The sequence below is a fragment of the Corylus avellana genome, chromosome ca2 (genome assembly GCF_901000735.1).
Source record: "Corylus avellana chromosome ca2, CavTom2PMs-1.0".
NCBI lineage: Eukaryota > Viridiplantae > Streptophyta > Magnoliopsida > Fagales > Betulaceae > Corylus > Corylus avellana.
Window position 1 is genome coordinate 11,442,719 of NC_081542.1, and position 70,052 is coordinate 11,512,770.

At 35.1% G+C, this 70,052-nt stretch overlaps 8 protein-coding genes across 14 annotated transcripts in view; 5 read left to right on the plus strand and 3 right to left on the minus strand.

The window, feature by feature from the left end:
- Positions 1–2,957: 2,957 nt before the first annotated feature.
- Positions 2,958–4,077, plus strand: LOC132169054 (uncharacterized). Its single transcript, XM_059580144.1, has 3 exons — positions 2,958–3,368; positions 3,469–3,633; positions 3,739–4,077. Exons 1-3 carry the CDS (start codon positions 2,958–2,960, stop codon positions 4,075–4,077), a joined length of 915 nt encoding a protein of 304 aa, XP_059436127.1.
- Positions 4,078–6,624: 2,547 nt separating this feature from the next.
- Positions 6,625–10,029, minus strand: LOC132170754 (guanine nucleotide-binding protein subunit gamma 2). Its single transcript, XM_059581848.1, has 4 exons — positions 9,683–10,029; positions 7,303–7,355; positions 6,972–7,016; positions 6,625–6,890 (listed from the first exon to the last, which is right to left on the minus strand). The coding sequence occupies exons 1-4, from the start codon at positions 9,815–9,817 to the stop codon at positions 6,806–6,808; spliced, it is 318 nt and encodes a 105-aa protein (XP_059437831.1). The 5' UTR covers positions 9,818–10,029; the 3' UTR covers positions 6,625–6,805.
- A 17,704-nt stretch (positions 10,030–27,733) lies between these two features.
- Positions 27,734–28,886, minus strand: LOC132169055 (ammonium transporter 2 member 4-like). The gene is made up of 2 exons (XM_059580145.1): positions 28,829–28,886; positions 27,734–28,290 (listed from the first exon to the last, which is right to left on the minus strand). Exons 1-2 carry the CDS (start codon positions 28,884–28,886, stop codon positions 27,734–27,736), a joined length of 615 nt encoding a protein of 204 aa, XP_059436128.1.
- A 7,237-nt stretch (positions 28,887–36,123) lies between these two features.
- On the plus strand, positions 36,124–40,210 carry LOC132170894 (2-methyl-6-phytyl-1,4-hydroquinone methyltransferase, chloroplastic). Of its 2 annotated transcripts, none has more exons than XM_059582039.1 (4): positions 36,124–36,212; positions 36,443–37,017; positions 37,770–38,076; positions 39,754–40,210. In XM_059582039.1, exons 2-4 carry the CDS (start codon positions 36,458–36,460, stop codon positions 39,907–39,909), a joined length of 1,023 nt encoding a protein of 340 aa, XP_059438022.1. In that variant the 5' UTR covers positions 36,124–36,212; positions 36,443–36,457; the 3' UTR covers positions 39,910–40,210. The 2 variants fall into 2 exon arrangements, with proteins under 2 accessions (XP_059438022.1, XP_059438023.1); XM_059582040.1 differs by having other exon boundaries at positions 36,185–36,253.
- Positions 40,211–41,021: 811 nt separating this feature from the next.
- LOC132168867 (peptidyl-prolyl cis-trans isomerase CYP63) lies at positions 41,022–50,305 on the minus strand. 4 transcript variants are annotated; one of them, XM_059579943.1, is made up of 14 exons: positions 50,175–50,305; positions 48,059–48,156; positions 47,886–47,940; positions 47,421–47,509; positions 45,611–45,635; positions 45,497–45,535; positions 45,293–45,410; positions 44,945–45,105; positions 44,479–44,824; positions 44,254–44,381; positions 43,866–44,079; positions 43,392–43,727; positions 43,230–43,310; positions 41,022–41,663 (listed from the first exon to the last, which is right to left on the minus strand). In XM_059579943.1, exons 2-14 carry the CDS (start codon positions 48,134–48,136, stop codon positions 41,297–41,299), a joined length of 2,037 nt encoding a protein of 678 aa, XP_059435926.1. In that variant the 5' UTR covers positions 48,137–48,156; positions 50,175–50,305; the 3' UTR covers positions 41,022–41,296. The 4 variants fall into 4 exon arrangements, with proteins under 4 accessions (XP_059435926.1, XP_059435925.1, XP_059435924.1 ...); XM_059579942.1 differs by having other exon boundaries at positions 43,392–43,730; XM_059579941.1 differs by having other exon boundaries at positions 44,254–44,393.
- Positions 50,306–57,356: 7,051 nt separating this feature from the next.
- On the plus strand, positions 57,357–58,783 carry LOC132171990 (calmodulin-like protein 11). The gene is made up of 4 exons (XM_059583408.1): positions 57,357–57,466; positions 57,559–57,716; positions 57,820–57,897; positions 58,585–58,783. Exons 1-4 carry the CDS (start codon positions 57,391–57,393, stop codon positions 58,717–58,719), a joined length of 447 nt encoding a protein of 148 aa, XP_059439391.1. The 5' UTR covers positions 57,357–57,390; the 3' UTR covers positions 58,720–58,783.
- Positions 58,784–59,469: 686 nt separating this feature from the next.
- On the plus strand, positions 59,470–67,291 carry LOC132168924 (uncharacterized). Of its 3 annotated transcripts, none has more exons than XM_059580015.1 (2): positions 59,470–60,263; positions 66,701–67,291. In XM_059580015.1, the coding sequence occupies exon 1, from the start codon at positions 59,634–59,636 to the stop codon at positions 60,255–60,257; it is 624 nt and encodes a 207-aa protein (XP_059435998.1). In that variant the 5' UTR covers positions 59,470–59,633; the 3' UTR covers positions 60,258–60,263; positions 66,701–67,291. The 3 variants fall into 3 exon arrangements, with proteins under 3 accessions (XP_059435998.1, XP_059435999.1, XP_059436000.1); XM_059580016.1 differs by having other exon boundaries at positions 66,771–67,291; XM_059580017.1 differs by lacking the exon at positions 66,701–67,291 and adding an exon at positions 61,466–62,011.
- LOC132168923 (calcium-transporting ATPase 12, plasma membrane-type) overlaps positions 66,982–70,052 on the plus strand; it is a 5,839-nt gene continuing 2,768 nt past the window's right edge. Inside the window, exons 1-3 of the mRNA XM_059580014.1 lie at positions 66,982–67,052; positions 69,342–69,433; positions 69,538–70,052. The exon at positions 69,538–70,052 is cut by the window's right edge and continues 2,768 nt beyond it. Of these exons, the coding sequence (XP_059435997.1) occupies positions 69,550–70,052 (503 nt within the window). The 5' untranslated portion in view covers positions 66,982–67,052; positions 69,342–69,433; positions 69,538–69,549. The remainder of the gene's footprint in view (positions 67,053–69,341; positions 69,434–69,537) is intronic.

Genomic DNA, 70,052 nt, shown 5'->3' on the forward strand with positions numbered 1-70,052 from the left:
AGTTTAATTACAAGAATTGATTTTGCCTTTTTATTTTTATTTTTTTTGGTTTTCAAATTATAAAGGAGTAATGCTAGAAAACTATATTTTTATCTCACAATTATTCTATAATGTTGACATGGCAATTCCAATAAACATTTTTTTTAAAAAATAAAAATAAAAAATCCAAATGTTGATTTGAATTGTCACGTCAACATAATAATAAGATAGTTGTGAAAAAAAAAATGTAGTTTTTAGCATTTCACTTTATAAAAAAAACGTAAAAAAGGAATAGAAAGCAACAAAGTTTTTTTTAAAAAGAAAAAAAGAAAAATATTAAGTAGGTGGTTTAGCCACTATTACCGGTTTTAATACCAAAATTTAATTTATGCACATATTACAACAAAATTATAATTTTGAGGGATTAATCACAAATAATAATTTAGAGGTATTTTTACAAAATAGGTGTGAATATTTGTAATTCTAGTATTTTTTTTTTTTTTTAAAAAAAAAAAATTTAATAACATTTTTTTTTTCCCGAAGGATTCTACAATTAAATATTTAAGTAAAACTAAAAGAAGGTTTGTTTTGGGACACATATATTCTCCCAAAATCTGGGAGGTGATGAAATTGGGACAAGTCGCAAGGAATAGTCATGTACTCATGTTCAATTTTTCTTGTCCTAAACTTGTATTCAAGATGTGCAGAGAGAAATTGGTTTTTAGAAACAAGGCCGAAAGTGATTGAAAAGTTGGGCCGCTTTTGAACTTGTTGGGCCATTTTTGGGCCTTAAAAAGAATTATGAGAATTGTAATTTTGTTTGGTTTGTATTCGTTTTTCCAAAGCTCATAGGATTCACCCTCAAGGCTAGGCCCAAAAAATGTCATCACCCACTTTGCCTTTGAACTGAGTGTGTGTCCTTTTAAGTATAACAGTGATGTTATTTAGTAGACTATCAAACCGTCGTCATATAACTATGATGATGTAGCCATATAAATCAACTTTTGAATTAACAAGGACTTGTAAAAATAAAAGAGAATGGCAAATATTCACTATCACATCATTATAGTTGTATGTCAATGATATGACAGAGCCTACTAAGGGAGCATTTGGAGTTGCGATTTCACATGAATAATTTATGTTTTTAAAATATATTACAAAATGTAAGGCGTTTGATATATATTGCGATTTAAAAAGCACTTAATTTAAAATAGGAAAAAAATCTGTGATTTCTATAAGCATGCTAGGGGGTACTTATTTAAAAAGTGCGAATTTAAACCAAAATTACGATTTCGCATAACAAATATTTTATAAAAAAAATACATTTTAACATGTTTTACCAAACGCCTTTACGATTTTAAAAAGTAGCGCACTTTTAAAATCACATTTATTGAAACCGCAATTCCAAACGAACCCTAAATATCTTTTCTCTAATTATAATAATAAGTTTTGGATAAAATTTCCACGTATCTCCTTAATATTATTATTATCTTTCTAATTAGTATGTCAATTAGAAGTAAGTTTTGAGTACAAAGTGAGACAAAGTACGTGGGAATTAACTTCCGTGCCCTAATAATTATGTATTTCTATTTCAGGCTTGCACGGTTCCGCCAATCATTGTGTGCCCCCTAGCTACGCTCTAGCGTACACGATGAGAGGCAGTTGTAGATTTGCATTCATGAAATGTCTAAGATCAACACTATTGATCATGAGATGAGCCACTCAATCAATTTGTCTTCTTTTTTTATTTTATAAGGATGTTTCGGACATTAATCTTTATAATTTATCTTACTAATTACATATTCATTACGTGGAACGAAATTATACATCCTTAATTAATTAGGATTATTCAAATGTTAATTTGAAACAAAAAACACCCAACTAAAAACTTCCTTATTCCCAGGATTATTTTTCTAAAATGTTTTGCTTTTGGGTACTAAAATAGTTCTTGAATACACCCTTAGAAAAGTTTCCTAATTAAAACTATATTTTTCATCTATATATATATATAGATGAAAAATTGTAAATTATTATGGATAAATCTCCTTAATTATGAAAGGATTTAATTAGGTGAAATACAAAAAGGACTAGAATTAGAGCCTGTTTGGATTGCGTTTGAAAAATAGAGTTTTTAAGTCAAAAAAAACTTTTGTCAAAAGTGTTTTTTTTTTGCCATTTTTAAGCTGTTTTAATCCTTAAAAGTGCTTTTAATTTTTTTTACTAAACAAATATATATATATATTTTTTTCAAACGGACTTTTTAAGTGTTAACAACACTTTTAGACTTCTCAAACACAATCCTAAACATGCCCTTAATCAATTACTGGGTCAGCTCCTGCTTGAGTTGGGTCCGTTTGCAATCCCACATTATTTACCTTAAAGTTGTAGGGTTACGTTGAGTGTCCAAAGCGCAATGAGAACAGAAAAATTGATGATAGAAACGTATTAATGTGGAAGATACCCTATTGATGCTTGGGACACAATTACGTGATAAGACCAAACTGCTAACAATTTAAACGTGCTCCAAATACGATCACACATTTAAAAAACAAGAAAAAGGAAAAGAATAATCAAAGAGAACCACTCTAGAAATTAAATAATAAAGATGTGGTCATGAGCACAACAAGCTGCGCCCCATTGGTCCTCTCCGGCCCAGATCAATCCCATTCAATTTTATCATATTTTGTCATATATATATATATATATATCTTGATAGCTATATTTCTAGTTCAAAGATTTATACGGGGCCATGTGATTTTGTTTAATATCTGATCAGTTGAGTAGTTTTTGGGCGTGCTCTTACAAATAAAGAAAAGAAAAAGAGGAATAATATCCCCATAATGACATAGATTGCATGTATATATATATATATATATAGTTTCATTATATTTGATCAGGATAACAATGAGAAGATTGAATTATTTACTTATTTATTTTTGGATTCTTCAGATATATTCAAGTTTGATTATAAAAGAAAAATGAGGTTCAAGGAGGGGAATTCAGTGGAGGTATTTAGAAAAGAAAATGATCCATGCGGCTGCTGGTTTCCCGGAATAGTAACTTCAGTACAAGGCAATAGCTACAGTATTATTGTGAGGCACAAAGGAGATCAGGCAGCTGTGGAGAGGGTGCATGAGGAGGATGTACGGCCACAGCCTCCGCCGCAGGATGATCAGAAGGGGCTTGAAAGATGGACGGCTGGTGATATTGCTGAGGTGTTTGATATTCAGTGTTGGAGGGTTGCAGCGATTCTGAAGGCGATCAAGAACGTCCATTTTGTTGTTAGGTTTGTTGGGTCCATCCACCTCAAAGAATTTCATAAATCTAGTCTAAGGGTTCGCCAAGCTTGGCATAACAATAAGTGGTCACAGCTGGTTGGGATTGGGAAGGTAATAATAATTAACCTCTTTAACTACCGGTGTTTCTTGAATAAAACGGAAAAATAAGTACGATAATCAAATCAATTTCTGACGTTCAATCTGCTTGCAGGTTCAAGAAAATAGGCAGGCTGTCGACAATATTGGCACACTAGCTGTTTGGCAAGGGAGTTGCTTAACAAGAGGGGGAGATGGAAAGAAAAATGTCAAAGAAATGTGGCTTCCTGAAGGAAATCATGGCCATTGTTCTGAACCACCATCGGAGGAGCTGCCGATGGTAAGAAATTAAATGTGCCTTCCAAATGCCTGGTGGCTGGTGATATATATATTTATATATATTAGGAGTCCCTTCTAAGAAACCATTGTTGGTTGATGCATGCAGGTGGATGATATTTCATCTATTGCTAGCTGTAGTTTGAATGAAGATGGTGAGGCAGCTGAACATCCCAGTGTTAATTGTTCATCAAGAGACCATTCTTCTTCTGCTGAGTCCTCATCATTTCCGCCTTGGTCCAGCAAACAGAAACTAGTTATCAAAGTTGAGGTCCATAAACAAGAGGTTAAAGCTTATAAGTCAACTGTGCAGGCAATGTATGCTTCAGGTCCATTTATAACTTGGGATCAAGAGTCCCTCTTAACAAATCTTCGTCTCTCTCTTCACATTTCAAATGAGGAACATTTACTCCACCTCAGGCACCTTTTATCCACTCAACCTTGTTAATTTTTTATTTTTATTTTCTTTCCCTCTTCCCTCTCATTCAAGAGGAATTTGACTAGCTTTTGGTTTTAGAAAGACATTTTACTCTTAGATCAGCTAATAGGCTTCCAATTTACATTCATCTAGCTTTGCTTGATTACCTATTTATCATTTGCCTGAGTTTGACATTTTAATGCAAGATTATTTGCTTTTTTCTAATATTTTTTACACTTTGTTCTGTTTATCCTCCTTGTTCTTCGGTATTTGCCTATCACACACTGGTATTACGTACTTAGAGGGGTAACAATAATTACAGTGCAAGAGATACACACAAATAATATGCAATGGGTCAAAAATGACACGAGCTTCTCTGAAAGGCTGTTAAAAGCGGTTAAAGAAGCAAAACCAAGAGGCGGCGGAAGGCAGACGAACCTCAAAAGGCACGTCAACCCTTCCTAAGCACCCACAAGCAAGCATCGAACAAGACATCCAAAAGGATGCCCGCGAAAGGAAGGCACTGATGCATGGTTTTCGAGATGGATTTGTCAGAGAAGTGAACCGGTCTCTGATAACAAAAATCCTCACAAACAAGCCCAAAGAAAACAACACAAAGCAGAAATAGAAAGCAAATAGTAGAAATATAAATCCAAATCCAAAAATCAGCAAAATTAGCAAAGGTGTTGGCAAAGTCGAACGGACACGTGAGATCCACAAGTCAGCGTGTGGGTACTAGGTTGAGGCACGGAAGGAGGCGACGGGGAGGAGAGAGGTTGATGAAGATGGTGGTGAGGGGCGTTGGTAGCCACATTTGATAGAGGAAGATAGATCTAGTTTCAAAGGAGCCAAAACCAAAACCACAAAACAGATCCGGAAGGAAGAAGTGATTTGGCGGTGTATAGGAGGTGGCACGGCGGCAATAAAGGGGTAGATGTCGCGATTTTGGGAGGATAATTTGGGAGGATAATGGATAAATTGCATAGGGGCGATAGATATGGCCGCATGAGAGGCAAAAGGGATTAGAGAAAACTCTAAACCAAGAAAACCCCAAGGTAAAAACTCCACGAGGAAGGAAAAAGGAGGAGAGGGGATCAAGGAGGGAAGAGAGAGATTCTACAATCCTCACTGTTAGTTCTTGTGTTAGCTTAATTCAGTTCCAAAATGCAGATGCTACTGTTCACGGCTCAAACACTGATATAGAATGCTCAGAATCCAATCTCCACCGTTCATAATGTAGATCCATGTGTTATGAACGTCCCTGCAAAATTTCAGCTCAATCGGACCATAAACGCCCATCGATCGGAGCTGTTGATGAAGACTAGACAGGCCGGGTCCGGACCGCAATTCCCCGGGTCCGGACCTCATTTCCAGAAACTCAAATTTTGCTCCGCAAAGCCGTGTCCGGACAGCCCATTAACATGTCCGGACACCCCGTAAGTTTGAGGCCCAAAAACGTGATTTTAAGTGGTTTAAGTCTAGGGTTTTGTCGGGGGTATATATACATCATTATAGAAGATAGAAGTAGGAATTTTAACCCCCAGAGAGTTCGTCGGAGGCTGTGCTAAGAGAGATCATATGTGGTGAGCGTTAAATTAAATCTCTTAGAGTTTTAGTTATTCCTTTGATAAATCTACGGTTGAGAAGTCTATCGGAAGGGTCCGGTAAAGGAGAATCACGTTGAAGAAGATTGTGAGCAAGGAGACGAGTTGTAGGCTTGTCGATCTTACAGAGCCAAGGTCTTGCAAAGGGTTGTAAGTGTTCCTAGTGTCTGTAATCTCTGGATAATCTTTTGATAGTGATTTCCTGGGTTTGGCTGCCCCGGAGAGGTTTTACTTTTAGATCGGTTTCTAAAAGGTTTCCTCTTCGTAACCAAAATATCTGTGTCTGCCTCTTTATTGCTTTATATATTTTGGGTGATTGAATTGTTTATTGCTTCATTATATTAATTCCGCATAAATTGTGATAAACAAGTTTTTGGAGTCGGCATAGCGTTTTTCACTCACAAACCATACGACAGCTAGCAAAGAGGCTAGGGTTTTTTTGGGGGCTGGGAGAGAGAGAAGTTCGTTAAATTATGTTTAATTAAAACATACAAATGTCGACTAACAATGATCATATATTAAATCCTACTAAGTTAATTATTAAATTTGATACATGTAATTTAATTGAATCTAAAGTGACACACTAACGGAATCCATCAAATTTTTGGGTGAATTTTAATATTAAGGACTTATTTGTTCTTTATGCATACGACATGGATCTCTCAAAACATTTTGATACTACATGATTGATTTCGTACTTTTTAATTTTTAATTTTAATTTTAATTTTTAAATTTCTTTAATTTTAATTTTTTTTGTTTTTTTTTTTTGCTGAGAACAAAGGATATGCTTTATTTTTGTGTGTAGTGACTTTTAAGTTGTCAATAAATTTGTCCAAGACAAATGGAGGAAAGTTATAGAATGTAAAAGTGCCGTACGTATGATTAGCTTATTGAGGTCTTTGAAGGAGGATATGCCAGCATCTCTGTTTGGAACCTCAGAAATTCAGGACCAGGGTATTTTTCATGTACAAACTTTATCTGAATAGATTGTAAATTGTGCATTCAGAATGATCAACCTACAAATTTCAGTCTCACACGTGGTGCAAAATTTAGTCAAAACATTTGCTAAAACAAAAACTCCGGTGTAACTTATGAACATCAATTAACTAACACATCTTGAAGCCTCTCGCAACAAATCCTTGCATTGCTTTTAATCAAAGAATCCAGCAGCTGCAACCTTGTGAATCTTGGGGACCTTCAAACCATTGATCCCATAATGGGTTCACAGGGCCGTTTGTGCTGTAAACAGAATAAACTGATGATTAGGGCTTACCCATTTTTATTAGGAAGGTGGAATATTATATAGGTTGTGTAACTTACAGTGGGAGTAGTGGATCAGGTATTATTTCTATGTTGCGCAACAATCTGAGAGCCAACAAGAAAAACAGATTACCATACACTCTACAAATCTTTTGCCATCAACTTATATGAGATTTTGCTATAGCTCTTTAATCATCAGAATGAGCTGACAAACAAGTGAAGATGTGTATTTCCAATTACTAGAAATTGAATGGGTAAACCAATACAAGCGATCGCACTACTATCTCTATACCACATTGGATTGAAAATAAATATGAAATCTCCTCTTCCACCAGCCTATTTCTTTTTCTTTAAAAAAAAAAAAAAAAAAAAACCCAATTGTTGTACTTACTCCTCACATGATGTTGACACGTTTTCTGTTTTTTGAAGCTCTTCTAACTCTTCCTGGACAAATTCATGCAAAACCAAGTAACAGGAATAAGCTGTAAATTGCAATTCAGTGCATAACAACACAACAGTGACTTTCTGCAGAAGTTAGTTTCAGAATCCAGAGATAAAAAAGACAAACTTCAAAACTGTAGTTTCATCTGCAAGAGCAACTAGCAAGCTATTACGCAAGAAAAGGGCAAATCAGTATCATGGCTTATGATTCTGTCACTTTTCTAAGATGATAAAAACTTTCAAGCATGTGGCTATACACGGATAAGGGTGAGTGGCAAGCCTTAATCAGTGACCTATAGCACCACAACTTAGGGTAGCAAGTATTCTAATTCAGTTGAACTATGGAATCAACCAAGTTAAACCACAAACATTAGAAATACTTTAAGATAAGGTTGAGAGAACATTGCAGCCCTGACGATGAAAGTCATAGCTTTTCTAGACACAGAACATCGGTGGACTACTTCATCTCAGGCATTTGTTGTCACCATCAAAGAGGATGTAGTCAAGTCCCACAAGACAATTCATTTCTCTATTTAAATTGTGCAGTGTCTACGAATTGAAACCAATAGAACATGAGAACAGTTCAGACTAGATATTACCAGAGAATTGCTGTATAGCAGAAAATATTCAGGAGATAGAATTTTGAATATCTTCTAGAGACATAAAAGCAACATAGCCTTTTTTTTCAATGATGGGGAATCTTGACAAGGGAGGGTTCTTTAGACTCACCCCTACAGAGTAAACCTCGGACCCGTACACCGCACCCTCAAAAGTTTCTTTACACGGATCAAGGTAAATCACTTGCTTTTACACTAGGGGGTGTGGTCCCAAGGGGGAGTTTGCACCTAGCAAGTCTTGAACTTGGGCTATAAGGAGTGATACTCCCTAAGATCACAAGCTTCAACCACTAGGCCAACCCATTGAGGTTAAAAGCAACATAGCCTTCCTACATCTATTATATAAAAATCCAGATAGAGAGTATTAAAAGGCCCATAAAATCCTAAAGCATAACGATTTAGGACATGAAGCTAAACAAAAGCATTTCTATAACTTTCTCTTTTTTTTTTTTTTTGTAGGTAAGCATTTCTATAACTTGAAACTTACAGAAGAGAGAAGTGGATAAGCATTGTACGGAGTTGAGCAGCTAAACAGTACTTTTTTATGGGGTAACTTAATTAGGCACAGGAGGAGTTTACGCTGTAACATTCCACCACAGAGAAAAATAATTGCATTCCCACAGTCGAACTTTTTTTTTCTAGTGTCTTTCTTTCCCTTAGCCAAACTTATTTCAAAGTTAAACATTGCCAACAAGTCAGAACCCAACTTTAAGTCTTCTCTTCCAAGATACATAATTTAGGTCAGTTTGAAGCATTCCCCATTGTCTCATACAGAGGCAAAGAAAGTTGCAAGATCAATCACCTGACTGCCTTCAAATATCTTTATACATATTCAATCAGCTGAACTAGAACAATTGTCACATACATAAAAAAAAAAAGGGTCCAGCGCATCTCACATTTAGGAGGCACAACATCACTCTTTCGATGCTCCACTATGTCATGGATATTAAATAAGAACCATTACTATAGCTTTAGGAAACAAATATTCTTTGATGAAAAACTCATCCATTCCATTGGCTTGTAGCATCTTGTGGGCAGAATGATTTAGGTAAGAAATTACGACATCTAATGTCATTTAGTCACTTCAATGCATACAAGAAAAAATCAAAAACATTTATTGTTGGTTCTTCCTCTGTCACCTAGGGAAGCGCTACCAACATCAACACTATCATCCAAAAATGACTAGTTAAGTTATAATTGAAATTCCTTAAAAATCATTTATATAGTCTAATCTCACTTAATAAGAAATCAATGTAGGATTTGACACTCATGCATCAACTTCACAATCTACCCACCCAATGTGGAACTTAACTTTCTAGGCTCTCCCACTCAAATACTTGATGTTTTCACCAAGACTCACATCATGCAATGTCCCAAAGGCACATGGTGTCATTAGGTTGGATTTGATACCATTTGTCACTGATGATACACTAAATAATCATGCTAGGGTCAGGTTTTTTTTTTTTTTTTTTTTTTTTTCCCCTTCTTTTGGCAAAATATGAAATCATTTTCTATTTCTTATTTCCCTGTATATAGCTGCTAACAAAATATAAGTACACAAGCATATATAAAATAAACAAAAGAACAACTTGCCCCAGAAGCAAAAATTGCCCATTATCCCCGAGATTCCAAGCTAAAAAGGAAATGCATCTAAACCCAGTTCATACCAAACTAACAAGCACAAATATTTATCAAGAAGAAGAAGAAAGAGACCTCTAAGAATTTGGATTCTTGCTCGACGCGCTTGAGTTGGGCGAGAATCCGATGCTTGCCTCTCGTATCAGGTCCTTCTGCTGCTACTGAAGCAACGGCAAGCTCATCTACAGACGACGCCGTTTCAGACGCCATTACTGCAAAACTCAAAATCCAAAAGAATGGCTCCAAAGATGAGGCTCATCCCACAACAGAGCCGCTCATTTTTTCTTTTTCGAATTTGAGTTTCACTCCTCATTTACACAAATAAATATGCAGGCTTGTGAACTCCCTCTCACCTTTACAGATCTGAAGACTTTTGTCCGTACAAAAGCTTTTTACATTTTTCACTTGCTTTCTCCTCCCAAAATATATGAGGACTGGTACCTGTACATTCTAAGTATTCACTTTCTGTCGCAATTAATAATAATTTTTACTGCCAAGTATTTTTTTTACTGTCACGTGGAGTAAACACTTGGGTAGGTGTAAAATTCTCAAAATATAGGAAAAATTATAGTTTACCTTCCTAAAGTTTGACACTTTTTTTTTTAAATTTTTTTTTTTTTTTTATTCTACCTCCCATGTTTAAAAATTAACAATATAACCCACCCTGAAGGGTTTTTTTTTTTTTTTGTTGTTGTTGCAATGTTGCCATTCCGTTAAAAGATTATGTCATGTTGGACGGTTTGGCCAACACGTGCGCCTCACGTGCACGTTTTTTTGAATTTGTTTCGCTAATGCCCCTAACCCGGCACACGGACCAATGGATCTTATCCTTTATTTTTTACTTCACTTTTTGTTTTGTTTCTTTTCATTTCCTTTTCTTTCTTTTTGCTTCTTCTTTGTTGTTATCTTGGAGGCGATATACTTGCCGCTTATGGTTAAGGTGAAAGATGACTTCCTCAAGCCAATTTTTAAGTTCTAGGTCGATATAGAGCTGGGCATGAAACACACCTGGACCTCACGGGGTATGCTATTGTGAGCGTTCTACTCTTGTAAGAATGACCTAGACTAAACCAAATTCCAGTAGGAGGTTTGTGAGTTGTGAAAATTAGAAGGTAAGTAAATTAGTCGATGTTATCTTTTGTTTTTTGCTTTTCTGTGTTCGATTTGTATCAACAAAGTAGGCGTTTGAGTAGCGAAATTTTTAGGTCTAATCAACGCATCAGGTTAGATCTTGGTTAGTGGTTTAGTATGAGTTGTCTTAGCTAATGCCTCCAATGGATTGAGAGTGCATCAGTTGATTATTGGCCTCCAATCTGCTGAGAATAGCTAACACCTTCTCTTCAAAGTCAAAATTCTTTGGAGGAGGTTGCTTAGCCTGATACTGCTGTTGTGGAGCTGATTGATATTGAGGGTAATATGATTGATCATTGAATTGCAAATATGATTGATGTTGCAGTTTATGAAATTGTGGAGCATAATTTTCAAGAGCTTGAGCTTGCCACAAGAGATTAGATTGGTAGCTCCATGCCGGGTTATAGGAATCAAAATAGAGGTCATTCCCCGGTCTAGAGAGCGGTGTGTTCATATGCTCATAAGAATAGTTATAAAATTGTCTCGTTGTAGAACAATCTCTAACATGGTGATAAGGATTATAGCAATATGAACATGCTCCATGGGGTGTTAGAATGTCTCCCCACATGACTAAAATAACAAAAGGAAAATAAAAACAAAAATAAAAATAAAAACTTACAAATGGCCTGAAGATGCAGCCTTGGAGTGCTGGAATGCAGCTATTGGAATCTAGCAGGCATCGTATGGAATGATGGCTAAATTCTAAGATCGACGACCCTGCATACAAGAAAACATTGATTCTGCAGTTATAGCAGCTTCAGTGCTGTTGTTCGGATGTGCGCTCGATCGTTGTGGATTTGCGATCGATCGCAGCTCGATCCATCTAGATTGGGCACTTGATCGCATTACCGCAAAACAAGGTGGAATTTAGCTTTAGTGCTGCTGTCTGGACGTGTGCTCGATCGCACTGCTATAGAATAGAAATTGAACTATAGAAAATAGAATAAGAGAGAAATAATGAAATTTAAAGAGAATTACTAAACTTAAGGAAAAACTTCTAAACAAAATTCAATGCAATTCCAAGCAATGGCACAAAAAATTTGTTGTGCAAATATCCACCTAATTAATAGATGAATAAATGTACGTTTTACTCACAAGTGCACAAGATCAAAACGATTGTATAGAAAGCAAGTACGAGATCATTCCCACAAGGATTGCTATAAATTATGTTGTAAAGAATTGCCTAAATAAATAAATGAATTAAACAAAATAAAATATTGAGTTGAAATAATAAGAATGATAGGGTAGGGTTTTGATATCCATGGCTAACCATACTCGAATAAGATAAACAATATGCTAATGCTATAACCATATCAAGATACCCAATGTTTGCCAACCTAAGGATATGATATCTACTCCTTAAGCTATTAATCTACCTAAGCAACGAATTAGGCATGCCATCTACTCTAATTATTTTCTCTCTCAAAGGATTTAGCATGATATCTACAAAGTTGTTCTTCAAGAAAGCATAAATCTATGAAAATTGACAAACACATGAAGCCTAGAGCATGGTATCTACTTTCGGTTCTCCATGTTGATTAATCTAAGAACCTATGATGGGGTTCTTTTGTCACTCTATTAAGCCCAGGACTCAGTCATCTAAATTGACTTAAATAACAAATCCATACCACATACATATGATGATCAAGCGCATTCATGTGAGGAATTCAATAAAATAGGAAATAATCAAGTTAAGTATCCAAAATATGAATTTTAGCCAAAGGCGCCAATATTGAAATCCTAAAGAGACATAATTAGGGCTTCAATCGAGCCATGACTAAAGTATTAGTTACACATAATTCGAATGAAAATCATCGTCATAAGAAAATAAAAAAGGAAAAGAAGAAAACCGAAAAACCCTTCTAGCCTCCAATTCTTCTCCCAAAGCTTGTGTCTGTTTCTCTCTCTTCGGATGAATTGAGGGTCTATTTATAGAGTTTGGAACAACACTAGACATTTTTGTGCAACCTAACAACTCAAAAATCGAGTTGGAGTTGGATTATAGACTTCTAAACCGTGCAAAACCGTGTCTACCGACTTCCTTGTTGCTCTAGCGCACAACTGCACTCGATCGCAGGATGGGCACTCGATCACATGACTGCGATCGATCCCATTGGCTTGGGCGCTCGAGCACATTTCTTTTAGCTTTTTCCTAAAATATCTTTTAAGTTTGAAACTTGTCGGAAATGCCTCATTTTCTGCAAAATCCTAAAAATGCAAGAAAACACAAAAACAACACAAAACATCAACTTATAACAAAACTAAGAGATCAACATTTGTGAATTAAGGGGCTTAAATGTCTAACATTCAGCATTCATCAATTGTTCTTACAGAGTCTAAAGATTCACAAGGGTTTGTGAGTATTTTCTACTGTCTGTAATCTAAATCTTCATGTAGTGATAAATCTTCATGTAGTGATTTCTCGGGTTTGGCTACCCGCCTGCCCCATAGTGGTTTTTCCCTTTGATTGGTTCAATGAGTTTTCCACTTCATCAACAATATTTTGATGTTGCGGTTGTGGTGATTATTCTGTGTTTTCTGAGGACCTCCAGAGATGGGAAATTTTGTTTAAGATTAGGAATGTGTTCTGGAACATGTTAGGATCTAAACTGGAAAATTTCAAATCATTTGGAGTTCGTTTGCTATTTTAATTAAATTTTGCAAGCAGAACATAGTTGCAGTTTTTCCTGCAAAGGCCTGTAAGGATTACGATTTTTTGTTATGCTCATGAGCAAGTCTCAAAAATCGTTTGAGACTAGATCTGGCATGGGAAAACCGTGGTTGACACGGTGGTTCGAACAGATTTTTGTTTCGAGTAATATCGAAAATGATATGACCCATTGAATGTTCGTCGATGGATTTGGAAACAGAAATCCTGAAAGTAGTTTTGAGTTGTAAAAAATCTGTTTTGTGAGATAATCAAAATTTTATAAAAATTTGATTATTGAATATGATGTATAATTGATACAACGTATTGAAAACACAAAAGAATTTTCAGCAAGATTGATTTCATAAAGTTTAGATATTTTTTAAATTAGATTTCAAGTGCATATTTAAAAAGGCATGAAATTGTGCAAAAGTTTTCTTAAGAAATCTTGGCAGGCAATAAATAGATTTTATTTTAATTAAAATTATTTGATTGCTTATGGGTTATTGTGATGATTGAAAAATCATACAAAGATGGTACCATGGTTGAAAAACCAAAATACCACATAAAAGGTTAATTATGTGTTTGACACGTAATTAGGGCAATTCGACATATCAATCATGAATTGAATTCAAGGATTGAAAGTTGCCTTTGTAACTATGATCCAAAATTGAGTTTTCTTGATGAGGTTGGTATGAAACATTACCAAGGATTAATGGACAATAATCAGTAACTTTTGAAGTTTGATTTTTGATCTATTAAACATCAGGAAAAGATGGATATAGTTATGATTCCTAAATAGTTAGGAAAAATTGATTCATATGAAACAAAGTGGCAAGGTCTTGGAGTTGTAAAGGAATTGCAACTCTTAATAAAAAACCCCTTAATTTTTTAAAATATCAAGTGGGAGATTCTTTATTGAATTAAGCAGTCTCCATCATAAATCTATTGTAAGAGATAAATTAAAGTTACCTCGCCTTGGCCATGGCCTTGCTCCCTACGGAGGGTTTTCTTTATTTTATAGGTTACGTATAGATTTCCTTAAAGGATAAGATGAGACTGGTTATGTATCAATGGCGACTGCGCTACCGTGGAGTCAATTGACAATTGGATCAAATCTAATTGATGGTGCACACTTGACTAATTTGAGATATTAATCTCCCTACGGAGCTATGTTATCTTAAGATTAGAGACTGCAGAATATGGCTGTTTATTAATGGGGTAATAACATTAATAATGAGATAGGAGTCTCGCCTAAGTCAAGGTAATTAAAGGCACCTCGCCTTGGCCATGGGCCCTACACCCTACGAAGGGTGTATTTAACTATAAGATTAGGTTGTTGTTGCTTTTGAAACATTATATGTTTGTTTTGGGTTTTCATATTTTGTTTATTGCTAAATATATATGTCTAATATATGCTCAAAATAAAAATAATTTTTTCAGAATAAGAATGTCTTCATTCAACCCTTTCTCTACTATTTTTAAATCAAAATAAGCTGATAGGTCCTGATTACGTTGACTGGAAACGTAATTTGGACATTGTGCTCATGGCTGAGGCGAAGCCTGCCCTGTTGAACCAGCAGATGGTGCATCTGAGGATGAAAAACAGCGATTTATTCGCTGTAAAAAATCCGATGAGATGACCAACTGTTACGTATTGACTTCTATGTCACACATAATCCAACATCAGCTCCAAGATGTGAATCATGCTCTAAGTATGATGATAATCTTGAAAGAGATGTTTGGAGAGCAAAGTCGTGTTGCTGAGTCAGATACGATGAGAACTCTGTTAAATACAAATATGGCTGAAGGAACTCCAGTGAGGGAACATTGTCTGGCTATGATAGCCATGCTTAATACACTAGAGGTGTTGGGTGCAGAGATTGATGGAGGATCTCAGGTAGATGTGATTCTACCTTCCCTGCCGAATTCATTCAATCAGTTAAGGCTAAATGTGTTGATGAGCAAAAGGATTTACACATTAGCGGAACTGATGAACGAGTTAATCGGAGCGGAAAACATCCTAAAGTCCTAAGCCATAGCAAATTATGCTCATGCTTTAGTTTCTAAACCTAGAGGTTTAAAGAATAAGAATGAACTTATACAAGTTGGCAAGCCATTTGTCAAAAGGTTTAAGAAGGCTGGTAAGAAGACAAAAGGCAAGAGAAGTAGAAATTGCTTCCACTGTGATAAGTCTAGGCACTAGAAGAAAACATGCCCCAAGTATCTGGCTTCCAAGAGTCAAAGTAATGAATCATCTTATTTAGTTGAAACATGTTTAGTTGTGAATCCACTAGGTTCCTAGTGTGTGGATTCAGGACCAACTAATTATGTCTGCAATTCATTGCAGGGGTTCCATGTAACCAGACAACTGAATGAAGGAGAGATGTATGTGACACTAGGAGATGGAACAAGAGTTTTGGTTCATTCCATGGGAATTATTAAGCTATGTTTTAATTCAAGAGTTTTAGTATTATCAAACTATCTTTATGTACCCAACATTCGCAAAAATCTAGTTTCTGTTACATTTCTGGGTAAGTGTGGATATACCGCTATTTTGAGGGATACCGTGATAATAAACAAGGATAATTACTTTATCTGTTCTGGCATTATTAGTGATGGTTTGTATATTATATCTCTTGATGAACATTCTGTTAACAATTCAATTTTAGAACCAGATCATATTGTTTTACCATTAAAGAGAAAGTTTCCTTCTACTATTGATGCACATCTTTGGCATCTACGTCTTGGGCACATTAACTCAAAAATGATTCAAAGACTAGTTAATGATGGGCTCTTGAGCCCATTGGTATTAAATGATTACCCATTATGTGAATCATGTATTAAGGGTAAAATGACCAAGAGGCCTTTTTTTCGCAAAAGGATATAGGGCAAAAGATTTGTTAGAGTTAGTACACACTGATGTATGTGGTCCAATGAGTGTCCCAACATGAGGAGGTTTTGAGTATTTCATAGCATTTACAGATGGTTACTCAAGGTATGGATATGTTTATCTAATGCGTAGGAAGTCTGAAGCTTTTGAAAAGTTCAAAGAGTTTTGGGTAGAAGCTAAGAAATAACTAGGTAAACATATCAAAGCACTTCGATCAGATTGAGGTGGTGAATACTTCCTTGGGGAATTCATAGAACATTTGTCAGAAGCAGGGATCGTATCCTAGTTGACAGCACCGGGGACTCCCTAGTAGAATGGTGTGTTAGAAAGAAGGAATATGACTCTTTTAGAAATGGTAAGAGTAATGATGAGTTATGCTACATTGCTTGTGTCCTTTTGGGGTTATGCCCTAGATACAGCAGTATACTTGCTTAATATGGTTCCATCCAAGTTCGTTTCCAAGGTACCTATGGAATTATGGATAGGGTGCAAGCCTAGCTTGAGCCACATCTAAATTTGGGGTTGCCCAACACATGTGCTGAAGGGAAAGACAAACAAGTTGGAAGCCAAAATAGAAGTATGTCTGTTCGTAGGATATCCAAAAGGAATAAGAGGACAGTTGGTTTATAGTCCTAAGGATAATAAGGTCTTTGTTACTACAAATACCAAGTTCCTAGAAGAGGATTATGTAAACAATCATAAACCAAAGAGCAAGGTGGTTCTAGAGGAAATGCAAGAAGCAAGAAAGGAAACTTCTTCAAAAGAAATTGAAGAAGAGGTGGTTGTACCTAATACACCTGCAATTACTAGAAGTGAAACACCTAGTACTGGTGAAGCACCTAGTACCATTTTTACTGCATCACAGTGGGAGGGAAGTCAGAGCCCCTGATAGATACTTAGGAGAGGCCTTTATGGCTGAATCTAATACAACTATATCAGACCCAAGGACCTTCAAAGAAGTGGCAAATGATGTGGATGTAGACCATTGGGTCAAAGATATGGAAAGTGAGTTGGAATCCATGTCTTCCAACAAATTCTAGACTTTTGTAACGGCACCTAACGGCATTAAACCAATTGGGTGCAAGTGGGTTTTCAAGAGAAAGAGAGGAGTAGATGGAAAGGTTGAAACCTTCAAAGTAAGACTAGTGGCAAAAGGTTTTACTCAAAAAGAAAGGATAGATTATAGGAAATTTTTTTGCCTGTAACCACGCTAAAGTCAATCAAAATACTCCTAGCCATTGTAGCTCATCATGACTATGAGATATGGCAAATGCACATCAAGACAGCCTTTTTGAATGGGCAACTTGACGAGGACATCGATATGATGCAGCCTGACAGTTTTATAGCTGAAAACCAAGGAGATATGGTGTGTAAATTGCAAAGATCCATTTATGGACTTAAGCAAGCATCCCAGTCATGGAACATCAGGTTTGATGAAACAATCAACAGTATGGTTTTGAACAAAACCTTGATGAACCATGTGTGTACAAGAAGTGTGGTGAAACTGTAGTAACATTCTTGGTGCTTTATGTAGATGGCATACTACTCATTGGCAATGATGTAGGGACGTTATTAGCAGTAAGAATCTAGTTGTCAAAGCAGTTTGATATGAAGGACTTGGGAGAAGCAAGCTATATCCTAGGGATCAAGCTTTTGAAAGATCGCCAAAATAGGATGATAGGCTTATCCTTAGATGTATACATAGACAAGGTTATAGAAAGGTTTAGCATGACAAACTCCAAGAAAGGGCTTTTACCCTTTAGACATGGAGTACCTCTTACAAAAGGGTAAAAGCACCTTAAGAAGAGGAAGAAATGAGAAAGTTTCCTTATGCTTCGGCTGTAGGAAGTCTCATGTACGCTATGCTTCGCACTAGACCTGACATATGTTTTACAGTAGGCATGGTTAGCAGATATCAATCAAATCTAGGACCTATGCATTGGGTAGCAGTGAAGCATATACTCAAGTATCTTTGGAGAATGAGGGATTATATGCTTGTCTACCATTGCGAGGATTTGATAGCGACTGATTACACAAATTCTGACTTCCAATCAAATCGTGATTCCCAAAAGTCTACCTCAGGATATGTCTTTACCATTGGTGAATGAGCCATTAGTTGGAGAAGTGTTAAGCAATCCTTTATTGTTGACTCCACTATGGAAGCTGAATATGTCACAGCTTGTGAGGCTGCAAAAGAAGTAGTTTGACTCAAAAAGTTCCTATCAGATTTTGGTGTCATAGAGATAGAGCATTCTCCTATAACGTTGTTTTGCGACAAAAGTGGAGCAGTTGCACTATCTAAAGAGCCAAGGAATCTTAGGAGGGCGAAACACATCGAGCGCAAGTATCATCTCATAAGAGAGATAGTATCTCGGGGAGATACAACTGTAGCTAAGATTCCATCGGCTGAGAATTTGGCAGACCCGTTCACTAAGACCTTACCACAGAAGATTTTCGAATCTCACCTGGAAGGAATGGGAGTCAAAGGTATGCATAACTGGAATTTAGGGCAAGTGGGAGATTGCTGGGATTATGCCCAGAATCCCAGTGATTTTATATTCATTTTGACTTTTAGATGTTTGTAATGAATAAAGGTTTTATTCACTGATAAAATTGTTTTTGGGCATATGACATAAAATATCTTTACATGCTTATTACCAAAAATGTTCATCATATTATACTGTGCATGTGAAATGTCCCTAGATAACATTGAATATGGATATGGATGTGAGTAACTTTGTTATCACACAAGGTCATAGTCCATAATCCTTGTATCTTTAAACTAGAATGTTCACAGTCGATAAATGGAACTGGGGCAATTCCATTTTGAGTAAGACTGTTACACATCGAATCTTACTGATCTACCTTGATGAAACGGAGCGGCTTCTCCAGGATTGATGTGTTAGGTGCTGAGACCCTAAGGCACTGAATGGGCCAAGGAGTTGTCTTTCAGTAAAATACTGTCAACAAGGAAAGACAATAACTCTTTAAAAACTACTTACAACTTTGATTCTAAATCTTGAGGGAATTGTAGACTCAGAATGTTGTATGTAGGTTGCTTTGATGTGTCAATGAGTGAGACCTATCATCGGTCAACAATGTGTCAATACATTGGGCAACTGCATGCAATATTGTGGGAAAGCCTTTTTCCAAGAAGGAATCTAAATCCTTTGACGGCAAACAAAGAGATAACAAATGTCCCCTTGTTTTAGGTTTTATGGATTTATTCTTAGAGACTCTGGCCAAAGCTTTTTGGTCGGCGCGCAAAATATATATGTCTTAAGCATATATGAGAATGTCATGAAAACCGGTTACTCAAGGAATAAGCGGTAGAGAATTAAGTGGCAGTATGCTTATCCTTAATTCTGCTACGGAGTTTTTCATGGAGGAATTATAAGTTAATATTAAGTGAGTCACAGAGATTAATTATTCAGTAAAAATATTTATTGGAGTACAATTGTAGCAACCCAGATTTTTAAAGTCTTATTTTAGAGATATTAAATTGATGCTATGATTATATTAATATTCATATTAGGTAATGGCATTTACTTTGAGGTTGAGATATTTATTGATGATATTAGGTAATAATATTTATTCTTGAGGAACTTATTAGATCTTATGAATATTATTGGAATGAATATTGATTTGAGGTTATTATATCATGATGATGATTTTATATTGATTATTTTATTGGGTGATTGAAGAGATATAATAATTGAAGATTGATTAATATATTTTGGAGTATGATTATAATTTTTGGTGACTGATTAAATAAGGACATTAGACAGATTATGATGGGTCAGATTTCGGAAAATCTGTACCCAAATTAGTCCACTTTTCTTCTTTGTCCATTTCTGACTTTACCAACACCATTTTCCTTTACTTTTCTCTCTCCTCCCTTCAATCACGCTTATCCTTCCTTCTTTACCAATATTATATTTCTTTTATTCATTTACACCAACCCACTTGCCGAACAACACTCCCACTCTTTATTTCTTATTCATATTATTTTATTCATATTATATTATTTTTTTCTTTCTTCTTTCTTTTCTCCTTCTGCCGACACTTTCTTATTCCTATTTATATTCTTATTTTATATTATTTCTTTCTTTCTTCTTTCTTTTCTCCCTCTGCCGACAGCTCTCACCTACTCCCACCTTTTTCTTTCTCTTTTAATCCTTCCTTATTTAAATGCCTCATTCATACAAAAGAGAGGAGAGAAACCGAGAGTGAGATGGAATTTAAGACAGAGAGCTGAAGAGGAAGAAAGAGAGTTTAGGCGAGAGAGAGAGAGAGTCAGTGAAGGGATTGTTATGGGTATGGACCAACTGCAGCAGAACGGGTTTCAAGTAATTACCTTTGATGATCCATTCATGTAATCCACTGTAAGTATTCTTACTTACTGAGTATGATATTGATATCCAATAATACGGATTTTTGTGGTTTTATAATAGTCTAGCATTTTGCTATAGATGATTCAACAATGATTTATATTGTCGGAAATCAATTGACTCACTACTTCACAGTTTTTTGTAGTGCTTGCAGGAATGGAAAATCAAGGTAATTATGCAGTTGTGATTAGAGATTCATATTGAGATGTACAGAGATTCCAAGTTGGTTAAGTTTTGTCTAGAGTTTAGACTGTCGGATAGATTTGTATAAATGCCTTGTACGACATAGCTTTGGGTATTTTTGTATAAAGAAAAGTATTTTAACAGTATTTTTTTTTTGTATTGATAATTACAGTTTTTCCGCTATATGAGATTGTTACAACAATCACAATCTTTTAGTGGAATTAATTGTGATTAAATACTTTTGCGTAACGAATGTCTCGGAGATATATTACGAACATATTTAAGCCAATAATTATTTTTCCCTTTAGGTCCCCCACCAAGCTGATGTTAGTTAACCATGGTTAGGCCTTCTAAATCTATAGAGCTGAATATTTTTATTTAATTAAAACATGGGCTAGAAAAAAAAAAAAAAAAAAGTAATGCAAGTTGGGCTTGGATAAAACTAAGAAGCCCAAGAGGCATGAATTAATTAATAATGCAATTTTGGCTTGGTTAAAACCAAAAGGCCCAAGAGGCATGTATTAATTAAATAAAGTTGGGCTTGGATAAAAGCAAGAAGCCCAAAAAGATAAGCATTGGACATAAAGGAGAAGGGACTGGGATTTAATCCCAGGCTCAGTCCCCAGGCAGGGGAACACATGGCCTAGGGAGAATCTCTCCCAGGCCCATGCATTAACTTAAGTGGAGGGGAGCTAGGGTTTTATCTCCCTAGTCGTCCTTCTCTCCTAGTATGACTAGGATTCTGCCTATCTGCTCCTTGTCCTACATTGCTAAGATCTGAAACTCTACCCCCTGCTAAGCCTATAAAAGGAGAAGAGCCTAGAGCTTTCAAATCATTTCATCCTATTCTATCATAGCAAGTTCTGCTTGATATATAATTTTCAGTACTTTGAAAATTATAAGTTCTTGTGTTTAACTCACGAAGAACCAAAGTTTAAGATTTGAAGAGCTAAGCGAGAGCCCACACTCTCTTGGTTACTGTCAGTCATTGGCAAGAAGATCTAGAGGTCTCAATATTGATTGAGAGGATCTTGTTCTTGGAGGAGAGAAGCAAAAAATTTGTTTTTTGCCTATAGCCAAAGAGTGGTCGTTGATCTTCAAGTAAGTAATATGTTCTTGCTATTTATTGAAATAACATATGTTCTTGATATGTTGTTTATAATGTTTTCCTGGCTTAGGAATATGTTTATTTTTTTGCTACGCAAATTTTTGATTTGCATACATATTCCCAACAGGCCCCTATAGTACCGTACGTACGCTACTTTTCAGAATAGACTGCAGGACTCTCAGCTTTTTTCCATTTATGAATACTCCCTTCCCCTCCCGCCTTATGCCCAATTTTCGCTATTGTTCCCTCTGGTGACTCTGTGCGAGTGTTTTGTGAGGATTTTGTGGGTTTTGTGAATTTTTGAAAGAGAAGAGGTGGTTTCTTGAAGGCCTTGCTTCTAGGAGGTAACCTTCTACATTTGAGTTTTCTCTTTAGTTGTTATATTGTTTTTCTAGACTAGCTTAGTAGCTGGATTGAGTTTCTAGCTAGGTTGGGCCTTTAATCTTTGTTTAAGCTTGGTTTAGCATTTTATGATCAACGTGTTTTCTTGTGCATGGAGGCCTTATTTTGAGATAGGAAGTCTTAAAAATACTTTGATAACTTTTGAACTCGTTTGGGAGGATATGAGGACGTTTGGAACAAATGAGGTTCTACTTGAACCTTCTGGGCAGACGTACAGCCTCGAGCCCAGACGTACGGCCAGAAGCGTTTCAGTGAACACCATTTTGACCAGTCATCTGATAGCCTCTATTTTCACGTTCTAGGTTCGTTTAGTTGGACTTAGGACTAATAGGAAGTTTTTCATAGATTTGGAGAACCCGAACTATTTGGAAGATTAATTGAAGAATCTATACGACCTAGGTGAGTTTTAACTTACATAATGCTCGCCATTTATTTTCCCGCATTGCACAACTATCTTTGTGTACCAAAACATGCATATTTACAACTTTCACAGTATACTCCTTGCTGCACATGAACTCTAGTTTTTTGTGAAAAATGTGCTACTTAACAAGGATAATGACACTAAGACTTGTAAAGCACACATGTAAAATACAGACAAGATTAATTGCATCGTATGACATGGTACAACGGTACGTGCTGGATAACCGCCATGGGCTTACTATATATGTTAACTTTATGGTCAAATGTGTGTGTGATATATGGGCCTTGGATCCAATGGTTGTTTTGTAGCACCCCAGATTTTTAAAGTCTTATTTTAGAGATATTAAATTTATGCTATGATTATATTAATATTCATATTAGGCAATGATATTAATTCTTGGAAAATTTATGAGAGTGGTAATTAGAGAATGGTAATTGGTGAAATAATAGGATAGTAAATGGTAGGTATAAGGATGGTATAATAAGAAGGTAGAATAGTAGAGGTAGAATAGTATAGGGTTGGTAGAATAGTATAGGGTTGGTGAAATAGTATAGGGTTGGTGAAATAGTAAAATGAGGGTATAATTGTAAATTGAAGGTAGAATAGTGTTTGATTTTCTCCTATAAATAGAGCTGTTCTCCTTCACAATTTTCACCACTCATCTCCTCTCCCATCTCTTGCATATATTCTTCCTTCTTCCGCTTTTTACTCGGTCTTTCTTCTTTCTAAGAGTGTTTACTCAGAACAGAGAGAGAAAGGGCGAGACCAAGCGCTACAAGAAAGAAAGAACACAAGAGATAGCGGACTTTAGAAATTAGTTTCAAAAGATATACTAGTGGTGTTAGTCATATTGGAGCAACTAGATTCCTTCATACCACTTTTAGCTTCAGTCTAGAGGTAAGTAAATTCACTACCCCTTCTAAAATTACTTCATGTCATGCTATTTATTCATTCTTTAGTAAATTGTAAATGATTATTTTATTTATGTATTATGAAGTTATGTTGCATGCATGAAGGATTTCTAAAAGAATTATCTAGAAAGTTTCTATTTATTTAAACGCTTTCTAAATACAACAAGTTTATATTTGAAAAGGTTTTCAATTTGAGAAAAGAAAGTTGAGAAATGATGATGATTATAAGAAAGAAAAATGATGATAAACCCTCCTACATGTTGCCCTAAGATGCATCAAAAGAAGTACAAAGAAAAGTACAAGAGATGAGATAAATGTTTATGAAATGAGGGCACATGTATGGAGGAGAGTATTTTTGGCCCCAAGATAAGATAAGATGAGAGTTCGGTACCGATACTCGGATGGAGGCGAAACCACTGAAGGAGGCTATGCCAGAAGGTGGTATTCCATCAACAGACCGTTGAGTGCACCAAGAAAAAGAGTTAATTGACGGTCGGGCATGGCTGAGGCCACAGTTCAGTGCCATGGTCACAAGGACCCGCAACCCTCGTGCACAGGGGTAATAGTGTACATGGGCCTTATTATGAGAAAATGATACTATATTTTCAACGATGATATGCTATGATGATTTACAAAGATTATTTATAATGATGCATTATGATGATGATTTATAAAGATGATTTACAACGATGATCTATTACTAGATGTAATAGTATGTATATGTTACGGGAGATGCAACCGTACATACAGATATTATTATGGCTAGAATTATATTTATTTGCGAAAACGATTTTCAAAACTGAGAACAAGGAGTAAAACTATTTATGGTTGTGGATTTTACTTGCTGGGCCCCCTTTGGGCTCATTCAGTTTTATTTCTTGTTTTCAGGTAGAAAGGATGCTGGAATAGGAGGCCGGAATGGGGTGGGAATAATTATTAATTTTCAAAGTCTTTTCATATAAGTTATTGTAATGATATGATATTCCGCAACTAAAATCTAATGTTTTCTAATTCCGCTTGTAATAAAATCTCTTGAAAAAAAAATGTTTTACGCATTTATTGTATCTTTTAAAATCAAGTACTCTGATAGACCTTATAGATCTTTGCAAGAATTTTTGTTGAAAAAGGAGAAAAGTGGCAAACTCAGTCTTAACGGACTGGGGATGTTACATGTTTCCTGACCGACATAACCTTAACGATTGGTTACTACAGGACGTACATCATTAGTAGCATAGGCCACCCGAAGTCAGACTCGGTCGGGCTGCTAGTGTTATGGATGGTAGCGTACAATGGTCGGGGCATCGGCATTGTATTACAGGTCCTTTAGGATAGTGCTAACCTTGCTGAGAAGGGGTAATATCTCAGGTAGGTTGATGTGGTATTTTTGTGACAAAAAATATCAATTATAAAATTACCACTCGCAATAGGACGAATCCCGTAGGATAGGGGCTATATTGAGGGTGTCGAACCTTAAGGACTGCAGGGGTTCTATTATCAAAATTCGAAAGATTAAAATTAATTTAATTCAAAAGAGATTTGATCTGTTTGTGTCAATTCAAAGTGCATGAAATAAACGAAAAGAAAGAGAGTAAATATATGAGAGAGAGAGAGAGAGTAAGGTATTGATTTCACCACTATCCGCACATCAATGGTTAACCATATCTAATTCTAGCAATTCATTCTATGCATGTTATGATTTAAACAAGAAAACACATTATTGAAGAATAAAACTAATTCATCTTCGGTTGGCACGGATCGTCCACCTAACCACTAAGATGCGGTACGACTCGTCTTCCCTAAGTATGAATTATTTAATTTTTTAATAAGTTTTATACAATCAATGGAATAACATAACCCATCTTTAGTTGGCACAGATCGTCTACTTAAATTACACTAAACTAGGGTGTAGTACGATCCGTCTTTCCTAGGTATGGTCTATCTAACCCTATTGATTGCATGTCAATTAAAAACCATTGTATAACCATCATTCTTATAATCACAGAAAATAAGAAGGATTTGAGTTCAATAACAGTAAAATACTTTTTAAGACAAGATAAGAATTTTACTAATATTGATTTAGAAATTAAGAACAATTACATTTAATATGAAGAACATAAATCAATTGTAGCAATTCTCAGAGTTATACAATTAACATGCATAAATTGAAAAACTAGAAATTAAATACAATCAAACCATTGTGTTTGGAAAAGGTTACATCAATACCCCACAATTGATTTAGCCGCTCATGATCTTCTAAGCTCCAAAGACAATTTTCTTATTTTTAGCTCTAGGAAGCAATGTGTCTGTTTACAATGTTTAGAGGCCTATTTATAAGGATTAGGAGAACCCTCAAAACCCTAGAAACCCTAGGAAAACTGGAGGTTAGTCTCCCAGTCCAATTGGGAGACTGAAAACCCATTTCAAGCTGTAAATGGATTCTTGTCGTGCACTGTACACCTGTGTGCGCTCGATTCGAAGGATGTACGCTCGAGCTTAGCTAATGTGCACGCGAGCGTAGGCGTGCGTTCGATCTTGTGACGCAGGTGCTCGAGCACAGGTGCGCTCGATCTCAGGAGCAACTCCACTTCGTAAACAAATTTTTGTGTTGTAGTTGTGATGATTTAATTTCCGTTATACACGTTTTTAATTGTTAGTGAGTTATTGCTCAGATTAGTTGTTGTTGGGGGTAGAACACGGTTCTCGTATTTTATCAGATATGTTATAGTCTAAATGAAGTTCTTAATTCCATTTACAATGCATCTTAGGAATCTCACATGCATATAATTGGATAAACACAATTACACATGTATGTCATGTAAGAATATAAGTGTATATGTCCATTGTTTTATAATGATAATCATAGATTAATAAATAATATTTATCACCATCCAATCAATTGGAGTTTTGGACACCATATCCAACAAAAACTCCTAGATGGTCACCCTAGCCATCAAAAATGATTGGTAGATAGCATTAGTTATTTTTTAAATTTACTAAAGGCTTCAACTCTCCCCTAGTTGGAGCCTTTAGTAAACACAATTACACATATATGTCATGTAAGAATATAAGTGTATATGTCCATTGTTTTATAATGATAATCATAGATTAATAAATAATATTTATCACCATCCAATCAATTGGAGTTTTGGACACCATATCCAACAAAAACTCCTAGATGGTCACCCTAGCCATCAAAAATTTAATCCTAAAAAATGATTGGTAGATAGCATTAGTTATTTTTTAAATTTACTAAAGGCTTCAACTCTCCCCTAGTTGGAGCCTTTAGTAAACACAATTACACATATATGTCATGTAAGAATATAAGTGTATATGTCCATTGTTTTATAATGATAATCATAGATTAATAAATAATATTTATCACCATCCAATCAATTGGAGTTTTGGACACCATATCTAACAAAAATTCCTAGATGGTCACCCTAGCCATAAAAAATTTAATCCTAAAAAATGATTGGTAGATAGCATTAGTTATTATTGAAATTTACTAAAGGCTTCAACTCTTCCCTAGTTGGACAGCTTCTAAGATCACAGATGTGCCAATTCAAGAACACACCATATAGCCAAATGGGTTGCTTCCCATAATGGTTTTGGAATCATTCCCACAAAGACCCCTTTGCTTTCTTCCATTCGAATCAAAAGTGAGAAAGACTCCATTATTTTGTATATTACTTAGAAAAAAAAAAAAACAAAGAAAGCTAAGAACATAGCTTGCGAAACAAAAAATATATATATATATAAAAGAAAAGAGAATAAAAGGAAAAGACTAAGCATATAAGTATCTTCAAATTAGAGGCATAATCTCAAGAAACCAACATGATGGCTTAATTTTTATTACAACGAATGATCATTACATCATAGTTATTTTTATGTCTAAGCCCTATCACTAATCCCCCATAAACTGAAACTTAATAGGAAAAAAAAAGGTAGAAGAAACATTAGGGAAAGTAGACACACATCATCAAAGCCCTATTACATTGTTCATTTCCCACATTTTTCTTATAAATAAGCATAACCAAAATCAAGCCATTTGAACTTCACCTTTTAGCACCGTTGATTGGAAGTTGTCACCATAGACAATGTTATGCTTATTATTCATAAACCTCTCCTTCTCCCCATCACCCCACAATGCATAGGCCTCCTCTCCATGAATTGCATCATCTCCAATTTGTAACTCTTCCTCAGACAGCATAAGCGGAATTCCACAGAACCTATTCAACAAACAAATTATGCTTGTGGTAAAGATGTTGAGGGATACAACAAACAAGATTCCTAGAATTTGAATTCCCATTTGTTTAAACCCCGCTTTGGATTTTCCATTTTTTAGCCCATATGCAAGGCCTATATAGTGTTCCCAGTTGGGTACCAAATAGAAGAGGCGACAGAGCTTGGGCTCAGCAAAGAAGACGGTGAGAATGCCGCCTAGGCTTCCAGCCACAGCATGGGTGTGAAAGACTGCCAAAGTGTCATCTACTTGCTTTAGGAACCGAATTTCCTTGTGGAGGACCATCATGGTATACCATGGAATGCTTCCAGACATGATTCCCATTAGAATTGCTGCCCAACCTTGCACAACTCCTGCTCAAAATAGAGTTAGGTGCTTGTGTGTTCCATGTAACGTCATTAAACTAGTTACTAAATATGTTGTATATTTTCAGCAATGTACATACTAACATAATGCTAAAGAATTAGAGGCATTTGAACCCAACATCGCTAATAGAAAAAAGAAAAAGAACAAAAAATTGCATATGGTATTGAACCAAAGCCAAGAATATGAAAATATAAAGCATTTGTATATAAATAGGATTCTAAAATCAGCACATTTGTATGTATATGTATGACAGGGTTTGGTACGTGCACTATTTGCAAATCTTTGTTCTTTTGTTGGTAGTAAAACAATTGTACTGAAGATCTAGTTAATTAGTAAAATACCCCTACTATATCATCTAGAACACAAACATGTCTATATAGATATGTATTTTTGTTGAGAAAATTTTTCTTCACCTATGAAACTAAAATAATTCAAAAAAAAATACATGTTTTTACATTGAAAACTTCAATGCACAAAATACTTTGATGTTATATTTACAAAACATAATCCAAAGTGACTAAAGACCTTGACACCATGAAAATAGAGGAACTTGTAGGATCTCTTCAGAATTCTGATTTGTCATTGCCTCAACCTAAGAGAAAGAACTTGGCTTAAAGATTGTGAGGGAAATGGCAAGTGACTCATCTGATGAGGTATCCATTGATAATAAGGAATTGGCATTGATTGCCAAGAGATTTAAAAAGTTCCTCAAAACTAAGAAAGGAAAGGGTAGGAGCAATTTTTCCAAGTTCATTGAAAATCCAAGGGTGACTCCGATGGAGCTATCCAAGGAAAAAAGGACAAGAGCAAGAAAGATAAGAACTCTCAACTCATTCAACGTCATGAGTGTTCCGATTTTTGACATATCCAAGCTGAGTATCCGAATTATAAGAAATCCCAGAGAAAGACCATAAATATGACCTTAAGTGATGTATCTGACAATAATGGAGATTTCACGGCTAGTGGTACGCCTCATCAGATTCGGGAAAGTCATCTCGGGATGTTTTTTATGATGATGATAATTTGCAAGCAGTTTATAATAAGCTTTTTTGAGGAATATACTAAATTTAAGAAACTTAACAATAAAATCTTTAAAAAGCTCAAAGAAGTGGAAACTAAAAAAGATGAAGCTTGATTGCTGATAAAATTTTATTTCTGCATTAACTTAGGTCATTGCATATTATCCCTAGGATTGCATTTAGTGTTACATTCATCATCTCAAGGCATGTTCCTGTTGCATTATGCATGTCATGTTGCATCTTGCATGTCATTATGCGTTATCATATATATTTGTTCATGCATTCTACCTTTTGTGGGGTTTTTTTTCTTCTGTTTTTTTAATAATTATAAAAAATGTGTGGAGGCCTATATTGAGTGTATGATTTCCTCTAGTGTGCTTCATGGTGTGTAAGCTCTTATGGATGCATTATGTAGGTGTTATGCAAGATGAGTAATTTTATATGTAAAGTGGTATTTAAAATAGTGCATAAGTAGTAATTAAAACTTTAATAATACTTGCAGAATTTGATTGTCATAAGTTAGAGTTTGACTGTATGTGCACGTATTTGGTAGGCAATCTTTAGCGGGGATAGCACAACTCTATGGACCAAATTAACCACAAACGAGCTGAACCTATGACTAGCATTTCATGTCATATCTCTCCCTAGTCACTGAAGCACACTTTGACTATAGAAAAAAACTGTTATTCCTACATATAGTAAGAGGTGAGCATTGCATGTTTCAAATTTGCCATCTATATGTCCTTATCGACAAAGCCAATGTTCACTTTTTGCGACAAAGCGAACATTGTAAATGGATTAATTTTGATGACATTTTAGTACTTGGTGTTAGGTAGAGTGCATATAAGAGTGTATCTAGGTCCTAGTAGTTTGGTTTGACTTTGGTCTTTGGAGTTTTCCTTTCCTATACTTGCTTGCGGTTTCTTGTACGTGTATGGCTAACCTTCTTGCAAAATTTAAGGTTTTAAGCTCACTTATTGACAATCACTTTCACAGCATCATGCAAGTGTTGTTAAAAGTTTGTAACTCATGTTTTCACCATGGTGAAAATTGACTTAAATTTTTTTTGCCTCCTCAAGCATTCATCTCACACTTGACATTTATGAGTGCTTTTAAATCATTTAGTATCTCTTGTTGGAATTATGTATTCAATTTGTTCTTGGTGAGTGTAAGTTGAAATATGAGTGAGGGGAAGACATGATGTGTACATTGAAATTGCATATTTGAGTTAGAAATTTTATGTGGTTGCATATTTGTATACTAGTTGACATTTTTACATATTTTTAGCCTTAGGCATATGTTTTGTTATATCTTGTACATATTTTTTAAAATGTTTGGTTGCCTTTCCTTGTCATTTTGTGACTAAAAGGGAAATAAATTAAATAGAAGTAAGTAATGCTGTAATGGTAGTCAAGGGGAGTACATTTTTGGTTGATATTCTGGCTCACATAAATGGTATTGTTTGTGATTATGGGCTGATATTATATTATTTTTTTATTTCCATCTATGTACTTTTTATTATAGTTGATTCCAATGATCATATTTTATGTTCTCTTATTATTTACATATAATGATCAAAATGTATTTATCATATTGATAATTCTTGTTCCACATATGTGAGATGAGTTTGTGTGTGTTTCGAGAAACAAGATCTTCATCAATGAGTTCAAAAGAATCCTAATTTAGTGGTTTGGTGGGATTATCCTTGTAATTCGTTGTAATGAGTTATAATGTAGTAAGTTTTGTCACACAATTCTTAAAGGATAAAAATTTTCTCTAAACCAGTCTAGACTAAATTTAATGTGACTTTTAAATATTTATAAATACTTTGCACTATTTTAAATAGGTTGGAGATATTTTTTTCAGACTGGTTTGGAGAAAATTTCTGTCCATTTTTAAATAGAGAGTTTATTAGGTTTTCAAATGGGGATCGGAGTTCATAAGTCTTTTAGAATAGTCCCGTGGGTATGGTGATTGGACACTGTCTGAATGGGAGAAAGATTGCAACTGGGCAGAAGTGTCTACTTGGACTGCAGTTGGAAAACATATGAATGCCGCTAACTAGAAAACATATGCGTGTGTCTAGTTGTTGATTTGGCGGAGAATCCCTCGACTAAAGGTTAAAGCACTGGAATTTCCGCCCAAACATCATTAATTTTCGGCCAAGCATTGATACTTCCTACGGCACGTGTGCTTTGGGAGCCAATTAATTATTAACTACGTACAGTTGCTGTTGTGGCCCTCATCATCATCGTTTTTTATTGGCAGTCATCTCTATATATGCATGGGTTTGCCTCATCTCATCCAAGTAGCCATTTGAAGCTAAGAGATAAGGAATCTGCATAATAAAGTATCACAATTAAGTTTCTGGATGCGAAAAACTTTCAATGTCTCAGACTAACATAGTGATGGAAGGGACAGCGTATATATATGGATACCAACGATACAAGAGCATTTAATTTGGTTTAAGGTTTTAAAGATGTATGAATAATTTGTCATAAAAAAGCGGAAATGGAGAAGAAAAAAAAAATAGAATTAAGGATATATTACTAGTTTACACACAACTTTTTGAGACTATATAATTAATGCTATATAGGTTAAGGAGGCATGTTACATAACCATTTTCAAACCATAGTTTTTTACAAATTTAATAGATAAATCATTAGATTTGTAAATTCAATAAATTAACCATTAGATTTGTAGACTATTGAATTCGTGTGGAGCTCACGTGAATTCACAAATCTAATGGTTAATCTATTGAATTTATAAGATGAAATTGAAAAAAGATGAAAAAAATATTGATGTGAATTATTCCTCCACAAATATTCAAGGGTAGATTCATCCATTTATTATGGAGATTGCTAAGAAATTGTTGAAAAATGAATGAATTCTATCGTTTCTCGTGAGTTAAATGTATTTTTTTAAAAGAATTATCAAAATCAACTAACTTCGAATATAATTAAGTGATATAGTATATTAAATATATATTTATTCAACTTTTCTGCTTTGCTGGTTTTTGCTTGATTGATTAGTACCATTTCAAAAAATAATAATAATAATAACAAAGTAATCATTTTTTTTTTTATACTCAAATACATATATAATTATGTTTTAGTTTTTCAAATACATATATAATTATGTTTTAGTTTTTTTAAAATATATATATATATATATATATAATTTGGCATTAAGATCCATGGCAAAAATTTTGCTTTTAGCGTTGGATTATTAGCAATGACTTTTATAAGTCGCCGCTAATAATCGACTATTAGCGTCAACTAAAAAGTCGACATTAATGATAAAAAAAAAATTAATATCATCATCGACATTAATTTGTCACCGCTAATAACCTATTAGTGACGATGTTTCTGCTATTAGCGGCGACAAAAGTCAACACTAATAATAAACTATCAGTGTCGACTCAAATGTTGCCGTTGATGCTATATTTAATTGAAAATTAAAAAATCATTAGTGTCGACCTAAAAGTCGTCAGTAATGAACTAATATCAACATCGACATTTAAAATTGGACGCTATTGTCCCTAAATATAATTTTTTTTTAAAAAAAGTTAAATATCATCTAGCTAGGTCAATGCTCGTGACCTATTATCAGTGTAATACCCCAAGAATCAAACAGTTTTACGATTCAATATATCACCTTTAAATGTTTTTGATGATATATGTGAGCATTAAACCATGTAGACACATGGAATACTTGATTTACGTTTATCTTATGACTAACTTATGTGTCTTGCTTCTGGTTAGGTATAATGCATATAGGCGATTAGGTTAATTGGTAGTTTCTGCCAGTGTAAAACCTGAAAATTTAAACTCTTTTAAAAGTTATTTATAGAATTCAATGATAGTACGTGTTGAGAAAACACTTTTATTTGGTTTCTATAATTATCTATAAATTAAGAGAGTTTCTATTTTAAGCTTTAAGGTATGTTAGATTATGTTAACTTTTTAACCCTAAAGCTTTGACCGGATGAAAACTGGGTCATACAAACTTAAAATGTGATGCCTCAAAATACCAACCCTTAAGAAAATAATTTATTAAAAATAACCACTTGTTTTAAATCGATCAACACCCGAGTAAATTTAAAGAGTTATAAAAGTGCTCTGCTTTTTGTGAAAAATCTTTAATTTTTTTATTTTTGACATAAAAATCTTTTATTTGAAAATAGCCCAAAAGACCAAAAATCAGTTTCTCACCGAACATTCCCTGACTAAATTTTAAACCATTGGGTATTGACCGATTGTTCAATCTGCAACCCTAGAACCACTGTGTAATAGTACATCAAACGTTCGCACCTAAGTACTGAACGTTTGGTGACAATCTGAAAAGCAATTTTAATCCATTCTCCACCTTCTCAAACCCATGTACGCCCTCCCCCACTATAAATACCCCTTCTTCTCGCCTCAAAATCCATCCCTATACCAAAAACTCCAACCCTAGAGTGAGAAGAGATTTTTGAGAGAGAAGGAGAAGGCTTGGAAGTGGTTTGTCATCTTCATCGTAAGCTCTTCTCAGTCTACTTGGTTTTCATGTTATATATACTTATGATTTTCATGTTCTTTACAAGTTTTAAAATACCATGATAAATTGTGCTATCATTCTCTTTAATAAGAGAAAAGGGTTTTCAAACTTTTTAAAAACACACCCAGTGTTTGCCTAGATTTGCATGCTATTATGGTTTATTATGTTTACATGCACTCATGAAGAGCCTAAGATGAGAATTGTTACCTTGGAGATAGGAGCTTTGCATGCATTATGGCCACTAACTAAATGTTCTCTACATTGTGACCGAACATTCGGCCATAAGCCAGAACATGTGAACAGTGTCTAGAATGGGTGAAAATAGGGGTTTTGTGACCTTAGGCTAGTTTGCTACTCGATAAGACCTTGTGTGTTTAGAATAGACACCCTAGTATTGCGCATGACGATAATCTATGTTTCGTTATAGCAGAAGTCTAAAATGTCGAGGGAATTAAGCGAGTGTACGAGGTAAGTAAATACTTCTGATTGCTTTCCTTTAAAACGTGCGATACATCAGCTGACTGAGCATGTGTGTGTTATGAGCATAATTACTTTTACGCAACTTGGTAATTGCCTTAATAGCTGATTAATAGAGATGCATTGTATGGCATGGTACACCAGTACGTGAAGTATAATAATCATGGGCTTACTATATATACTTGATTCTATGGTCAAATGTATGTGAGTGTGTTATATGGGCATTGAATCTAATGGTTTTTTCACGACCAGTTGAACCAGGTTTGATTGGCAGGTCACTACCGTACACTATTAGTATCGTGGGCCACCCGAGGTCAAGTCCCTCGGATAGCATCAACCTTGTTGAGAAAGGATAATATCTTGGGTAGACCATACATGATAACTATAACCTACATTAGCTTTCTGCATTAAAACCTATAGGCGTTGTCGCTGGTGTTGGAAATAGGATTGCAAATCAGAAATTCGTGCAGCGAAAGAAATCGAATTACCATACCAAGATCATTTACAAAAAAAACATGTGAAGAACAGTTATTATTTAAAATTAAATTGCAAAAACGAAGAACACTTACTTGGATATCAAGGCCACTCCTATCTTTTTGCAAAATTATTTTTGCTTCTCCAAGAATATGTTCTTTCTTGTTCAAGAACAAGAAGAACAATTTCTTTTTTTCTTCAAGAATACGAAAAACAAGTTTTTCTTTCTTCAAGAACACAATAGATCTCAAAGATATAGAGATCTCTAAATCTTCTCACCAATGACTAATAATAACCAAAAGAGTGTGAGTACTTACTTGGCTCTTCAAATCTTAAACTTTTGTTCTTCATGAGTTAAAACAAAGAACTATTAATTCTTAGAGAGTTTCTGAGAATTAACTATCAAGAGAACTTTATAGATTAATTGAGTGATTTGAGAGCCTAGGCTCTTCTCTACTTACTTGACTCTTCAAATCCTAAGGATACTGTCACTTAATTATCTACATCTTTATCCTTGAGTCACCGATTTTACGTTTATTCTCATACATATGAAAAGTACATATATATATTTTTGGTATGCCAACCAAAATTCTTCAGGCGAAGACTCTAAAAATAATATCCATAAAATCTAAAACAAGATAAAATTTATTATCTCTTTGTTCTCTGACAAATAATTTGGATTCCCTCTTGAAGTCGGTGTTCCCACAATGTTATATTTGATTACCCAACGTACCAAGTACTATTGACCGATGACAGGTCTCTCTCTTAGATACATCTAAGTAATTGTCACTTTACATTTGAGTTTACGAACTTCTTAGGATTTAGAATCAAAGTCCAAGTAGTCTTAAGGAATTATTGTCTTTCCTTAATATACAGTATTTTTATGAAAAGACAATTTCTTGGTCTATTCAGTACCTTAGGATCTCAACACACTACACATCAATCTCAAAGTCACTACTTCGCTTGATTAAAGTAGATCACCAAGATTCAATGTGTAACAATCTTACTCAAAATGAAAGTTAGATAAAACCTAATAACCTAAGTTTTGAAATTGAAAACTATTGTAATTTCCCGGTCTATATGATACACCATTAATTAATAAAATGGTAGATTAGTGGAAACACTTATTTGAAAGTTAGGTAAAACATAATAACTTAATTTCTGAAATTGAAAACTATTGTAATGAACTGAAATTGTGAGAAAATTTAGGAATTTATTTATTATTATTTTTAAGAAAAAAAGTAAATCTATTCTTTCGACGTGGACATGCCAGTGATGCCACCACAAGATTGCCTCGTTGCACACAAACCACATAAATTTTGTTTGCATTCCACCACTCCACCACCTGTGCGGTGAGCGTTCTCTTCCTCTCTAGTCTCTCCCACAAAGTGACGAATCTGGTAAGCCCCTTTTCTCGCTGCTGTCAGGTTTCTTCCACTGGGTACTTTTCTTTTATTATATTTTTTTCAGTGCATTTCCCCACGTGTTCATAAAGCGCATGATTCTCACCGAGTAACAAACTAAAATTGAAGAGTGCTACAGCTTAGGAATCTGCATGTGGGTTTTCTTTATACTCATCAAATCACTCAACTCAAGTCGAATTCACTAGTTTTCCTTTGTGGGTTTTCAGTGTTTTGAGATATTGATGGCTTCTGCAATGCTCAGTGGAGCAGAAAACCTCACACTCATCAGAGGAATAACCCCAAATGGGTTAGGTTCTATGGGGTCAGGTTTTCGTGGGAGGCACTTTCCCAAGCTGGGTTTGGTGTCTTGTACTAGGATTTCCAAGGGTAGAACCATGGTGCCCATGTGTAGTGTATCGGCTCCGAGACCGGCTTCACAGCCTAGGTTCATACAGCACAAGCAAGAGGCATTTTGGTTCTATAGGTTCCTTTCAATTGTGTATGACCATATCATAAACCCTGGGCATTGGACTGAGGACATGAGGGAGGACGCACTTGAGCCTGCTGACCTCAGTGACCGAAATATGTTAGTCGTAGATGTCGGTGGTGGAACCGGGTTTACAACTTTGGGGATAGTTAAGCACGTGGATGCCAAAAATGTTACAATTTTAGATCAGTCGCCTCATCAGCTTGCTAAGGCTAAGCAGAAGGAGCCCTTGAAGGAGTGCAAAATAATTGAGGGCGACGCAGAAGATCTCCCTTTTCCTACTGATTATGCAGATAGATATGTATCTGCGGGAAGGTATATTGTGTAATCTTCTTATTTGGTCTTACTCTACCTTTTCTTTACACTTTATCGTGTTGGGTATACTTTGATAGTTTTCTGTCCCCTGTTTCAATTCTTTTAATCATTTCATGATTTTTTGTGTTTGGAATCGTGGTCTTGATTGTATATCATATTTTACTTGGTCAGTTGGTCATGTTTGTTAACTTTCTGGGTCCCTTTGAGGTAAATATCCCTCTCCACATGCTTGGCATTTTAATCACCTTCCCCGCCCATTGTAGCCAAACTCACTCATCCAGGGGAAAAAATAGAAGATAAGTGCTTGCTTAGCCAGACGAATATAATTGATCAAAATTGTGCTTGAGCTTGATTTTGAAGGGAAAAATGTAAAATGGATTCTCTTGATTGAATATGTATCAGTTTGTTTTAAAAATATGTTCTCTTCATTTAATAACGAGTTAGTCAAAATCCTATTAGAAGTTTAGTATTTAACCAATTGATACATGTAGTTAAATGTGTTCTTATTTGTATAGGGTATGTGTAATGCACATGAATGGTAAAAGCATTGTGCATATAAAATGATAAAGAATATGAAATACTAATTCTCTTCTCCTGGGCCTATTTTCTGCCAACCCCTTGGGTCAATTGGATTCTATACAGGTTTTGTTATTTCAATGTATAATAGAGGAAAAATATATGCTGATCTTAAGTGAGAGACTAAGTTTTTTGGTATTGCCTCTTATATTGGGATTATATGATTTCATTCTCAGTATTGAGTACTGGCCAGACCCACAGCGTGGGATCAAGGAAGCATACAGAGTGTTAAAACTTGGAGGAAAAGCATGCTTAATTGGTCCTGTTTATCCTACGTTTTGGCTGTCTCGCTTCTTTGCAGATGTGTGGATGCTCTTCCCTAAGGAGGAAGAGTACATTGAGTGGTTCCAAAATGCTGGATTTAAGGATATCCAACTGAAAAGGATTGGCCCAAAATGGTATCGTGGGGTTCGTCGCCATGGGTTGATCATGGGATGTTCCGTTACAGGTGTAAAACCTGCATCTGGGGATTCTCCTTTGCAGGTAACTGTTCTTTTTTACTCGAATCTTTATTATGTTGCTCTTTGGCCAATCCATCAGGATTACATTTCGTTGTGGGTTTAAATAGCATTTGAAGTGGTGATGCAGTTGGTGATATTGTTAGAAAGTTTAACATAGAAGTTCTGTTGTTTACACCCTTTCCACATGTCACTTGTAATGGGTCTATTTTAGTGCATGCGAAGGCTTAATTCCATTAACAAGTTTCTTTAAATGTATAGATGTTTATGTCTGTTAAAAACATGCTTTTTGGTTCTATCTTGATGCTTGGGTCAATTGTAATGTTTTTTTTTTTTTTAGATAAGTTTGGGTCAATTGTAATGCTAACATATCCTGGTTAAATATGCAACTATATTTCATTTTATTGTAATGATCCTTTTCCTTCTCGACTTTGATTTGTTTGGGCAATTGATGTCTAAGAGCTAGACCATATACCAATTGTCTCAACTGTATTGGCTCCATCTTTGATTTGTATTCTGTGAGAGATGTATAGTTGTTCGTGTTTTTGACAGAGAGACAAGAAATGTCGTGTATCAACATCTAAAGCAACATAAATCCCTAAGTTACCATAAACAAAAACAATATAAATAAGAATGATAGTGATAACAACTCTAACTATGTGTAGCATTTAGAAAGAGTGATACAAAAGGAATAATGAAATGAAGTAAATCACTGAAATCTTTAGTTTCTTATGAGTTTTTAATCATGCATATTATTCTATATTTCTACATGGTTGGGCATTAAGATCCACAAGTTTGGCTCAGAGAATTGGACAGATGGAGGCTTGCTATTGTGGAATCATTTGAAAATAAAAAATAAGAAATAATTAAGAAGAATGGTTGAATCAACGAACTGATGTCATACCGTTGTAATGAACACTTGTTCTTACCTCATAAATATTTCTACGTGGTTGGGTGAAGATTTTTGTGTCTGTTGCATATGATGGACTGAAGCTTTGTCTTAATTGAGTTAGTTTGGTCTCATAAGAGAATATGTTTGTTTGTAGACAGAAATAGAAACTTGAACTTCTATTAGTTTGAGCTTTCATAATACATGAATTTTGGGAATGAGTCCTGGAACCCTTTTGTTTTATTATTGTATTGGGCACTTTAATTTCAATTTTCGATTTTGAAAGGATCTGATTACCCCAGTTTAAGGGAAAATATTCCAATATTTGGAATTCTGGAAAGCAGATAGGTTCCAGGCATATAAGGGAGAGTTCAATTAACTAAAAAGATATTTTTTGCTGTCAGGTTTCTGTTTCATTGCCAGTTATGTCTTCATTCTGCCATTCCCACCACTAAAAGCACTAATATCCTTTTGCAACACAGAAATTTCAGGCTGTCCTGACACAAATAATAGCAAAAAAACAAAATCATCCCATATTCAAATGACATAATTCAAGAAACTTTTATTGAAGACCTGCTACCATTTGGTTTTCGCTGGATGGCGGAAAAAAGGTTTGTGCAGCTGACAGAAAATTGTTTGGATCTGAATCCTACCAATTTTGGTTTTCCTTGGTTAACAATATTGTAGAATGGTGACCACAAAATTCCATGCTACTATTGGACAATATTGTAGAATGCTAAAATATATATCTTTCTTTTCTTTTTTTCGTGTCCCTATTTTTGATATATATGAGGGTTTTCCATTTTAATGCAGCTTGGTCCAAAGGTAGAGGATATAAAAAAGCCTGTAAATCCTTTAGTGTTCCTCTACCGCCTCATTTTGGGTGCCATGGCAGGAGCATACTATGTCCTTGTTCCTATTTACATGTGGATCAAAGATCAGATCGTACCCAAAGGTCAACCAATCTGAGAGGTGGAAATTTCTGTTATGGCAGTTGAAGCTGATTTGGGATAGTCTTCTATATCAATGCATCTTCTTCTATACTATGTCCTTGTTCCTATTTACATGTGTCCTGTTATGTTTCTCATTTCATTTTCATGTTCTTCTAAGTCCTGTCAAGAAGATGCGCCAGACTTTCATTTATATGTATCTACTGTTCAAAGTTTTGTAAGAAGGAATGCTAATATATAGAATTCCTCTCTTGATATGCATCTGAATAAGACACAGAAATGCAGATACATTTTGTGTAACATGTAATCATTTTCTTTTCTTTTTTTTCTTTTTTGTTAAGGCAAGTATTTATTTATGTTGCTACTCTTTGTTTTTAAAAGCATCATCCTATTATAAAAATAGGCTGTACGGCTCTTGAGTAATAGAGAAAGAGTTGTGCTTAGGCCAATAAACATAGAGGGCTGTATTTTTAGTTAAAATACAATATAACAGTTATCATTTCAAGGTCCTCGAGTTACAAAGTTTGATCCTCACATGCATACGAGGTAAAAGAGGAAAGGAAAAGCTACACTCGGATAAAGCCTTGTTGTTAACCTGGGCTGTTTGGCTGTTTCCTGTTTTTCCTTGGTCGCTCAGATGAGTGTGTCCTAATAATATGCGATTTCCCGGCTTCAATTGAACCTCCAATGAAATGTGGGGAGGCATTAGATTTCCAATGGAATCCTCCTTTTTGTTTTTTTTTGGGGGAAATTGGGATCGGAATGGTATCTGAAAACTGTTCTCAAGAACATTAAGAAAGTGACACCAGCGTTCGAGTGTCCCAAAAACAATCATACAAAGCACATTTTTTGGGCTAAACGCAGAAAAATATGTTCATAGAAATCTTTTTTTTTTTTAATATTTGTCGCTGAAAATATGTTTCCCAAGAACAACCAGTTTCCTGAGTAAACAGTTTACAGAAAATTGAGAATGTAATGCTCAGACAAACTTCTTCTGCCCAGTGTCTTTCTTTTATTTCCTTTTCTTTTTTTGGTTTTTGGATTTATAAACAGAATACTGTTTTTCTTTTGTTCTTCAGAAAATTAATCCAATCAGCCGCTAGTAGATATCCAAATGTCAAAACACTGTAGAAAGACCTGATGACCAGTGCAATATTTCAAAATTCATCAAGCATGCTAGAAAAATGGTTCCATTGCAGTTGTCACCCTAGTTTTCTAATAGAGCATGTTATTCAAATTGATAACGCTCAAAAAGAAAATACGAAAAATGCGAGCACAAGCAAATTCAAATTACAAGGCAAAAAAAAAAAAAAAAAATCCCTCTCTCAATCGGTTTCATTCAGAGGTGGCAGGTTTACTGTGATTAGATCCTTACCACTCCACCATGACTAAGATGGCACAAGAAGTTATCTTGACCCTGAATCAGGACTGGCATCTCCATAGGAAACCAACCCCCTTTGGCCAGATGGGGAGCTTGATCTTGAGCTAGACCTGATGGGAGATGCAGAAGTCATTCTGCCATTATGCTTTGGTGGTGCAGCATCATGAGATCTGGACTGAGGGGACCCACGACTCCTGGACCTGGATCTCAACCTTCCTCTTGATGGAGAGGGCTGATCATCAATTCGGGGACCAAGACGAGATTTTAATCTATCACTCACTGGAGGTCGATTATCTATTGGACTCCGGCTACGGTTATGGTTCCTGTAATCACCTCGATAACCACCTGGACTGCGAGAACTGCTCCTACTTCGACTTCTCCTGCTACCGTATCTATATGGTAAAGAAAATATATATTAATCTACTTCCTCAGTCAGCCAGACAGAAAATAGCACAATCTAAAAGATGAAAAGACAATACGTATCAAAATCAAGAGCTTTTTACTTTGGGAAATGATTTCACTTGATTAAAAATATGCTTTCAATTGAGAGCATGTTCGAAAGCGAAAGCAAAAGCAAATGTAGGGGTTGGCTCAAGTGATAAGAGCTTTGGTCTTTGTGATAGTCCATGCGGTCTAAGGTTCAAATCCCCTTAAGTACAAACAATTCCTTAGAACCAGCCCGCCGGTGAAGCCGGAATATTATCCGATCCGTGTGAAGGGAGCGTTTTACACGGGTCCAAGATTTACTTAATAGGAGTGGATACACAAAGTGGCCTTGTCTTGGAGAGGTTCCTCATTATATATATATATTAAAAAAGAAAAAAAAAAAACGTTTGTTTCTATGATTGCACCGGAAACACTGATGTGAGCTGACATTCATATATAGATGCTTCGTAGGTCAGGCCAGTTGAGCTGCTGGACACTGGACAGCCATGAAACTAAGAGAGACAGTAAATATCAAGAAATATAGTACAATTATTTTTCTATATTAAAAAATAATAATAATAATAATTGATGTCAATAATTTGCTCATATTTTTCTCATATTATCTTACAAATTCAATAGATCAACCATTAGATTCGTAGGGTTTACCATTGACTTATATAGAGTTCGCATAAATTCACAAATCTAATGGTTGATTTATAAGAAGAGATAGGAAAAATATTGTCACCAATCATTTCTCTTAAAAAAATATGGCACAAGTTCAAAATATGCTATACTTATCTAACTTGAAGTGATATTTGTTTTAGGTTTGGTTCAGACTCGGACTGAACCAATTTTGAAACTTGCAAAACACTCCAAATGCTTCATTTAGTTGAGTAATAATATTAATTAGAGTTCCAAAAAGGAGGCACTACCAAGCACACAAGTAAGCATACAAGAGGGTACTCCAAGAAAAGACACTTGGCTTACCTGTCCTCTTTGCAAGGGTAAGGTTGCTACATCACAATAAAATTAGGGAAAAATGTGAAATCAGTCCATGTGGTTACACTGATTTGTAATAAGTTCTCTATAGTATAAAAATGTTATGACAGCTCCCTGTGGTATGCAAAAATAACAAATAGGTTCTTGCACCCAAACTTCCGTCTAATTTTTTAACAAAAACCATCAAATAACAAACACATCTTATGAGTAATACGAGTTATAATCTGATTGGTGTTGATGTGGCATTTAATGGTTTCCGTCAAAATTGGGTGCATGACTTATTTGTTATTTTTGCATACCACAAGAAGCTCTTAGAACATTTTTATACCACATAAAGCTTATTGCAAATCAGTGTGATTATAGGGACTAATTTTGCATTTTTCCATAAAATTATGCAGAAACACTTAAAAATCGTAGGGTAGATTTTGACTATAACAAAGTACACTACCTAACATCCATGTGTTTGTGTGTGTGCGTGTGTGTGTGTGTGTGTGTGTGTGAGAGAGAGAGAGAGAGAGAAAGAGTGAGAGAACCTGGGAGGGCTTCTGCCTCCCCGTGGGCTTCGATCACGTCCACGTGTCGAATGCTCATAATACCTTCTATAGCTTGAATACCTTCACACATAAAAATGAAAAAACTCTTGAAGATATAATGGAAGCCCTCATCTTAATTTACTTACATGACATTGAGATTACCTATCACGGTTCCTCTCATGAAAATTTCTTCCACCATAATTGTAGGCACTTCGAGGTGAACGGTCTGGAGATGGAGTACGGTACCGACGTGCAAACGAGTACTGCTCAGTGAAGCCACGCCCTTTTCTGATGCGCTTTGGAGTGCCATCCAGAGAAGGGCTTCTTGACACAACCCGGCCATGGTTTGAGGAAGACGGTTCGGGGGCTCTGCGTGCAGGATTTCCCAGCACACTCCTAGAAGCCCTTCCCTGATTTTGCTCAACAGACTTCCTATCAGGACTTCTTTTTGGACTTGTGCTTGGACTGTGTCTTGACCTTCTTTTGGGAGTCGGACTTCTGCTAATTAAATATTCATAGAAAATTTGACAGAACAATCACAGAATGGTAAAGAACCCAGTATCTAAGAGACAGTCAAATGCAAATAAAACATGAAGAGTCGAAACAAACATATATTAGCCTGTCATGAGAAAAAACCTGGATTTACTGGAGTCATCTGAATAGGAATGCTGATTAGCATGTTTATCAGATCTAGCTTCTTTGCCATGGCCATTGTTTAAAAGTTCATTTTTTGGAGACAGTTCGCCTTCTTCATGTGACAAGTTGTCCTCAGTGGTCTTTATGAGATCCTTCTGTTGTGCTACAATAGTTTCTTTTACTGAGAGAGGGGTTGAGGATTCCTTTCGCATATCTGTGACATAACAAGAAGCAAGGAGGTTAAGTTGTGCAATATCAACGAAGATGAAAGAGTGCTGATGAAATTAACTCGAAATCCCACTATATAACATTAATATATGGCATGAATAAAAAACATGCTTAAACTATAAGCCAGTAATGAGATGCGAAAAAGGAACAGATTGCATACCAAGATTCCTTGATAGTTTATTTTTACTTGTTCTCTGAGCAGAAACATGACGATCAGTTTTTTCATCATCAGAACTACTTCTGCTAGTACTAGTACTATCACTATCTGTACTCGAACTCTCCAAACTCCTGACAATAAGGCTGTTATCAATATATGGGAAAATCAATGAGGACATTGTAATGGAGAGAAGAAGAAAAGCCGTGCTTAAGTAACCATAGACCACACCTTTTAGACCTTTGCCTTGATCGTTTGTCACGGCGGCCTCTCTTCCTCTCTCTTTGCCCATCCTTCATTTTCCTCCCACGCTGGTGCTTATCTCTTTTTATGGACCTCCTCTTCCTATGCCTTCCATCACTTGAGTTACTTGAATCAGATAGAGATGAATCTGAATCAGTATCTGAAGAAAAAGAATCAGATTCCGTGTCAGAGCTGTTTGAATCAGATGAATATCTCCTTTTTCTTTTCTTTCTTCTGTCCTTCAGAGATTTCTTGCGTCTTCCTTTCACTTGCTCATCAGAAGATTCAGAACTATCAGCAGAAGATGGAGCCTTCACCAATTTTTTCTTTTTCCCTGAAGAAAAACTATGTCATACAATAGACACTACGACCAAAAACCCAGTATGCTGCTTAAGAATGCGAAAATTGGATCATTAAATCCTTGAAATGGTACCCATGACAACCATAGCATTACCTTTCTCTTTCCCAAGTGCATCCGGAATCTTACTTTCAGAAGTTTTACCACAATCTACAATTTTCACAGGTCGAGCAGGTTTCCCTTCAGCTGTTCCCGCCTGCTCAATTTTCTTCAAAATCTCTATTCCTTTCACAACTTTCCCAAAAACAACATGTTTCCTGCCAAACGTGTATTATTATTGGAGAATAAAAATCTCAATATTACAATATATGAAGCATCTTCACAATACAGTATGAAGTTTTCCAGGACTGAAGAACAGGAACGTCAAGTAAATAAGGTTAGGCCATAACGGGCAAGACGTAACAGGAAACAAAAATATGAGCACAACAAGCATATATCAAATACCCATCAAGATGGGGTTGGCGCTTGAAGGTTATAAAGAACTGAGATCCATTTGTGTTCAAACCACAATTTGCCATAGAGAGAAGACCAACTCCATCATGCTTCAGCCTAAAATTCTCATCTGCAAATAAGATGCTAATTTGTATGATTCATCATGAAATTAAGACATCAGACATGCTTAAAAATGGCCTAACACAGAAAAATTACCAGCAAATTTTCCTCCATATATACTTTCTCCACCACTGCCTGCAAACCAATTAAAAGTCACACAAAGAATCTGTATTAATCAAAAGATATTAATCCTGGGAACAAAAAGCATACCGTCTCCCCTTGAAAAATCACCACCCTGTAAGGACAACAGAAGAAATTGAACAATTTATTTAATCAGATGTTTGAGAGGAAATTTGTGTACAATCAGATATTATCTTTAAGTGTTTGTTTGGTTTAACAGTTTCAAAATGTGCAGTTTGAAAAAACTAACGATTTCAAAACGCAGTTAGTGAAAACACGATTTTAAAAACACAGTTAAGCATTTGGGAAAATCACGGTTTGGCTATTAAATCGTGAGTTATTAAAAACGCACCCCATGCATGTAATTTGAAAACGTGGATTTTCCACTTTTCAAACCACCATTTTTGTTTCAAACACACTCCCAAACAAGAAACTTTCCACAATTTTGTTTAAAAACGTGCGTTTGGCCTGCAAATCGCAGGGCCAAACATACTCCATGAAAAACAACAATGAATAACCTGTCCTGTGGTGCAGAGATAGGAAGAACGGATGAATTCATCTTTCTCTATTTTATGAAACTCTAGTAAGATCATTTTGCTATACAATTTCAATTTAAATAATTCAATGTAATTTAATTGTCATCTCGCAGTTAAATATATTCACGCAAGAGATTAATGCAGTTCTAGTACAGGACACTAACTATGTGGTACTGCTATTCAAAACAAACATGGTGCACTAGTTGGAACAGGTGTAGGACGCAAAGAACTGCAAAATCAGGAAACAAGGAAACAGCAATGCATGTGTATCATAGGAAACATGATCTTTAAAACACATTAAACCTATATATGGATCCATACCCTGTTCTTGTCGAATAACCACAGTGTCATCTTTGAAAGTCATAATATTATCCCAAACAAAGGTAAGACAACATTAGGCCTGAAGCATCAATGCATCATAAATTCAAATAAGAAATTGCTTTGTGCGAGTGTCGGGTAGCTTAGCAGGTAAAGTATTTTTTTCATTATGTGAGAGATTAGGGATCAACTCCCAACTAAACCTAGGAATGACATTTTTATTTTTTATGACGGTGAACTTCGACAAGCCAGTGATTTACCCTAATCCATATAGGGAAAGTTTTTACACCAGAGGGTATGAACACAAGGGGGAGTTTGCACCTAGTAAGTCTCGAACTTAGGATCAAAGGGGTGATACTCCCTAAGACCTCAAGCCTCAACCACTAGGCCAACCCCTTGGGGTTTAGGAATGACATTTAAAGTATGGAAAATTGCTACCTCTCATTCCTAGCCTTTACACCCAATAAGCCTTCAATGGATCCAAAATAAAATTTACTTCTTCTTTGGTTTGTAACATTAAAATCCATGACACACTGTCATTTGAAAATTTCCAAGTAAATTAAGGCGACTCATTCTAGTGTCCAGGCTAGTGTTGGACATGTGTGGAGACAGGCTATGGTTAACAAGTAACAAGGGCACCTTTTCACATGGCAAAGACTCCAGCATATCAAAGAGTATCTGACCATTCAAACAACTGCAGTAAAGGGATAATTAGGATTATCCATTTCTAACCAGGTCTCTTGACAATCATCCCTTTATGAGACTGATATATATGATTTCTGTCCTTCTAAGATACACTTGCTGCCAAATGCCAAGATAATATATGCTTGTCCTTATGTGCAAAGATGAGTAATGAGAAGACAGCATGGGGACCATGAAGAATCAAGGCACATGAAAAACTCTTAACATTAACCATCAGTTGTATAGTTTTCTATAAGATTGCAACTACTAAGGAGCATATTGAATGAATTTACCACTAAATGTTAATGGAAAAGCATCATTGCAAGATGACAGAAATGGTTTTATAAAAAAGAGATATGACGTACTTGGGCCATGAATCCTTTAATTATTCGATGAAGATATGATCCCTTGTAGTGCAAAGGTTTCCCAGTGGACTTTCCAATGCCCTTCTCTCCTACAGTAAAACAGCACAATACCAAGACTCAAAAGATTATTCAGGTATTTCTTTTCCATAATTCATTGAGAGGTATCCTTGAGAACATAATCCAAGCCAATTATTTGTATAAGATAAATAAATACTAACAATGACAATAACAACAACAATGATAATATAATTAAGTATATGAATAAAAACACAAACATGATAGGTTCGTGGACATTGTTCCAAACAATATAACAGCAAGCCCCGCAATTGGAAGTAACTTAATAAAGAAATTACTTATAAAATAAAATAAAATAAAAAAAGAATGAATTGACAGATTGTTTGCCTCTATAGATGACTATGCAATGAGTGCCAAGATCATAATCAATACTGAAAAATTGAATCATACCTGTACAGAGTGCCCGAAAATTCTCTGCCGTCTTAGGGACAACATCAGCAAAAAGCTGCACAATTCACAACAAAATTTTATTACCTTATCTCATCTGAAATTGCAAAAGCTTCAAGTTCCAGTAAAGAAATAAACATTGAAGCGAAAAAGAGAAGTCTATGACATTTTGTTACCTCGATCACAATTCTTTCCACAGGATCCCCATCAATTGACAGATCTAAGAATACAAAGGGATTTTTTTTCTCACTCATGTCTCCTCACCTTAAGAATGCTGGGTACAAGGGGGAAAAAAAAAAAAAAGTCAATAAGTATTTGATGCAACACTACGCAAACAAAATAATGCATTTTTTATGTTTGGCCATTTTTACATAAAAATCACTGTCCAAATGCCATGATGTTTAGAATGAATTTACATAAAAATCACTGTCAAATATATATCTATTGGTAAACTATGGGCAGCACTCGGAGTGTTATTGTGTGGAAGATGGCACCTTTATGCTTGTTGTGGTGTCTAGAAGGAAAGGAATAACAGAAGTTTTGAGGATAGTGAGAAGACTAGTTGTCCAGGCAGAGTAGCAAGCTAAAAGGAAGTGCAATATGATTCAGAGCTTGTTTGGGATTGCATTAGAAAGCTTAAAAAGTATTTTTAATACCTAAAAAGTCGTGCTAAACAAAAGCTGGCATGTTTGGTAAAAAAATCCAAAAGTTTTTTTTTTTTTTTACTCTAAAAATGGCAAAAACGCATTTTTGGCAAAAACTTAAAAATAAAGCTTTTGCCAAAAAAACACTTTTTAACTTCAAAACTCTATTTCTCAAATGCAATCCCAAACAGACTCTTAGAGTTGTAGTGTCTGTTACGTTTATTATTATGGTGTGTGTTGTTAGTGTTCTTGGGTAGGTATCTTGTTGTTGGCTGGGTCTTTTATGACAATATTCTATGGGTAGAAATAAAGGCTTATCTTACTATAAGATGAGGATAAGCTTATGTTAGTAGTAGTAGAGTTGGAGTCCCTGTGTAGAGGTCCACTTCAAGTGGAATACTCTTTTCTTCATTGTAATGTTTCTTTAAATACTTCACTATTCACCAATAAAAGTATCAAACAATTATTCATCAAACTTGCGTTTACTAAGAGGTTAGAGCTCCTCTAATTGCTCTAATATAATAGGGCTTTTTCCAATTTAGAAACCTATTACACGTTCAGTCTCCAAAGAACGTAACAAAGACATTGGAGGAGCTTGAGTCTTTTTTCTTCAATACTATGTATCTTTGGACAACTACTTCTTCTTCTTCTTCTAGTTAGGTGTTTTCTCTTGTAACTTTCTGTATACCTCAGTGAGGGTGCCTAACACTTTTAATGATATTTCAATTAATTATTAAAAAAAAAAAATTAAAAAAAAAAAAAAAAGTTCAAGTCGATAGTCTATAAGTTAAATATAATGTTCCCACTCACATTGACTTGAGTAATGTTAATCTGAAATAGTTTCACTAGATAGGCTTTTAGACATTTAAAGGATGAATTTCGACCAAAATCTGAGTTCATTCCCAATGGCATTTGGAAGTCACCACTCAAGTAACACTTCAAAGATAACTTTCACTTCCACAGAAACCAACATATTGTCTCAAAGACAAGAAAATGAGATAGAAAATAAAATATCCACGTACAAGTATGCAAACAAAGATTCTACTTTTCCTCAAAAAAATAAAACAAAATAAAATCAGGTCACAGATAACTATCTAACACATTCTCAATCAATCCAACAGCAAATTATTTAAATTCAGATATACTGCTAAAGATTGGAGACTATGTAATTATTAATTGCATTGGAACAAAATCCACAAAAAGCTTTATTCAAGCTAAAGAGACTTCATGATCATAAAATTCATTCAAGCCTAAGGTTCTCATGATTGATTACCGCATTGGAAGAAAACCCACAAAACCCTAAACCCTAGTTCTTCATTGAAACAGTATATCGACAAGAAACTTCATTTGCATAAAATAATTCAGTTACATTCCAAAAATTCTCAAAACAACGGTAAAAACTTCAAATATAGGTTATTAATATGTGCATCAGCAGAACCCCACAAAACCCTAAACCCTAATTCCCCAACCAAGCAGTGCCTCAACTAAAAGAAACTAAATTTGGACAAAATTTCACTAAAATGGATCGAACTCAAGCCAGTAAAATCAAATACTTTTCCAGGAAAAACAACATACAGAGATTTATAATCCCTAGAACTTTACACAAGAAGAAGCAGAAGAATATACAGAAACAAATCGCAGAGACTACCTTGGCTTTGATTGATTGCTTGTGATTCAAAGCCAGTGAAATCAATTAGATCTCGGAATCGAAATCTGCGGCCAAAACGATCAGCTTCGTAGAGAGTGAAAGCCTGAAAGGTACACCGGCTTAGCTAGTTAGCTCCGTTATTGAGAGATTTTTGGCTATTAAATTTGCGTTCTTTTTTTTAATAAAAAAAAAAAAATTAATTACTTCTATGTTTGCCACGTGTAACACTAGTATCTTTGGGAGTGTGTTTTTAAAAAAATAATCTGAGTTTTTACCGATTTCTATAAGCTAACGAGCCTGTATGGAAGTGCAATTTCAAAAATAGCGTTTTAAAATTGGATGGGCGTTTGGTAAAATATGTTAAAAAGTATTTTTTTTATTAATTGAGTATTTGGATAATATTAGCATATAATTGCGGTTTTATGGCCAAATTACCAATAAAGACATTTCTTTATATCAGTAAAATAACTAACATTGTTTATAAGCCTCCATATTTAACACCTCTACAAACAAAAGTATGACCTATAATTTGACATTAACTTTGATTTTTTTACTTAGGCAATTATATATTGATTTATTACTTGTTTCTATATGCTTTTTTTGTTGTTGTGTTTTTTTTTTTTTTTCTTGAAACTTATTCCAAACAGACATGTAATAAAAAATAGAAGAATAATCCATCAAATTAAACTAATAATGTTTATCAAATTTAACTGTTACATAATTCACCAATAATTTAAATTAGTACTTGATAAATCACCCAAAAAAAACTTAAAGAACAGTGATGGATCACTGTTGTTAGTTTTTGTATTGGCTTAATTCAGTTCCAAAATGCAGAGATTATTGTCCACGGGCTCAAACATTGATATATAATGCTCAGAATCAAATCTTCACCGTTCATAATGTAGATTCATATGTCATGAACGGCCTTGCAAAATTTCAGCTCAATCGGACAACAAACGCCCATCGATCAGAGTTATTGATCAAGGCTGAACAACATTTCCATAATGTTATTTTCTCCCTACTGCAGGCCATGTTCGGACACGGTGCTAGGCTGTCTGGACAGGCTTTCCAGCAAGCATATTTTTGCTTCACAAGGCTCTGTTCGGACAGCCAATTAACCTGTTTGGACACCCCGTACCTATTATGCCTAAAAAAGTATTTTTAGTGGGCCCAAGTCTAGGGTTTGATGTACTGATATATATATACATCATTATAGAAGAGAGATGCACGAATTTTCACCCTCAGAGAGTTCGTCGGAGGCTATGCTAAGAGAGATCATATGTGGTAAGCGTTAAATTAAATCTCTTATAGTTCTAGTTATTTCTTTGATAAATCTATGGTTAAGAAGTCTATCAGAATGGTCCGATAAATGAGAATCACGTTGAAGAAGATTGTGAGTAAGGAGACGAATTGTAGGCTTGTCGACCTTACAGAGCCAAGGTTTTGCAAAAGGTTGTAAGTATTCCTAGTATCTGTAATCTCTAGATAATTTTTTTATAGTGATTTCTTGGGTTTGGCTGCCCTGGAGAAGTTGTACTTTTAGATCAGTTTCTAAAAGGTTTGACCTTCGTAACCAAAATATCTGTGTCTGCCTCTTTATTGCTTTATATATTTTGGGTGATTGAATTGTTTATTACTTCATAGTATTAATTCCACATAAATTGTGATAAACAAGTTTTTTTGAGTCATTAAGCGTTTTTCAATTGGTATCAAAGCGGGTTCACTTTGTTTGGATTAAATTTCTGAGTGTGATCCGTTGACTCCTGTTTGCTATGAATACTTCTCAAGGGGAATATGGTCTTATAAACTCCTTCAACAATTTGTTGAAAAAATTCACTCTTTTGAGACATCAATACACAAATTGTTTGAAGGATTTTCAAGATCTTGAACATGTGAAAGAATCTATTGTTACTAAATTGTCTGAATCACATGTTTTAATTGATTTTTTAAAATCTAAAAATCTTGTTTTAGGTTCTAAAGTTGATTTGTTAGAGAATAAATTAAAAGAGTCAGAAACTCAATTGGAAAAATTCTCTAGCAATTCCCTTGAGAATATGTTGCATACTCAGAATTCTGATTGTGATAAATCTGAGTTAAGTTTTGATTGTCATGTTGCTTTGGCTTCTAACAATGATTCTACTTCTGAGATAATTTTTGTTAAAACAGAAAAATTAGAAGACTATTTGGTTAAATGAAAAACAGCAGCTACTTCGACCTCACAAGGTAAAAAAGTTAAGAAAATTCATATTGAATCTTGTGTATTTTATCCTAAGTATAGAGTCGTCCATCCTCCTAGGAATCTATCTCCTAAAAGGTCTATCCCTACTTATTATCATTGTGAAAAAGTTGGTCACATTCGACCCAACAGTTTTAAATTGAAACCTCATGTGCATAAAATAAAAATTCTGTTTCTAGGAAAGAACCTTTGGGGTTATGCACAATGATGATGGGATGTTTGTCTAGATTAGATAAGATTGAAAATGTTCACGTCTCTACACCTTATTTCAAGAAGGTTTGAGTTATGAAGGATTATATCATTTACCCATTGAGAGGGAGTGGTAGTGATCTCACCTAAATTTAGGTAAGTAAATAACATGTCTAGGAATGATTGTTTTGCTTATTTTTTAAAATCCTAGAGCATGTTGTTTTTCTTTGCTTTGCATTTTTTTTTGTTTTTGCTTTCTAATTTATGCATTGCAATTTTTTTTTTCACACTTTTTGTGTGAAAAGTGTATGCATGTTTGTTTTGAGATTCTTGTTATGAGGCATATTCATAAATGACTTTTCAAGAAATTAATATGTTATGATCTTTGAAAAGCTTATAGATGAGATGTTGTGTACGGACCATTAAGATTTTTGTCTACTTGCTAATCAAGTGTATATGAATGTGTAATGTATTGTGAAGACCTAGAAGTAGTTATTAAACTAAATTCATGTATTGCCTGTTATAATCTCAATTCAAACATGTTTTTCTTTGCTGCCCTTCTTTGTGGTTTATTTGTGTTAATAAATTTTTTAGAAAGGAATTGGTGTTGCAAAGATGTTTGAAATGTTAAGATGGATATATGCTTTAAATGCTCTTTAATTGCTTAATTGGAAATCATTTTAATTTATGTACCTATGAAATACACTTATCATGCTTGAGTTGATTATCTTTATAATGAACTGTCATTGATCCATTCAAGTATGTATTATTATGGTACATCTCATTTATGCTATCTCTATGTACTTAAGATTCAAGAAGAAATGTCAATCCATGACAAATTTGTTTTGTTGAACAAACCATATGCATAGGATGAATTTTTTTGTGGGTTAAAATTAACCAAATGCTGGTTGAACCTAGAACCTATAAATTATAGTTCAAACCCTTATGTCTTGTACTTTAATTTTTATGAAATACACGTTCTCAAAAAGAAAATCTAAAGTGAAATGTGCAAAATACCAAAATATTCTAAAAGAGAAATTTTCACTGTGTCAATTTTTTGTGCTTGGCTCATCCATAATTAAAATTTCAGATGTAGTTTTGAGCCTTGTGATAAAACTAAGGGGGAGAATATTGGATGAGGGTGACTAAGCCCTAGTAAGGTTTGACTTCTAACCTAACAAGATATGAATTTATTTCATATGGTTTGAAAGTTTTAATGTGCCTTCTTTGTCAATATATGTTTATCCATTGCTTGACTTTTGACTGTGGCTTATCACAACCAACACATATAGTATAAATAGTGATGGTACATAATGACATGACATGAGTTGCAACAATGATTTTATTTATTCATCTTTTGATACTCTTGCATGCCTTGAGTTTTTTTTTTTGGCACATTCAACAAGAGTTTCTCCTATGCCTTGATGTTTTTTCATGATCTTGCATTACTTCATGCATATTCTGTTATCTGTGATCATGAGTTTTATTTCTATATTCCTGTTCCACATATGCCTTGATATATTTTGTAAAATGTTTCAGGAAACATAAAGACCTTTTGTCATTCTGTGACAAAAAAGGGGAGTAAATATGGGGAGATGATGACATTGACTCGGCATTTTAGTTTTGTCACTGAATTGCCAAATGGGGAGTTTGTTAGTTCTTGTGTTGGCTTAATTTAGTTTCAAAATACAGAGGTTACTGTCCACCGGCTCAAACACTGATATAGAATGTTTAGAATCAAATATCCATCATTCATAATGTAGATTCATGTGTCATGAACGTTCTTGCAAAATTTCAGCTCAATTGGACTACAAACGCCCATAGATCGGAACTATTGATCAAGGTTGGACATCATTTTCAAAATGCTGTTTTCTTCCCATTGCAGGCCATGTCTAGATGATGCTAGGCTGTTCGGACAGGCTTTCCAGCAAGCATATTTTTACTCCGCAAGGCCCTATTCGGACAGTCAATTAACCTGTCTGGACACCCTGTACTTATTATGCCCAAAAACGTGTTTTTAGCGGGCCCAGATCTAGGGTTTGATGTACTGATATATATACATCATTATAGAAGAGAAATGCACGAATTTTCACCCCCAGAGAGTTTGTCAGAAGCTGTACTAAGAGAGATCATATGTGGTGAGCATTAAATTGAATCTCTTAGAGCATTTCCAATGGAAAAAGCTAAATGTTACTTTTATCTAAAATAGCTCTTCAAATGTTTAAAAAACCCTACATTGGATTAGTCAACAAAAAAAAGTAAAATAGAAATTTGATGGGAAGAGCTAAAAAAAAAAGTTAAATGTAGCAGCACTTTTCAATGGAGCTATTTTATTTTTCATTGTTTATCTTACTTATTTTCTCTTTTTCCCAAATATTTTCCTACTTTTTCTCAGCATGTTCTCTTTTTCCTAAATTTTTTTCCATTTTTCCTTTCACATGTTCTTTTATTCCCAAAACTTTTCTTACTTTTAATAATATTTTAATAGAATAGATAGAAATATAGCTAATCGGATGTAGAGACATTTAAAAATGGCTTAGCTAAACTAGATAAAAGTGAATTTTGAAAAGCTATTTTACATAAAAATATGGCTCATCCATTGGGAATGCTCTTAGAGTTTTAGTTATTCATTTGATAAATCTAAGGTTAAGAAGTATATCGGAAGGGTCCGATAAAGAAGAATCACGTTGAAGAAGGTTGTGAGCAAGGAGACGAGTTGTAGACTTGTCGAACTTACAGAGCCAAGGTTTTGCAAATGGTTGTAAGTGTTCCCAGTGTCTATAAACTCTGGATAATTTTTTTTATGGTAATTTCATGAATTTGACTGCCCCGGAGAGGTTTTACGTTTAAATCGGTTTTTAAAAGGCTTCCTCTTCGTAACCAAAATATCTATGTCTGCCTCTTTATTGCTTTATATATTTTGGGTGATTGAATTGTTTATTGCTTCATAGTATTAATTCAACATAAATTGTGATAAACAAGTTTTTGGAGTTGGCATAGCATTTTTCAACTGTGCACTGATCCGTCACTGTGCACTGTGTAGTGCGCAGTGCACAATAATCAAAATAATATTTGAAAAAAAACAACAATTTTTATTCATAAAAACCGCATCTACACTACATAAACGCAGATACAAAAGGTACACAAATCACAAAACAACATAAAACAACGTCAAACTACATAAATACCAGACGATGGAGAGCTTTACAAAAGCCAAAGAGTTCTATAGGATGAGATTCTTACCTTATAGAGGGGCAGAGAGAGGATGAAACAACTATACGAGAAACAGCAAAGGGGCGGAGAGAGGATGAAGAAAAAGAAGAGAAACGAAGGGTTTTAATATATTTTAGGCGGGTATTTTTGGAATTTTTTTTCATTTTCAATCAAAAATAGGTAAATATTGCGTCTTTATTTTGTTTTGTTTTTTTTTTGTTTTTTTTTTTAAGAGAAATCGTGATTTTAGTTTAAATTCGCACTTTTTCAAATAAACATTCTTTAGTCAGCTTATAAAAATCGCGGATTTTTCCACGATTTTATAATTTGTGTTTTTAAAATCGCAATCCTAAACACTCTAAAATTCCGATTTGGTTGAAAACGCAGATTATTTTTTTAAAAACGCACCCTAGAGGGTGCTTATTTGAAAAAAGTGCAAATTTAAACCAAAATCACGATTTCGCTTTAAAAAATATTTGGGACAATATTTACCTATTTGGCCATGAAACCGCAATTATATGCTAATATTATCTAAAAATTACTTCTTAACATGTTTTACCAAATGCCTGTTCGATTTTAAAAAATAACGATTTCAAAAACTCAATTTTTAAAAACATAATTTTTAAAATCGCACTTCCCCCTAAATATTGTTACAAAAACGATAGTCTTCTATTTGTGAGAGATTTTTCATCCTAGGTTACAGTGTGAGAATGCAGCCAAAAAGAAAAGCCCTTTGTCTCTCAAAACTACAGATATTTATTAGGGGTGTAAAATCTAGAACAGGTAATCGCTAAAAGCCCAATTAAAGGCAAAAAAACAAAAAAAAGAAAAGAAAAGTTATTCAGATGCGGTTAACTAGTAACAGGGCGGTTAACCGCCTAGCGGTTAATGAAGGAGGTTAGTAAAATTTTATAAATTGCCTAAGCGGTTACGGTTAGCGATTTTAGCCACTAACCGCTAACCACAATGGCCTTTTCACCCCTAATATTTATAGGCATCGTGCTCCACCGTCCAGGAATGAAAATGCTGAAAAATCAAGAGCCAAACGCGTAGGACAACCTCACAAAACATTTTATTTTCAACAAATTCATATATTCAAATAACCAAATTTCACCGTTTCGTCACTAGATTCTTCTTTCAAACGTGGGCTTATTATTATATTGTTTGTGTAAACTCTTTATCATACGCATCATGCCCACATAAACAAGGAGAGAAAAAAAAAAAAAAAAAAAAAGAATAGAAAAGAAAAACAGAGTGTATTCAACTCCACGCATATTGACCAACACGAAACCTTTCCCATGATTCAAAGAAATAAAAGAAAATCAAAGTCAAGGTCCATTTGACCATATGAATCATGGCCAAAAATTTAATGGAAATTTTCCATCATTCATCCGTCGCCCATGGCTCACTTGTAGACAATTTCAAGCTTTGAATGGGAATTTTTCTCCAATGCGTGTTTTGACTTGTTTGAATGACAACCTGTTACTTATATGATGCTCGCCCAAAACCCAGCTCCAATTACCATTCTTTCTCCCCTCCCTCTACAAAACATAAATTTTTTTTTTCATCAATCCCAGAATGTCGGACGCATTGACAGAAGCTCAGGTTGCCGAGTTCCGGGAGGCCTTCTCCCTCATTGACAAGGACTCCGACGGTGTGTTTTTCGATCTCTCTGTAACGACTTCGTTTCATGATATGGGAAAACAACAGATGATTGAACATGTTTTGTTTGAATTAAATTTACAGGGTACATCACCATGGAAGAACTGGCAACGGTGATCCAGTCATTAAATGAGAATCCCACGAAAGAAGAAGTTCAAGACATGATTGGTGAAGTTAACGGTGATGGAAACGGGAGCATAGACTTTGTAGACTTCTTGAATATTATGGCAAGAAAAATGAAGGTAATTGATAACATCATCATCGTACGTATGTGTTTCAATTAGTGTTGTCTCTTTTAAATGTTTGGTAGAGGTTGAGGAGGATGTGATTCGAATAAATATTTAGGAAAGTGTTGCAGAGGAGCTAAAAGAAGCCTTCAAAGTATTTGATAGGGATCAAGATGGATACATTTCAGCTAATGAGGTATGTATATATACAACAATATTTCATCATAATCATTAGCAATACCCATAATCAAAGCACTCAACAATAAACGAAAAAATATTGTTGATGTGATTATGATTTCAAAGTGCCATTTTCATTTTCTTGCCAAAAATATTGACCTCCAATAAGTAGTCTTCTCACTTCCACTCCATTGGTTATTTTGTTTCTTTCAAAAAAATAATAATTGGGAAAAATTACAGTTTACTCCCCAAAGTTAACAACGTTTTTCAATTCGAACACTAAAGTTTTAATTTTTGCAATCCACCCCCACAAAGTTTCAATTTTTTCAATTCGACCAATATTATTCCAAAATTTTCATATTGCCCCTAATTTTTATTTATTTTTTTTATTTTTATTTTTATGAAGAAAAAAAAAAAATTGGAGGTGCAAAAATGGCCAGATGGCCAAAGGGGTAGCCGAATTTTTTTAAAATTTTTTTTATAAAAATTAGGAGCAATATAGGAAGCTTTGGATACAATTGGTCAAATTGCAAAAATTTGAAAACTTTGGGGGGTAGATTACAAAAATTGAAACTTTAGTGTTCGAATTGAAAAATACTGTCAACTTTAGATGGGTAAACTGTAATTTTCCTAATAATTGATATTGAAGTTCTTTTAGTTTATCTTCAAAATAAATGATGTGAATATATTGTGGTTATATATGCAGCTGAGAAATGTAATGATAAATTTGGGGGAGAGATTGACAGACGAAGAGGCTGAACAGATGATCAAAGAGGCTGATTTAGATGGTGATGGTCAAGTGAGCTATGAAGAATTCGCAAGGATGATGATGCTGAATTGAAGAGCATTATTATGTTGTGCAATGGTTTTTATTATTATCAAAATGTATTAAATACTTAACAAGGTAGCCTGCACAAATTGTATGTTAGAAAACATAATAAAATGTGTTATGAAATGGCTATTCTTATTCGTTTTGTGACACTAAAATTTGGTACAGTGTAATACATTTGTGAATTAGATCATATTATAATTAATTTTCTCAAAAACACTTATAATATACAATTCTACTTTACATTTTTATGGACTCAAATTTAGAAAGAAAAACATAGAGAAATACAGGGACAATGAGATCTATGAAGAAACTTCATTTCTTTTTCTCTCTCTCTTTCCTTTTTTTTTTTTTTGTGGGGAGGGGTGCATTGATGAGTTCGGTAATGGTGCATAGAGTGATTATATTATACCAAGTGTGGTCATCCCCATACCTGATTATTTCTATAGGGAGGTAATAACTTTAAGATGAAAGTTACCTGATAAGAGGACACAGCTCTTGGTCAAGATGTAATTTTATAGAGTCTCATGAGAACATATTTCATCCAAACTGACGGGACTAACTAACTTAGTGGCCACTTTGACACATGTCAGTAGTTTATTAGGTTATTTTAGTACATTTTGAACATTGTAAGGCCAATCGCAAAACCGCTGTTAGTATGAGAGGCCATTTTACATTTTTCCATATTATATAGTACGACAAAATCAACCGTCAATTCGAAAACAATTGTTTTGAGATTTGAAAAGCCCATAACCTCAAGAATCGCCACCGTTAGCATCAAAAACATTTGCACCTCAAGGAAGGCTGCGCGAATAATTGTCGCGCTTTCCTCTTGTTGGAGTTTGCTCTTTCCTCGTAACCGAAGTACCGAACAATCAAAAGCCATAAACCCTGAAACGCCAATTAATCCATAAAATTAACAACAAATGGGAACCGCATCACCGCAAAATCTGGAGGAGTACTCGGCCACCTCCACAGTGACAACATTCGATCGCCCGGTGCCCTTGCTCCGCGGACCCATCCGGGCCGGTCCACTGGACGACCCATCGACCGGACCGTACGTGCTCGCGTTTCGGGACCCCCAAGCCTGGGCCTCCGCATTCAAATCCTGCGAGTCCAAGCTCGTGGACCAGTGCGAGCATGGCGCGAGAGTCGGGTGCGCCATTGCCGCGTCCAACAAGTGCAAACTCCCTTGGTGGCGCGCCATGGTTGGCCAGAGGGCGACGGATCTGAGCGAGCGCGAGAGGTGCGAGGAGCGAGAAATGGAGGGTTGTGTCTTGGCAGCGAAGGAGAAGTGTATTGGGTTCGCGAGGGACAAGTGTGCGACGCCTTTTCGGGATGCGCGGGTTGCGGTGAGGGAAGGGCGGGTGAGGATGAAGGATCTTGGAAAGTTGATCGCTTGGGCACCGGTTGCCTATAGGAGTACGTGGGTGAATCTGATTGGATTGGATCAATTGGGTGGGCGGGTTTTGGCGGTGACGAATTATAGGGCTAGTGAATTGCTCGGTCCTGATACCAATTTTGAAAGGGTTTTAAAAAGCGGAAATTGAGAAGTGGTAAGTTTGGTTAAAATTTTGCTTTCTCGTAATTTAGCATGAAAAAGATTAGGAAAAGGTATAGGATTTTATTTGTGTTTACCATGACATAATTAGGATTGTTTTAACATATTGACTTCTAAAACTTGAATCGTACACAAATTTGATGTGATCCACTTGATGATGATGGTGCAGTGTGTTATTTTCTATCATCTGCAGTAGAAATAACTTTAGTCTTTACATTGTACTGCACTGTACTAGAAAGAATTTCCTCTTGTTACAGATTTCTTGAAGCACACAAATTTCTACTCTAATAAGTGATATGTGTCGTTCAACATTTTTGAGTTTCTAAAAAATTAATGTTTGGGTTCCTAAATTAGTGGAATGATAATAAACGACTCTTAAAATATTGAAGAAAACATGTGAGAGGTGACATTTGACACTTATTAGAGTAGATTGAAGGAAATTTCCTCCAAACCAGTCATTTCTCGAATAATTGAGATCTTCCTTCCTAGTCTAGAATTTATAGATTTTTTCGTTTATCCTTATTGGGAAGCCCCGTTTCTTAGTGCTTCCGAGGTTGCTTAGACTTTGCTTAGACCACTTCCCTATCCTTCTTGATTGTGGAGACTTTCACGGAAGTAAAATGTATTTTAAATTTGAGAATATGAGGTTAAAAGCTGAGAATTTTGTGAATAGAGTGAAACAGTGGTGGACTTTCGCAAGATAAAGGCTCTCTAAATTTCATTTTGGCTCGCAAGATAAAGGCTTTGAAATTAATTAAAAGTCTGGAATGAGGAGGTGTTTGGCAATGTAGAGAGGTAGATAAAACTTCTTTTGAAAGAATTATGAGGTCATGATGTTATTGAAGAAGAGTTGCCCTTGTGTGATGAGGAGAAATTGAGGAAGGCTAGAGCTATAAGTGACTTGGAGCCACCCTCATGGACAGGGACAGAGCACTTAAAATTTTAGTGGAGGTGAGTTGGAGGTAGAAATCTAAGGTTTGTGGCTTAGAGAGGGTTAAAAGTGCACACAGTTTTTTCACCGAATGCCAACTCTAATAGAAGAAATAAGTACATTGAATTTTTGATGGTTGACGGTACAGTTTCTGTCGGCCATTTTGAAATCAGGGAACACATTGGGCAATTTTATAATAATTTGTATACCAAGCAGTTTATTTGGCGGCCTAAGTTGGATGTCTTTTCTTTTGACTCTATTGGCAGGTTGTGGCCAACTGGTTGGAGAGAGTGTTTGAGGAAGAGGATTTTTTTGAGGTGGTGAAAGCTATGAATAGTGATAAGGCCCTGACCTTGACGGTTACTCTATGGCATTCTTCCAAGCTTATTGGGATGTTTTAAAAGAAGATATCATGAAGTTTTCCATGACTTTTATGCTAGAGACAAGTTTGAAAGAAATCTAAATGCTACTTTCATTGTTCTCATTTCAAAGATGTTAGGAGCTGGTGATCTTAAGGATTTTCAATCTATTGGTCTCGTGAGTGGAATTTATATAATTATTTCGAAAGTTCTAGCTGATAGGTTGAACATAGTTATGGAGAAGATTACTTCCAAGTTTCAAAACTCATTCATCAGGGGAAGGTAGATTATAGATTCTGTTATTATTGCTAATGAATGCCTTGATACCATAATCATATAGGAGGAGCTAGGTGTACTTTGCAAATTGGATATAGCAAAGGCTTACTATCACACTAATTGAGGGTTTTTGTTGGGGAGAAATGATGTCCTTGATATTTCATTGTATCTCAGCAGTGTGTTTTTTTTGTTTTGGTGAATAATACTCTCACCAGTTCTTTTAGTAGTTCTCATGGCCTAAAATAGAAAGACTCTTTGTCTCCTTTGTTGTTTGTTACTGTTATGGTGATCTATGTTGCAGGGAGTGATTTTTTTAATTTTTATTTTTTTAATTAGGATTCTATATGGAGCCTAGGATTGTTGGTGGGATTAATATCTCTCATCTTCTGTTTCTGGATGACACTTTGATTTTCTGTGGGGTTGACCTAGATCACCTTTGTCATTTGCGATGCTTGTTCTTATGTTTTGAAGCTATCTCGGATTTGAAGATTAACTTGGATAATTTAGAATTGGTCCATATTTGCAATGTTGATAATGTAGAAGGTCTAGCTCGTATTTTGGGATGCATGGTTTCCTCTTTGCCTGTGAAGTATCTAAGTCTTCCGTTGGGAGCTTATTTTTCAGCCAAATTTTTTTGAGATGGCATTATTAAGAAGATTGAGTGTTGTTTAGCTGGCCTATTAACTTCATGTCTCTTTTCCCTCTCCTCGGTAGCGTTGTCAATCGCATTGAGAAGTTATAGTATGATTTTTTTGGAGAATTATGGGTGAAGAGTTCAAATTTCATCTGGTGAGTTGGTTCTAGGAGTGTTATCTGATTTATGGGGGATTGAGGGTTCGAAATTTGCGTATGTTCAATTGTGAGTTCTTATAAGGAAGTGGTTATGATGCTACGCTTATGTGAGGCTTTGCAGAGATTTGTAGTGGAATTTAAATATGGTAGTCAATAGGGTGGGTGGTGTTTTAATGAAGTTAATGGGTTGTACAAGGTTTTTCTCTGGAAATTCATTAGGAGGGGTTGGGAGGAGTTTTCGAGATATATTAGATTTGAGGTGGGTGATGGCTCAAAGATTAGTCTTTTCCATGACATACGATGTGGGGATCAGTCCCTTAAGGTAGCATTTTTGAAGTTGTTTAGCATTGTCTGCTTTAAGAATGCTTCCATGGAAAATCATCATTAGCTATTGAATGACTCTTTTTAGTGGAACGTTAATTTGTAATAGTGGCGCATGATTGGGAGATGGAATTCTTTGTTTCGTTTTTCAATTAGTTGAATTCCATTGGAATGAGATGGGGTGGTGAAGACAAGCTTTGTTGGGCCTTTTCCAAGGGGGGGTCGTTTGATGTAAGATTGTTCTATAACACTCCTTTCCCTTGAAGGAGTATTTGGCGATACAAGGCCCCCTTGACAGTGGCCTTCTTTGCTTGGATGGGCGCTTTAGGTAAAATCCTCACCTTAGATAATTTAAGGAAGTGACATATCATTGTGGTAGATTGGTGCTGCATGTGCAATAAGAGTGGAAAAACTATTAACTATCTTTTACTCTATTGCGAGATAGACAATAACTTATGGAACTCTTATCTTCGTTTTTTTTGGGATTAGTGTGAGTCATGCCTCATCAAGTGATAGATCTATTCGCTTGTTGGAGAGGATAGTTTGGTAGTCCTCAAACGAAAGCAGTACGGAATATGATTCTCTCATGCTTAAGAGCAGTGGAATTAAAGGCCTTAATCTTCAATACCCTACAATATTGGATGGTTATAAAAAACAGAAAAAGAAAAAAGCTCACTTGGCAAACCCTGGACCACTGTTGTTGAGCTATTAGCGAGCACAGGAAGTTGCTAGAAATAAAAGATTGGATAAGTTCAAATGATCTCCTTCAAATTTTCCTCTCTTTTTGGACTCGCATTTGCTTTGTTTAGGATGTTGACTGCATTATATGAAATAAAAGAGTGGATAAGTTATTAGCGCCAAACTTATGACCTCCATAGTTCTTTGATACCTCCCAAAGTCCTACTCTTCTTACACCATGAGGAACCGTCAGGTATCAGTAAACAAATATCAATATGCCCAATTGTGGTGTACGGATTTGTTTCATATTATTCCTTTATTCGGTCTTGAAGGTTTACTTTAAATATACATGTGTATTGTCTTGCACCTACTTGCATTTGTTTTTTAAATATTGCTGCACATAAAGTATATTTTATTTTGACAATTATATGACATATTTACAATGCAGCTGAGAAAAGCATTTTAGCTAGGAAATGGTGGCTGCTCACATGAAGCCATAGGAACTTGTTTTGCATGATCACATTGAATAATCATTTTAGATCCTTTTCCACTCATGACTTTGCAACTAAGACTATGTTGTTAGAATTTTAATTTAAATGATTAAGTTTATTATTTCCTATTAGCTTAAGCTCTTAAGATAAATAGTGATCTAACATGGTATCAAATGTTTTTTTGAGCTCAAACTTCATCTCCATCATTCAACCCCCCCTTCCAATTTTAATTAAATAATATTCCATGCTTTGGGTTTCACTTGTTGAGAGGAATTTGAGCCTATACATAAGGGGGAGGGGGTATTAGAATATTAATTTAAATAATTAAGTTTATCATTTCTTATAATGTTAAGCTTTTGAGATAAATAATGATTTAATATATATTGAATCATATCTCAGAAATATGAAACCTAAATATACTGTTATTTTTTCTGCGTCAAATGTTGTTTTTCCTACTGTGACTTTCATCCTAAAATGCAATGACCGATTATGCAATCCAATTAAAAGCTTTGGTTCTGAAATTGCCATCCTAATACCACTAGCAATCCAACTCACGCCTCCATTTTTCATAATTACCATTGTTCTCACAGTTGTTGCCCCTACTACAAACACATGCATGGTTTTACCACCACCAAGAATCATTGTCAGGCGTGAATGTTTATGCTCTTTACCATGATTGCTAGCAACACTAATGCTTGGCCACTGTTGTAAGTGACCCCTCACACCCATCAATGATGTCTGCATTATCAATTTGTTGTCATTGGCATGATCTTCGTTACTGCCAGCTTATAAATCACTTCAATGGCTTACAACTATGTGCTACCTTCACAACTACATCACTACTACTAATGCTTCCAAACTTTCCATCAGCACAACCATAAATCTAGCATGAACCAGATTATGTTCATCTTTGCTATCCCCCTGCACCCTCCCTTTATCTCTCTTCTACCTTTCTCGCTTTATGCTTTTGTTTGTTTCTTAGAAATTATGATGGAAGGGAAAGGAAAGCACCTGAAAATGGCTTTCCTTAGTTGCTTCTTTTTCAAGCCTTCTGTTTTTCTGTAACCAAGATATCATGCTTGTGTGTGTTGAAAATGGCTTCTTTAATTGCTCCTTTTTTAAGTATTCCGTTTCTGTAACCAAGATATACATGTTCATGTGTGTGCGTCTGTATGGGGGATGAGAGAGAATGCATATAGACATCTATGGCTTTATTAATTGACATCATTGATCATGTTCGTTGTTGTTTAGAGCTTCATTTCTGACAATTAGTCTGCTTTTCTGTTTCTTTCTCCTCGTACACTTTTTTGGGAGTGGGAATGTGGGTGGGGTGGGATAGGGTGGCATTCATGGACTGATATAACTCCATTTCTGTTGATGAAGATTGACTTTGTACTTTTCGCAAAACATACATGACTTTGTTTTCTGATGGCTTTTAGAGATTCAAATGCTTGGGGAATGACGTGAAAGCTCTTGGGCCAAATATGTATTTATTTTTTGTCCGGGTTAGTCGCTGCTCCTGTTATTATAAGACCAGGAAGCTCATAGTAGTGGCCTAATGGTGCTGGTTTGGATTAGGTTCAGGCCAGTATAAGTTCTTTGAATTTTTTTTTTGTTTGTTATAGCTGGTTTTGTTGGAAGGTGGAAATCGATTTGATTTGATTTGTTTGTTTTGTTTTTTTTTTTTTTGGTTGGCAGTGTAAAATCAACTGCATTATTATGTTGGGCTTGTTTGTTTACTTGCCTTGTTTAATAAAATGTAGCCCTTGAGAAAGTTATAACCGGATTGAGTTTTCCTTCAACCAATCTTAAAGCTGCAATGTGTCCCAAAACATCTTTTAAACAAAAACCTAGCAAATAAACTACCGTAAACTCAAAAAATAAATTTCTGTCGAAAACATCAACAGGATGCATTTGGGACACATGGCAGCTTTAGGGATTAGGTTGGAGGAAATTAGTTTAGAAGAAAACTCTATTCATTATAACTTGCCTAGTAGGGTTTAGGGCTTGAAGTCTTGAACTAACAATCTGAATTAGGTTGTGCTCTGCCTCCTGTTGTAAGGTTGGACATGGGCCTGGATGGGCTGGAGCGAGTTGAGCTATGTAGACACACAATATAATCCAATATTTGAGGCCCTAATGAAAAATTCATTTATATCTGCAAATAGGATAGTGACCGAGGCAGGCTTTGGAAGTCGTTCCCTCCTGAAGTTTCTTGGCAATTTCTTTTGTCCATTCAAAATGTCTGCGTGCATCTGAAAGAGTCGTCTATGTGATATCATTTCTAAAGAAATTTGTTTTTGGTGACTGATATGAATCAAGTGGGGGATGTAGCGTGCATAATATTAGATGTAGAAATAGCCATTTTGGACTTTGGTTCCAGGATTCTAAAAGTCCCTTTGTATTTTGATTTACGGCACCAATTGATCTTATCCAAAATAGTAATGTTACGTACCAAACAAATATCTTATAAAGTTGATGTGATGAAGTTTAGTAACAATGACCAATTCAAAGGTTAATGTCAGCTTTTTAAAATATTTGTATAGTGTGTAATATTATTCTATTAAAATTGTTGGATTCTCAGCTTGGTAGGGGCAGCGAGTCCCTTTTGCATTTGTAGCACTTGGGTGAAGAGGACTGCCCTGTTTGAACAGGTAAAAGAGGACTGAAGCGCTCTCAGATCTGTCATTTTAAACAGTGGTCTCTCTGACAAGTGGAGCACATGTAGCGAACAAAAATTTCCATGCCTTTGGAAGAGGAAATTTCGCAGAGGTTTCAAGAGCATTTATTTAGTTAGACAAGGTGGTCGGCTAGTGGAATGAGTTTTCCACATTCGTGTTGTCATCCATAAGCAGTTTTATTAATCTGAAGCAACATCGTGGAAGTTGCGCCGGCAGGCGCCTTGGACGGGGTCAGAGTCCACGTGAAAACACGAGGTATGTTCCTTCTTGGCTTTGTTGGGCGCATTAAAAGGTTCTTTATGCGGAGTCAACAATAGCAACCACCTTGTTTTTGGCTTGATTGTTGTTGTTGCCAACCCCGTGATCTATTCCTGAAAAACGGAAAGGTTACAGACCCACCAATCTGACAGATGTAAAAAACTGGGGAAAAGGCAAGTGGGTCGGATTTCCACCTGCGAAAATTAATCCATCAAGGTCAAAAGGTGAAAATTTTAGTCTCACCGTCTTTTTATAAAAAAAGGATGAAAAGAAGAATGAGGGAGGCAAGCAGTGGCTTTTATTATTTATTTGATTGGACTTTGGGCAAACTATTCAAAAGGCGCCGACGCCTGTCTTACTTAACAACTTGTCCGTACTAATGATGTCGGTGTCAGGTGTCAATTAGATGAATACAAATTTTCGGTTGCCTCAATAGACAATTTACTCTTTTCTTTTTTTTTTTTTAAATAAAAGAAAGGGAATATTAAAGGAAAATCCCTAAAGGAAGGATTAACCTTCCATCCCTAAATTTTAGTTTTGAATTCAAAAACAAGTTTTGAGGCATTAAAAACTAAATATTAACTTATAGAAATTTAACTAAAAAAAAATAAAAATGTTTTTTATTTTTATTTTAATATACGTTTGATGCACGGCTGCCAAAATTTGGCAGCAGCATAGCAGGACTCCAATTAGATTATGTTGATTGCGCGATCTCTTTTTATTTTTTAATTATTTTTGGTCGGTCAAATTACTCATTTTCATATTGGAATCTATATTATTTAAAAAGGAATGGTAGAGACACAATTTTAGCTTAACTTTTTATTTTTTATTTATGTGGTTTTTTTTTTTTTTGTTTTTTTTTTTTTATTTTTTTATAAAAAAACAACCAAATTAAAAAAAAAAGACCATATAAGATGTTATTACTTTATAAATTATTTTTATTTATAAAGACACAACTTTTGTTCAACTTTTCTCTCGGTAATAACATCATCACTCGGTATATAGTACAGGGAAAATTTAATTTAAAAATAAGGCATTGTTGCTTAATTAAAAAGCCAAACTAAATTCATTAAAAAAGAATTCTGTTATTCATCATTCTCATATATTTTATCTCTTTCTGCATTCTTTTCCTATATGTTGCACTTCAAAAATAGGTTTGACTTCTATTTCACTAATATATAATCAAAGTTCATTATTGATTAAATTCTTTTTTTATTTTTTTGTAAACTATTGATTAAATTCTTTTAATTCATATAAATAATATTATTTTTTACACCTATTTTATACAGATGGTGTGCCGTGTTTGTAAACAAAGAGAAAGTCATTTAAAATTCTTTACGTCAGCCAGTGTAAAATAAGTTTGATAAATGAGTGTGAAGAAAGCATTACTTAATTCAAATATCTAATTTAGAGCATAGTTTATCAAGTTCCTTCAATAAGAATATTATATTTTTCATACTTATTTATCATACTCATGTCACACCGACTAACATGATGTGTATTATATGATTTCTCATGTTAGCCGATATCGCATGATTGTGATACATAGATGTGAAGAGTAGCATTACTCTTCCTTCAAATATATTGTTTGCTTAATGCTTTTTAAGACTGACAACATATAAAATACTCAAAACTACCTTTACATTTATGCCATATCACAACCAAAAAAAAAAAAAAAAAAATTATCTTTTTACTTGCTTATTTACAAGGCTTGAAAAGCTAGTGATTCTTATTTTCACACCATGTTAGAAATTTACTTAACTAACATAATTGTCAAATTATTAGAGAATCAACCATAATATAAAATTGTAGAAATAATCGAGGAAGTTGGCCATTATAAAATAATCGGTTATATTCTACATGGTTATACTTTTCAAAATATCTCAACTCTCCTAACGCGCTTTGACGAAAACTGGCATCGTGTCATGAACATATCAAACAACTAAAAGTAAGCCAAAATTAGACTCGCTACCCACAATCTAGCCTTTGTAGTTTTTGTAAAAAGAACACACATCCCATCATTACCTTGGCGCTTTTGATAATAATCGTCTTCGTCCACCAACCATTTGATTGTACATGTTTCTGTTCCAAAAAGAAAGAAAAGCCGGCACATTCATGTTAATAGAATTAGGTCAGACTTCAAGACCAAACTTGAAACTACTACCCTCTTGCCATGGCCAAAATAATCTTGGCATTACTACCATTCTTCACATTGCTAAAATGGAAGAACTTGATTAAATTTGTTTTTTCCTTTTTTTTTTTCTTTTTTTTTTTTTTAAAAAAAAGAAAAAAACAAAAAAGAGAAGACTTGAGGGGCATGTCAAGTGTCAAGCAAGCAACCCACCCAGTGTCAATCAGATATTATTATATAAACCAAGGTATGCTCTGCAGCAGAATGAACTTCTTTCCTTGCTGCATCTTCTAAATTCAGCCTCTTTTTCCAACTTCTTACTTGCTATAATATTATTCTGCTTCTTCATAGAGAGCCAGAACCATGACAGGAAGCCATAATTTGGACAAAGCTTGTAACACATTGGTCCATAATTTGAGTGCCGTCATCAGAGCCCAGAAACGATGGCGCATGGCAATCTGTTCCATCCGGTTCATGGTCTCTCTTGCCAGACTTATCATTTCCAAAAGAAACAGCTGCCAAAATTCTGGGATCTTTAAGCCCCACTTTCTCACCACCCTCGATATTGAACCAAGCAGCAGCTTCCACCATGGTGAAAATCAAACTGTGGTGCCTTGCTCCTTTGTTCCCTGTAAGGATCAAACAGCTCTCACAGAAATGGTGAAGGAGAAAGATTTACTTGCTCTCCGCAACTTTGGAGGCGTACAAGGCATTGCCACTACTCTCAAGACAGACCCTGAGAATGGAATCCATAGCCATGATCAGGAAGTCAGCAGGCGGCGTGAAATGTTTGGTGCAAACACTTACCGCAAGCTCCCTCCAAAAGGGTTGTTATTTTTTGTGGTCGATGCTTTCAAGGATACCAC

Bases quoted from the DNA above. Each gene is read 5' to 3' on its own strand.
- LOC132169054 (XM_059580144.1), top strand. From the start codon at position 2,958: ATGAGGTTCAAGGAGGGGAATTCAGTGGAGGTATTTAGAAAAGAAAAT. The intron at 3,369-3,468 runs GTAATAATAATT...ATCTGCTTGCAG, and splicing joins AGCTGGTTGGGATTGGGAAG to GTTCAAGAAAATAGGCAGGC. The intron at 3,634-3,738 runs GTAAGAAATTAA...TGATGCATGCAG, and splicing joins CATCGGAGGAGCTGCCGATG to GTGGATGATATTTCATCTAT.
- LOC132170754 (XM_059581848.1), bottom strand. From the start codon at position 9,817: ATGGCGTCTGAAACGGCGTCGTCTGTAGATGAGCTTGCCGTTGCTTCA. The intron at 7,017-7,302 runs GTAAGTACAACA...GTTGGCTCTCAG, and splicing joins GTGTCAACATCATGTGAGGA to ATTGTTGCGCAACATAGAAA. The intron at 6,891-6,971 runs GTAAGTTACACA...TTCTGTTTACAG, and splicing joins CCTGATCCACTACTCCCACT to CACAAACGGCCCTGTGAACC.
- LOC132169055 (XM_059580145.1), bottom strand. From the start codon at position 28,886: ATGACAAATCAGAATTCTGAAGAGATCCTACAAGTTCCTCTATTTTCA. The intron at 28,291-28,828 runs GTCTTTAGTCAC...TATTTTGAGCAG, and splicing joins TCTATTTTCATGGTGTCAAG to GAGTTGTGCAAGGTTGGGCA.
- LOC132170894 (XM_059582039.1), top strand. From the start codon at position 36,458: ATGGCTTCTGCAATGCTCAGTGGAGCAGAAAACCTCACACTCATCAGA. The intron at 37,018-37,769 runs GTATATTGTGTA...TTTCATTCTCAG, and splicing joins AGATATGTATCTGCGGGAAG to TATTGAGTACTGGCCAGACC. The intron at 38,077-39,753 runs GTAACTGTTCTT...ATTTTAATGCAG, and splicing joins CTGGGGATTCTCCTTTGCAG to CTTGGTCCAAAGGTAGAGGA.
- LOC132168867 (XM_059579940.1), bottom strand. From the start codon at position 48,136: ATGAGTGAGAAAAAAAATCCCTTTGTATTCTTAGATCTGTCAATTGAT. The intron at 47,941-48,058 runs GTAACAAAATGT...TGAATTGTGCAG, and splicing joins TGGAAAGAATTGTGATCGAG to CTTTTTGCTGATGTTGTCCC. The intron at 45,636-47,420 runs GTACGTCATATC...TTGTCCTTACAG, and splicing joins TTAAAGGATTCATGGCCCAA to GGTGGTGATTTTTCAAGGGG.
- LOC132171990 (XM_059583408.1), top strand. From the start codon at position 57,391: ATGTCGGACGCATTGACAGAAGCTCAGGTTGCCGAGTTCCGGGAGGCC. The intron at 57,467-57,558 runs GTGTGTTTTTCG...TTAAATTTACAG, and splicing joins CATTGACAAGGACTCCGACG to GGTACATCACCATGGAAGAA. The intron at 57,717-57,819 runs GTAATTGATAAC...ATAAATATTTAG, and splicing joins TTATGGCAAGAAAAATGAAG to GAAAGTGTTGCAGAGGAGCT.
- LOC132168924 (XM_059580015.1), top strand. From the start codon at position 59,634: ATGGGAACCGCATCACCGCAAAATCTGGAGGAGTACTCGGCCACCTCC.